This window comes from Carex rostrata, chromosome 14, assembly GCF_964058835.1.
Source record: "Carex rostrata chromosome 14, lpCarRost1.2, whole genome shotgun sequence".
Lineage (NCBI taxonomy): Eukaryota > Viridiplantae > Streptophyta > Magnoliopsida > Poales > Cyperaceae > Carex > Carex rostrata.
In genome coordinates this window covers 8,782,792-8,854,056 of record NC_135931.1, presented here as the reverse complement: position 1 = coordinate 8,854,056, position 71,265 = coordinate 8,782,792, and the positions used below count along the sequence as shown (strand labels likewise).

Below are 71,265 nucleotides of genomic sequence, written 5' to 3'. Positions count from 1 at the left end.
AAATAAATAGGTTAGATATACTTTTTGAATATGTTAAGTAATTTACATTTATTTTTTTGAATAGGTTTAAAAAATGGCAACTCCTAATCGCGACTCGGTGGAAGAATTTGCCACGAGAATGTCCCACAAAATTTTTGGCCCCGATATGCCACCACCTAATTATCCACATAATTATCTTGATAGTTCCTCCCAAATGCCACCAACTAATTATCCACAAAATTATCAAAGAAGGGTCCAAATGCTACAACCAAATTATCAACAACCCCCCAAATAAGTGCACCGTATTATACTTCAAATGATCCAAACATATTCATTCCACAAAGAAACATATCAACCGACACCACCATATGCATATGGAGCCACTTCTTCTATAGCATCAAGTCAATTCACTCCCCCTATAGAAAGTACACCTTCGACAAGTGTCCCTGAAATTCAAGAAGAAGGTGTCCCTCCTTCGACAAGTGTCCCCCCACAAGAACCAGTAGGAAACAAGACTAAAAGAGCTCCTGAATACAATCAACCATGGTTTAGTTGGTATAAGGTGACCAAAGATGAGGATGACTTTTTGCAAACCCTTGAATGTAAGGTAAAAAGTTGTAAGAGACCAAATTTTGTGTATAAACAAACTAGTGGTACGACCAGCTTTAAAAAACATGTCGAAATGCATCAAAAAAAGGGTGAGGTTCCAAGTGAAAATGCTGGACCGAGACAAATCCAAACCCTTGTGAACCCGGATGGTACTAGAACCAACCCAAAAATATGATGAACCTAGAATGCTTAGTGCATTGGCCCGGTGCATTACCCACAAAGAACAACCAATAAGTATGGGTGGTTGTATGAGTTTTGCCCGGTTGGTCATTCGGGAGTGTGGTCAACCAATGTACAAGAGGATCCATCATAGAAAGATGGTTAATGAAATAAAAAACCAGTTTATCATTACAAAAAACAAGCTACGAGCTACATTTGCATATCAAAACATTAAGGACTCAATTACCTCTGATATATGGACTGCCGGTAAACATGGACTTGGGTGCTCTTGTATTACCGAACATTGGATCAATGATCAATGGGTATTAAGTTTTCGGGTGTTGGATTCCCCACACACTACAAATGTAATTTTCAAATCCATTATTGAGGTTTTACAAGAGTATAACCTTAAGAGGGATATGGATAACAAGATTTTTTTTCTATCTTATTTGATAATGCTAGCAACAACATAGCTTTCATTGAGATTTTTAAACAGTCACTAAACCCAATTATGGATGGTGCAATGTTTCACCAAAAGTGTGCTTACCACATACTTAACATCGTCGTGAAGGCAGGCCTTAAAACAAAAGTCGTAAACCTATTGATAATTAAATTTAAGAATGCTCTCAACCACATTGTTTCAAACTAAGAAAGAAAATAATGGTTTGCGTTGATGTGTGTCAACTATGGATTGAGCAAGTTGAGAGTACCTTGGGATATAGATACCCGTTGGAACTACCTATATGATGTTAAACCGATGTCTTCCTTACTCAACTGTCATAGGGGAGTTTTTTAGAAGCTCCACCCCCGAGGGAATAGCATTGGAACCCACCGACGGGTAATGGGAGCAACTACAAAGGCTTAGAAATTTTCTAAGAATATTTTTTATAGCAATCGTCCAACTATCATGCCCATACTCACCGATGTCATTTGAGTTGCTCAAACATCTCTACAGCATCTCCAAGGTGTATCTTGAATTGGAACAAGCTGAAACCCACGATAAATTTCTCACGCCGATCGTAGATGCCGTGAAACAAAAATTTCTAAAATATTGAGAATACATCTTCGTCCCGGCATACAAGAAGTATTACACGATGAGAATACTTGAAACGTACAAAGAAAATCTACATTTAGACAAAATCGAGGTGAATACATACGTGAATTCGAAGTTCGATGAGATGTTTAACTTATACAACTCAAGAATGGGTGACAACAAAAATCCATCTTCGTCCCGTGCCGCCGCTAGGTAAGAATATAAATGTGTTTTGAATCTTTATTATTTATAATATCTACATTATTTTTCCACTAATTTTTTTATTTTTTAATAGTTTCACTTCCAAGAGCACTAGCAGTGGTGGATTATTAGCAGATTTTCAGTCGGAGAGTGAACCGCACACATCCACAAACGAGTTATTGAGCTATATGTCGATGCTCAACGAAAGTGAACACGTTGACATCATGGCGTGGTGGAGGAGGAATGCAAGGGCCTATCCAACGCTGGCGATGATGGCCCACGACGTATTTGTCGTGCCCGTGTCAACCGTCCCTTCCGAAAGTTGTTTTAGTTCGGCGAACAGGATCATCTCCGATAAACGCAGTAAGTTGGGTGCACATGTTTTTGAGAGACTCGTGTGCTTGAAAGATTATATTGATGCTGAAAATCACAAGCAACATCGAGATCAACAAGCATCATCCTCCAAAGTCAATGGTATATGAATGAGAACTGCGGCCCGAGGCTAATTAGGATTCAGATGGTGTGGAAGAGAGTGAACAATGGTATATGAATGAGAACTTCTAGATAGGTAGTGTCGGTATAAATTTCTAACCTCTTTTAATCTTTATGGTTATTTTTTAAATTATAATTTCTAAACATTTCAATTAGTTTTAAAATTATTCATTTTAATGAAGAATTACTAACAAAAAAAAAGTTATAACTCCGCCTATGTTATTTTACATAGCCGGTTCCAAGCCCGGAATAAAAGAGGAGGGTAACTTTTATTTTTTATTATATTGTTTTATTCATAATTATTTTTAAAGTAATTGATTTAAGAAATTTTTTATTTATATTTTATTGTTTTAAAGTAATTGATTTAAGATATTTTAAAGTAATTGATTTAAGTGATTTAAGCAATATTATTTTAAAATAATTAGTCATTTTGATTTATACTTAAAGTAATTAATTTAAGCAACATTGTTTTAAAATAATTAGTAATTTTGATATATATTTTATTATAACAAAAATTATTGAGTTCAAATATGCAAACATGTCAAATGAATTTTGATTTATAATTTATTGATTTACAAAGAAGAAGAAAAATATGCTCTTTCGGCTTCTATTCCTGGCCGGAATAGAGGCCGAACAGAAGAAAAAAACCACCTACCCGTGAACCCGGACCGCCCTACTCCCGAACCCGAGACGGGCACGAGTTTGAAACGGGCAGGTAAACTCATGATGTCCGGCCCGTTGTACCCATGCCCGTTCTACCCGTCGCCGGCCACAAATTTTGCCCGACCCGGCCCGCCCTGCCCATTTGCAAACCGCTAAGTCGTCAAGTACTCAAGTTGGACTCGTAATATTTAAAATTAGACGTATATTTTAATTTTTAAGTAATAATTATGGGTGTCAATTCTTTAATGGTATTACAGATATATTCTAAATTAAAATTTTGACGGATACAATATTACATGATTCATAAACACTGAAACGTAAAATTAATATAAACGTATGTTTTTTGTAGCATAGAGGACCTCCATGCAACGGCTCAATATTTGAGGACGATCTGAATCATTCAACTTAAATATGTACTTGCAAATCAAATTTTACATTTTTTTTTAAAAAAAATTACTATTTTTTTAGATATGTAGAAAATCACTTGATCTGAAAATTATGTACCATTCAGATCAAGTGATTTTCTACATATCTAAAAAGAATAAAAAATAGTTAAAAAAATTCTAAAAAATGTAAAATTTGGTTTACAAGTATATATTCATATGGAGATTATGTTGAACTGTTCAGATTGATTGTTGGGATTTTGAAAACTCAAATATTGAGCCGTTGTATGGAAGCCCTCTATACTACGTGTAGCATATTAGCATTTTTCAAATTATATATATCTGCTATTAATAATATTTGATACACAAACCAGCAAACTCTTACATGCAAAACAGCTATAGCTTTCAGTTTTTAAAATCTACAGCTAGACCTCTTGATCATATATAATTTCTCCCCAGCTGGTTCTTTCATGGAACTAGTGGCCACGTTCTTCGAAACAAATAGTAATAATGGACTTGCAGATAACAAAATTCTTACAAATCCGCTTCTCTGTTTCCAATTTTTGCTTTCTGGCTTGTTTCAGGCGTTCACTTAACAAATCAGCTGGTCCACTTAACAGTATTCGTTATTTTATTGTATTTGCAATCTACTTTGAGTTCTCTTTTTGAATGATACATTCAGATAGGAGTGATTAATGAGCGAGCATGACCGAGTTCGAGTATGCTTATGCTCGACTCATTAAGTAAATGAGCGAGTTTAAGCGAGTTGATAAATGAGCGAGTCACGAGTTACATAATATAACAAATTGTCATAATTCATTTAACTCTTTTTTTTGACAATAAAAACCCATAATAGCATCAACATATTTCAAAGTTTCTCACAAAAAAAAGGTTCTCAATTCTCATAAAAATTTTCCCCATAAACTAAAATAGCATCAACATATTACAAAGTTTTTTACAAAAAATAAAATAGAAATCCAAAAGCCGAGAGGGTTTTGGTAATATTGAGCGCTTTAGTTTTGCTAATTTGGTTTGGTCTGCCTACTTTGGCGTATGATACAGGAATTTAATGAGGCAGAAATTTAGTTTGTTGATTTATTTGGGATTGAATGTGACAGGAATTGGATATGGCAAATTCTTAATGAGCGAGTTGGGGTATGCTCATGTTCGACTCATTAAGTAAATGAGCGAGTTTAAGCGAGTTGATAATGAATGGGTTGTTAATGAGTTTTTAATGAGCGAGTCACGAATTATGAGCAATTTAGTCACCCCTACCTCCAGATCTCTTCGTCATTTCATAAAACGATATTTTTGACTAAAATTTAATATATTTAAAGAGGGGAAAAAAATTCTGCTATTCTTTTAATTTCTTAAATGTCTCTGGGTCTTGAAAGTCGCATTTTTTTTATTTTTATTAAAGAGCTCTGCTATACCTCCAGTTTTAAATATTATTCTTAAAAATTAAACTTGTCTTTTTTTTTTTAAGAGAAACAAGAACTTGTATCAATGCACTAAATCATTTAATCAATCCTAAAATAGAAAATCATATTTTGGTATTGAACCTTTGAAGATCACATTTTTTTGGAAGTTATTGTTTTCATATTACATAATTTTCTTGGAGAAAGAAAATACGTGGTGGAATCAATCCTAGAAGGCTATAACCGATTTCCTTCCCTTCTATTTGAATTTTATAATACCAGTGACGAATTATTTTGGTGACGATAATATTTTTTCTCTAATCATAAGTTGATTCATATTAAACGCTAAAATATCATTTGCCTGTTTATATATTTATATGACCATGTGTTCTATTGAATTGTAAAAAGGTTAATTGTTTGACCAAACTTGTTCAAAGAATTTGAAAATTAAAACATAGCAGAATTGGGGCCATATCAGATACCGCACTGCACAAATCAACTTTATTATTTAATTCCGTTTAATTTAGCGCATTTATTAAATTAATTTGGTTTTGACTACCTTTTTTTGTCCCAGGGGTTTTCAGTGATAATCGGTTCCTGCTCGTGTATTTGACTAGAATGATATTTCAAACGCCCCCGACTTAAAATAATGTTTCTCTTTCAAATAAAGTTGTTTTTTCCTAAATATGAAAAAATAAAAATATCGCCACAAGACACATAATTAAACAAAGAATGAGTTGCTTGATACAGCACAAAGATACCTCAGAACACCGAAATTTTTAAAAACACCATTTTCGGAAAATTAATAAACCAAAACACCATTCGTAGATTTTTTTTTATTAAAAACACCATGACCGCTACGGGGGCCAACCGCTACGGGGGCCAACGGCTACGTTGTAGGGGACCGCTACAGCGGCCCGGGCCGCTTTGTACGTCCATCTCCACATAATTAAATCATTATTTTTTAATTGTGTTCAAGGAGAAAGTTTGGAATTAATTTAACAATTTATTTCATTCCAAATGATCAATACCTACTTGTTTTTTGTTAAAAGGTAATAAATATTTACTATCAAAATGCCAACAACATCTTAGCAACCAAAAAATATTTTTAGGAGTGAAAATAAAAAATCGTTTTCTTCACGTCGTTCACCGCTTAATGGTCCCACAAAATCTCATTTCGGGTGCTCGTTTTGTTGACCCGCGAGGCAACAGATCACAATTCCCAATTCGCTGATTCGCTCCCCGACCGCGAATCTGCGATCGAGGGGGAATCTTACGCCGGGAAGATCCTCTCTCGTGATGCGAATCTAACGGCCCTCGTCTCCCCACCAACTATACCCTCCAGCAGCTCTTAACACCCGGCGTTGCAATTAATGCGAGCCGACCCTTAGAAAAAAAAAGTGAAATGCCTTTCTCGTGTTGGACAGTTTCGCATCAAATTCAAATATCAGAGTAAAATTTATATAAAAAATTATAAAGAAAAAAACGAGAACCAGTCTGGAAAAAAAAATGCTCTCAGTTAAGAGAAGTCTATTTTTTCACAATTAAAAAGAAACAAGGTCTGATTTGACCTATACTTGTAAGTTGTAACATTTGATTCGGTTGAATTCTTGAACTTTATTTGTTGAATTTCTGCAAGCTTCCTAGTAAATATGTTATCTTTAAACAAATTAAAAATTCATTGTAACTTTATACTCTTAATTCTTTTATCATAATCTCTATCTGTAACGCTTATTCTTCGTGTCCCTTTTATTTTTTTTTAAGGTTCTTCGTGTCTTATTTTAATCCTTCTTCTTTGATAACCCTCTCTTTGTATTTATTAACTTGAAAATTAAAATGTTTGGTGATGTTTAGTACACCTTCAAACTAAAACAGCAACAATTTTTGTTCAATTTTTTTATTTCGAGTTACCTGAAGCTTCAATAAATTTAGCGAAGCCTCGAGCTTAAATTTCATATTGAAATAATTTGATGCTTTCGAGTATGTGCGGCTAGACCCAAAATTGCAAATATTTGTAATTAAATCAGTAAGTAAACTCACAGTTATTTTGAAGTTTCAAATTTTTTTTATTGAAAATAATCAATGGTAGAGTCATATTGAATCAGGAGTAGACAGTTGAAAATCTGATATAGGTTTGTGTATAATCGGGTAAGTTGCCTATTCTTGAATTTTAAAAATTGAATATAGATCTATGTATAATTGGATATTATCTAATTATGGAGAAAATTCTGTCTATTTCTAGACAACTCACAGTTTGAATTTGTTAATTCACAGCAGTCTACGACTCACTAATCGTACAGTTTTTTTTTGTTGATTCAAAAATCAAAATCAACTGGATTATAAGCAGATTTATTGTTTTGACGATTACTTTATCATGGTTAGAGAATCGAGCAGTTATTGTTAAAGGAAGGGTGAGCAATAATAAGGAAGAGGCACCGTAAAAAATAACAGAAAATAAAAATCAATACTCAGCTCACTGCTTATTGATATGAGTAAGAGTAATGAGAGTGAGAAATAAAAATAAAGAGGTAATTTTAGCTATATAAAATAATGGAAGCAGCTAACTGTCTCCGGCCCTCAGTCCCCTGAAAATTCTCAGACTTTTTACACTAATCCTATAAACAAGTTCATTAGATCCTGTAATACTATGACAACAATCATATAAACAAGTTCAATGGATGTTCTGCAGATGAAACCGCGTGGTCCCAGATGAAAACGCATGACAGCTGTTGGGGACCACCTTCTGTGAACATACACATAGTATCATGTATACATACACATATTATCTTGTGAACATACACATATTATCCTATAAACATACATATTGTGCTTGAAATTATGGCAGTTGTGGCAGTTGAAAGCGCGTCAGAACTAAGCTAAAAAGGGAAGACTTTTATACACGGAGATTTTCGAGAAACTGTAGCCCGAGGGACGTTACCTTTTCTCTAAAATAATAGAGAACTTGGAGCCTAGAAGAGTATGAGAGACAGTAAGGGAAAAAAACGATGTTGTTTTTAATTTTTTTTTTTTTTATATCTTTGCTACTTTTCTTTTTCTTTTTAAATAATTTGTTAATGAAAAATTAGGTTGAGATGGCATCGCGACAGCCTAGCATATCGTGTGCCACATCTTATTAGCATCATAAATAGCAAAGTCAAATAGAATGACTAGATTGAATAAAACAATAATTCACAAGGTTAATTAAATTAATTGAACAATAGTTAAGGCGCCACAATACAATTTTTTTTCAGTAATAAACGCTTGCCCGTATTTTAAAAGGATTACACGATATTGATCGCGTTCTCTCAAGTCAAGTTAAAAGAATAGGGTAAGGCTAAGGTGCTATGGGTTGTATAGCGACCTACGGTGCTACAGTTCAATATTTAAGTTTTTAAAATTCAAACGGTCGATCCGAACTGTTTATCTTGTTCTCCATTTTAATATTTGTTTGGAGACCAAATTTTACATTTTTTGAAAAAATTTTACTATTTTTTTTAGATAGGTAGAAAATCAAATATTTGAATGGTGCATAACTTTTTAGATCAACTGATTTTCTACCTATCTAAAAAAATAGTAAATTTTTTTCAAAAAATATAAAATTTGGTCTCAAAACACATATTAATATGGAGAACAAGATGAACAGTTCGGATCGACCGTTTGGATTTTAAAAACTTAAATATTGAACCGTAACACCGTAGGTCGCTATGCAACCCATAGCACCTTAGCCTTACCCAAAATGGAAGGGTAAGGCTAAGGTGCTATGGGTTGCATAGCGACCTATGATTCTACGGCTCAATATTTAAGTTTTTAAAATCCAAACGGTCGACTTGAACCGTTTATCTTGTTGAAATTTTAATTTTATCTGTCGTTGTATCAAATACTATAAAATGTAGACCTCTAATTTTTTATTTTTTTTAACTTTCGAATTATAATCCGTGAAATTTATATGTCATTTTTTGACTTATTGAATTTTCAATGTTATAAATTACTTTTTATGGTTGTCAGATGAAAGTATATCGGATCTTAATGTAAGTCAAAGAGTGCTTAGTTATCTCATGACAAAAAATAATAATAATATATATGAAAATTTAATTGATATTTTTGTCTTTAAGTTTTTGTATAGTTTATTCCTTGCAGAATATGTGATTAGTAGTTAAAATTTCTCATTGTGATTGTAAAGACTTAAATTCAAATTTCATCACATTATGCATTTTCACATTTTAGAGCATCTACGTCTCTAAAACTCAACAGTGTTTCTAAATAACTGTTAACTACTGTTTAGAAATTATGGTCTCTAAAGTTTTTAACTCTCACATCCCTGAAACTCATTTTAGAGTTTCTATTAAGCCACGTCAGCAACAAATTAAAAAGGAGAAACAATTTGAGCCAATCATTTAGCCAACATAGAGTTTATAAACAGTTTCTTAATAAGAAACTTTCCTGCATAGTTTCTAAATAAGAAATTCTCCCACATCCCTGAAATTGGATTAGAAACTGCCACATCAGATTAGAAACTCTAATAGTTTCAGGAATGTAGATGCTCTTATGTTTAGTCTTTATATTTATATCAGATTTTTATAATTTCGCCCGTGTAATTATTTTCATAATTTATTAATGCAGATTCGTCCTACTTTATTGAACAAAAGTTGGTTAAAGTATATTATAATGACAACTTCATAAAGTGTCTAGGTATAGCACATCTGTTTTCATTCAAAAAATATATATACTTTAATAAAATACATTAGCCAATGATCACGTGGAAAGAGGTCAATATGTTCTCTAATTAAAAATCGGAAATAAAATATTTTTCGCAGAATTAAGCTATCAACATAGAATAACTAGTTAGATGAATACATAATTTTCGTAATATTTCAAAATAAAATACATTAGCCAATTATCATGTCGAAAGAGATCAATATGTTCACTAATTAATAATCGGAAATAAATTATTTTTCGTAGAAGTAAGCAATCAGCATAGAATAACTAGTTAGATGGATACATATTAACTTTCGTAATCTTTCCAAAAATCAAGAATGAAAAACCAAAATATTTTCAAAATCATGAATAATTTTTATAACGTGAAAAAAATGTAGGTATTACCGACAGAGTAACAGTCACCTCATTAAAAAAAATAATCATGTATATTGAATTGTTTTTATATAGTTCGACTACTGTTGTAACTTATTACAATTGTGCTTATAATACAGTGGTTATAGTTCCAACATATTATTGAGAAGATTTGTGTTTAAATTCTAACCATGCGTTATGCATTTTAAATTTTAACCTCTCTATCTAAATTTTAATAATTTACTAGTATTGTGCTCGTACGTTACAACAAAGGCATATTATAAATGAACAATAAAATTTCATTCAAAGTGATATATTTTCATAAAAATAATTGACTAAATGATAAATAACATTTCTTAAATGACATATGAATAACATCTACACGTAAAGAGCATTTCTTAATTCCTCAAATGACATGTATTTTTTTAAATATATTTGACATACTTTTTATAAATAATTATTAAACAAAATAATATATTAATTGACAAATAACATTCTTTATATGATACTAGTTAAGTGTCCGTGCGTTACAACGGGATTGGAATATTATTTTGATTATTTTCTTTAGATGTAATTAATATTTATTTGATTTTGTCATAATGTATTAATCAATAATGAGAGACACAAAAATCAATGAATTCAATCGAGGTGTTAATAGATGGAAACACAAACAACCACATCAAACAGGGCCACGGAAGATCCGGGAATGTATCCTCTGAGATATCCCAACTTTTGCGTATTCTTTGAGATATCCCAACTTTTGCGTGACGTGTGTCCGGTGCCTATTCGGGGTGCTGCAGGGGGTCAGTATTATGTGTGTTTTGAGATTCGTGTGGAGCGTATTTAAACGGTTGGGATTTTCCATTATGTCACACAAAGTTTGAGATATCTCAAAGGATACGAATTCGTGGATAGAAGGGAAAACGCGTGGAGTGCATGGAAAGAAGGAAAATGCGTGGAGACTTTGTTGAATTACTATGCGGCTTTTCATGTGATGGATACATCTTTAATTAAATTTAGAGTTTTACACGCTTGACAACATGAAACAGGTATATAAAATCAAAATTATTTATTAAAGGCTGAGATTAAGATTTGTTTTGATGAGTGACTGAGATTTATAGAATGAACGGTTCAGATTTCCTCTTGACAAATAGAAGGTTGGATCCCAAAAATATATACGTGCTATTATAGTAGTCAGGATAAAAATATAGAAGAAACGAAGACATGACCAATCAATTCAAAAGTTACTCAATGGCATTTAAAAGGATTGAGGCTATGGTACCTTGCAATGCGCGGATCATTTTGTGCATTGAATTTATATCTCCATTTTCAAAGTCCAAACAGTCGAGAGGTCATGAATTTGAAACTGAATAAATTTTTGTTGTTGTTGGAGTAACTAACAATAGAGATTTAAAAAGAATGTTGTATGACTTAATCCCAAGCTCCAACCCTCTAATTTAAAAGAAGAAAAAACAAAAAAACGTAAAAAATCATGCTGTTTCAGTCATTTATTTTTTTTGCTTATATTTATACTAGTTTCTCAGTATTCAATAATAGAAAATCTAAGAAATATTAAATTTACCTTCCAACAAAACTTCAGTACGCAAATCACATCGAGCGATAGTTAAAATTACATAAATCAAGATTTTAAGTCGAAGCACTATATACAGGTATTTTTAAGTATCATAACACGTATATAATATACTGTTTCATTCGAGGTCGGCTAAATTGTTTTCGGAAACACTTCACTTAAGTGCTTACAGATCAAATTTTAAAATTTCATGTTCGAAACGTCGACCTAAGTAGCTCAATAAATTAGTTATACAATAAACATGTAAAATACCGATTTTTATAATTTTTGAAAATTTTAACTATTTTTTATGATTTTTTAAAGATGGTCTCTTTTGGTCTAAAAAAAATGATTTTTCTTTTATTTTTAAGCAAAAGAAACCATCTTTCAAAAATTATAAAAAATAGTATTACAATTTTAAAAATAGTAAAATCAGTATTTTACATGTTTACTATATAACAAATTTATTAAGCTACTTAGGTCAATGTTTCGAACATAAAATTTTAAAATTTGATCCGTAAGCGACTGAAGTACTTCCGAAAGCAATTTAGCTGGACTCATTTCATTTCATATAAACTTATATGCATTGAGTAATAAAAATTAAAAGGTAAGATATCATTTTATAATTTTATTTTATATTTATGTGTATTTTTCTACAAGCAACTCTTTTTCAAAAAAAAAAAAAAAAATCAAAATTTTTATCTCTTACAATGTCACACCCCGGAACAGGGGGTCGCGCAGTTTTGTTTTAAAATGCGGTTTTGTTCATGCATGCAGATTTATATTTATATTATTATATTTTTATGTGGGTGGGCCTGATTCTATTAGTATGCGGGGGGTGGCAGGGGGGCGGCAGCCCCCTGCGAGCGTTGTCTGAGGTTACGAAGCACCGCTCAATAGAGCACGAAAAATTTTATTTTGGAGAAGTCAAATTGCCTGAAAATCCTTTAACCGACGGTCCAGATTAGTCAAATTATCATATGATTTGATTTAAAACAAGTTTGGTTCAAATCCGATTTAATTTGGCTAAGTTATACTCAAAATAGCATTTTTTCAGAATCCCCATTGCGGCCCGCAATAGGGCTGTTGCGGCCCGCAACAAGTTCCAAAATTTCCAGCCTCTGCAAATTGTCTCTGCCTCCATTCATTGCGGTCCGCAATGAATTTATTGCGGCCCGCAATGACCTGGTTGGCCTCTGCATCCATTCATTGCGGCCCGCAATGACCTGTTTGGGTTTTAATCTGCGAAATTTCCTCTGCCTACTCTCATTGCGGCCCGCAATAGGGTTATTGCGGCCCGCAATAAGGGTACTGTTTTTCATCCCTTTGCCCATTTTCGTGGAATTTCACCCCGTTTTCAAACCCGATCAAATCCCCGTATAACTAAACAATTATTCCCCATTCACTAGAAATTTTAATGACGTTTAACATGCAATTTCAACATTTATATCATAACAAACATTTATATCATAACAACCATTTAAAACATACCGTTAGGGTTTTATAACATAATACGGTTCGATAATAACTTATACATCAAAATAACCGATTACGGGTTCAACTACACATTCAAAATGGCATAAAAAGGGTTTGGCATAACCTATTAGCTCGGCCTATACTCACGAGTCGAGCCCGAGTCCCACTGAACCACAGTTCTACCTAAAATTACACTGCACTTCCCTTACCCAACCGGTACTGGGTTCACTAGGGCCATTCTCCAGATGCGCATAAGGGTCCTGGATGAAAGTCTAGTAGCTAGCTAGACTTTCCACTATGATACACTGTTCACTTCACACAATCAATCCAAGTCATACTGTGGTTCCACTCACTTATTCAAAACGACAGATCAACAATCGATAAACCGTACCAACATGAGAATCATAACAGTTATACAATTCAATTACACTAATATCACAATTAATGCAATGCGGCAACAAATGCTTTCAATCAGAGATTCAACATGCTATGCACAGTTTATTTAAATCAAGCAATCAACATAAATATAATAATATGCACCGTTATTTAGTTCTACGAATAAACCCCAAAACAGATCCCGTGAACCCCCGCACCTGGTTATGTAGGGCACGTAGAGGGTCCGTGATCTCGTGACTCGGTAAGCTCATCAATCCCGCTAGCCGTGCTCGTTAGGATCTATCCATAGGTCAATTTATTAAATTTCGGCACTTTTACAATTTAAACCCTAATCAATTTTTTTGGGAAAATCCGTAATTTGGAAATTTGGTTGCACTTTGGAACACGAAATCAATCAATTTACACTTTAGAAACAACAAAGGCACGGAATAATCAATTTGGTACGATTCTACGGGTTTTCACCGAAACCCTAAAAACACGGAATCGAGAAATTTGGGAAAATCCGTAAATTGGAAATTTAGTGGCACTTTGGAACACGGAATCAGTCAATTTACACTATAGAAACAACAAAGGCACGGAATAATAAGTTTGGTACGATTCTACGGGTTTTCACCGAAATCCTAAAAACAAGGAATCACGAAATGAGAGAGAAATAGAAAGGGGAATTACCGATGGAACGGATGGATGTACGAGATTTGAGCTCCTCTTCCTAAATCTCCGTTTTCGTGAAATACGGTCACCGGGGGGTTTAGATCTCTCTCTCACTCTCTCGTTCTCTGTCTCTCTTGGCGGAAGCAAAGGAAAAGGGAGGGGGCGCAGGAAAAGAAAGGAAGGAGGGGAAGAGAGAAGAATGACAAGGGCCCCTACTTGTAAGTGGTCTTTTTGCAAAATAAACCCTCCACTTGTTCGATATTGTTTAAATGATTTATATAACACATATTGTTCCTCTTTCTTAATACAATTAATCGTATAATTATTGTTCACCATCCACGTCACTAATTTCGTATATACGTATATATATATATAATTCGATTTAACCACTTATTATTTTAATTAAATCTGAATTTTAAAAGTTCACAGTGTTACATACAACCTTCAACAAAGAGCAAAATTTTCACTAAATACTCATTATCATATTTTCAAATAACACAAAATTTTCTACAAGCAACTTAAAATGGACGTTAAATTAACGAAAATATATGAATTATTATTGTTATGTATTCGGATGTTCGAAAACACAATTTTGTTCTTAAAAAGTTTCACTATAAGAAAAGGACGTTGGTGCTGTGGTATCTGAATTTAATTTTAATAATAATAAGGTAAACTCCAAAATATTTTCTGATTTAAAACGGTGCACAATTAAACAACACACCGGACCCACGGCAAGAAACTTCCCTCCATAAGAAGCTCTTTCCCCTTGCCCACTTCAAGCTTCCCTGTCCAAAAAAATTTAAAAAAGACACCATCTGATGAAAGCATCATTCCCGCATCTCTTCCAAAAATCCCCCCAAATTTTACCCCTACATAAACCTTCCATTCCATCTCCATTTTTTCCCCCAAAACCACACACCCTTTCAAACCCACTACTTACAGCCCGCCAGCTGTCTTCCTCTCCAGTCAATCTGACCTCTTAATGTTCGCCCATTCCTCCCTCTGATCAATCGCAAGCTTGCAAAAGAGGATGGTAATGCCAGTCACAACGCCTAGGAGGTCGATCAGAGAGGCGGTACTTCACGGCGTATTAGGCGGAGATGCAAAGAGCTGTTACTATTACCACGCTAGACGATGTGGGTTCTACGCCGGCGGGAGGTGTGGCGAGGGGCTCGCGGCGGCGCTTGGTGGCGCCGACGAGGAATTGGCGGAGGCGGCTGCCTCTCGAAGGGAGGGCAGGAAGAATGTTCTGGTGCTCTTCAGCGATACTGGTGGGGGCCACCGGGCTTCGGCTGAGGCGATCAGAGATGCTTTCAGGCTTGAGTTTGGGGATGAATATCGGGTATGTGTAGCTGCTCTAATTCTTATACTTGCATTCTGTGCTTCGAGTTCTGCACACACATGCTAATTACTGGATATGTTTATTGATTACTTTTGAGTAAAACATAACACTATGAATGCGATTTCTTTCTTTTTTTCCTTTTTTTTTTTTTTTTTTGAAAACTAGCAATTGTGAGGGTTCCATTGTTTCTTTTACTATTGGAGTTTCCTCATTTTCACAGAATTTCTAAATGAATTTTGTGAACATCTTGCTTTTGTTGGAAAGCTAACCTGACACATAACAGGTATACGAAATGGATACGATGATTAATGCGGGTTGCGTATATGAAAATAATACTAGGTAAATCCACTTGTCTATAGACCGCTTGACCTTCCGTTCTAGTCATGTGTGGTTTTGTGTTGGGAAAGTTTCATCGTTATGTTTGTGCGGGTCTTTGGAAATTGAAAATTTCTATTAGCGTTTATTTTTGTCTCATTTCTTTCCACGCATCCTATTAAATATTAATTGATATTATGAACTGCTACTTGACATAACAGAGTTGGTTTCAGCAAACAATCACACTTATTAATCAGCCAAGTACCAAGTAAAGATATTTCTGGGAAATAGAGATCAGAAAAGGAAACAAATAAGAAATTATGGTGACTAGTTGAATCTTTGAATGTGTCTAGCCCAGATGAGCAAAACAACAGAATATCCTTTGAATAATAATCCCATGGTGGCATGTAGCTAATTTCATATTTACCAAGAAGCCAGAGCTTTGTTTTTGTCACATCATTTGGATACAATATATAAATTGTTCTGAACTGTTGATAGCAACAAGCCAACAAGACTCGGGGGGCCTTCATGTGAGATCCCTGTAACATCCCATTAAAAGAAGAAAATAACAGTCTTGTTCTAAAACAATAGTATATTTATATAAAATGTTATCCAACTTACTAAAATGAATTTTTTTTCTACAAAGCCATTGCATAAATTGGAAGTTTTAGGTCAGTTCATAAGAAAATTTAGGCTTTTTTGTTCTGCTTATTCATCCTATGTATCTTCATTGTTCATATTCAGGTTTTTGTAAAGGACTTGGCAAAAGAATATGGGGGATGGCCACTAAATGATATGGAGAGATCATACAAGTTTATGATTAAGCATGTACAGCTATGGAAAGTGGCATTTCATGGCACATCACCTCGGTGGGTCCATTGCTTTTATCTAGCTGCTCTTGCTGCCATCTATGCCAAGTAATAATCCCTTCTATAGTTTATAATTCCGTGCTGTTGTAAGCAAAAATTGACATTCTATATGTTGCTAAACAAGAAATTCTATCTAATTGGTTAAAACACACTATTAGGAACAGTGGATGTTGGTCAAGCAGCTGTTTCTTGTTTTTAGTATGTTCTAATTTTCTCTTTGTTTTTTATTTTATTTGGATGACATGATATCAACAATTAGTTTCTCTAACTATTTTAAATTAATTTGGCTGTTAGATGTGGTCCTGTGTATTATGTTCATTTACCAATTAGGTGTTTTCGGTTGGAAACATAATTCTATAATACTATGATAAATGTACTATGATGTTTCACTGAAAGTTTCTCGCCCGTCTCATGGAATAGTGCATATTGGTCAAGCAGCAGAATCTTGTCTTTAGTTTGTTCTATTGTTTTTTTGTTTTTCGAGCGGTGATGGTGTCAATAAGGTGTTTTGGAAACTATTTAAAATTAATTTGGTTGTTGAATGGGGCCCCTATGCAATATGTTAAGAGACCAATGAGGTGTTTTTCTGTTTGAAGTATAATTCCAAAATACTTTGATAAATGTACTGTGATGCTTTATTGAAAGTTTCTCGCCGTAGAATTTGCAATTGCTTATTTAGTTATTTATGTTTTTTTTTTACTCTGTTGTTTAAAGGGATGTGGTGGCAGGAATAATGAAGTACAAGCCTGACATGATCATAAGTGTTCACCCTCTCATGCAACATATCCCTCTTTGGATCATGAAATGGGAGAGCCTTCAGCAACAAGTGCCTTTTGTTACTGTTATAACTGATTTAAACACATGTCATCCCACTTGGTAAACTTTCTTAAAGTAATCGACCTATCTATATACCAATTTCTATAATTTTCTTTTCCAACATGAAGTTTTTTAATTTTGTAGGTTTCATCAGAGTGTCACTAGGTGCTACTGCCCATCTCGAGAGGTGGCAAAGAAGGCTTTAATTGAAGGTCTTAAGCCATCCCAGATTAGAGTTTTTGGTTTGCCTATTAGGCCGTCATTTTGTCGTGCAGTTCTCAACAAGGTTTAAAGATTAACCTGTTTTGCAACTGATCTTCTTTTCATTTCTTTTCGAGTTTTGATTTTTTTTTGGTTTAGACTCGTACATGCACTGGTTGTGATCAGTACAATGCATTCAATGACTTGTTGGACATCACCTTTGATGGTGATTTACAACGCCGTTTATCCAAGGGACATGCTTGCTGAACTGATCTGATTTTGCTTAGACTTAATCACATCCCTTATTTTTTTGTGAGTTCTAGTGGGGTTTCTACACCACCAGATTTTCCTACATACTTTTGAAGAAATAAAATGACTCCTAGAAAGCAGCTTGGTTTTCCTTTCATCAGCTTTATACTGGATGTACTGAATTCAAATTGGTCTCCAATTTGATTGCCAGGATGAATTAAGAAATGAACTGGGTATGGACCCACTGCTCCCTGCGGTGCTGCTTATGGGTGGAGGCGAAGGGATGGGGCCTGTTGAAGACACGGCAATGGCTCTTGGCGAAGCACTCTATGACAAGAGGTGCAGGAAGGCGATTGGTCAGATTGTCGTCATCTGTGGCCGCAACCAAACACTCCGTTCCACGCTGCAATCGGCATCAGCTGAGTGGAAGGTCCCTGCCAAGGTAACTCTGAGGCACATTTTTTAGTTATTCTGTCTTATTTCACTTGCCAAAAAATAACAAGGGGTACTCTAAAAAAAAATAATAATAAAAAAATAACATGGGGTTACCTTGTTAGTGGCAGTTTATGACTTTTGGTTTTTCTTTTTGCAGATAAGAGGATTTGAGACCCAGATAGAAAGATGGATGGGGGCTTGTGACTGCATAGTAACAAAGGTATATTCACCTTTTCTTTGTCAACTTACAAGATGTGCATAATTTCAGATTTTTATTGTAGTCTCTTAAAGATCTTTGTATAAATATGTACTTTTTGGTTTTAGGCTGGCCCAGGTACCATTGCCGAGGCTTTGATCCGGGGCTTACCAATCATCCTCAATGATTTTCTCCCTGGACAGGTTAGTTTTATCATCTGTCTTTATCATCTCTTAATATTGTTACCATAATTTATTGACTAAATGTTGTTGTGGGAGGACAATATAAGCTGAAAAAATGCAATTGAGAAAGAGTAGAAATTGTCTAAATTGCCATCTATCCAACTGGTACACAGATATACAGTGTAGTAGAGCAGACAGGCACCCAAGATTGTAGGAACTTCAATAACTGTCCTTCCTATTTTTCCTTTAGGAAGTTGGAAATGTCCCTTATGTGGTGGAGAATGGGGCAGGGGTATTTTCAAAGGACCCAAACGAAGCTGCCAGAATTGTTGCAAGATGGTTTGGCCTGGAGAGGGGGCTCCTAAAGAAATACTCGCAAAATGCACTTAGACTTGCGCAACCCAATGCAGTTTTTGACATAGTCAAGGACATCAACAAAATAGTCCAGCAGCGGGTCCATGTCACCCGCTTCTCCCATACCCTCACCAAATCTCTCACCTTTGACCTATGATAGATAGTGTAGGTAAAAAAAGAACTAAAAAAATACGAAAATGGAATCGGATAATATTTTGGTGGTTTGAATTTTTTTGTAAATATAGGGATCATCATTCTTTGGATTGGAGGATCCACAGATTGTTGGGGGGGGGGGGGGGGAGGGTTGGTTATCTTCTGTGGGATCTATGTCTCAATGACCGAGTGCCCCTTATGTTTAGGGATTTTTTTTTTGTATTTCTATGGGTGGCATTCTAGCTGTGTTTTCTTTTTCTTTTTTCTCTGTTTTTTCTTTTCTTTGTATTTCTCCTTTGGCGTTAGGACTTCTGGGATAGAAATAGGAATGTGGCGTAAATAATTTCAGTGATCTTTGTACAAGTTGTAATACAACTGGGGTATTTTTTTGTGTCTATCACTGCCTCGATCTGATCTCTTGTCAAAATGTGCTAACATTTTTCTCCAATACTTGGTATACTAAATTAAGTTTGTTTTATTCATCATAGTACAGAAACCAGTACGCTTGAAGAGCTGTAGGTTAAATGTGGTAATTAAGTACTAATATAATGTTTAAATTTAAGTGTGTGCTTTACTTGTAGCATGATTATCAGAGCAAAAATGAACTATAGAAATATTGTAGCGTTGATATTAAAAAAGAAGAAGAAATATTTGTAGCGTTATTTAGATGGCTTTGTTCATCTGGCTCTCTTTGCGGAAAAGTTTAGTGATAAAGTCTACACTTTGCGTGGGTGGTTGCTGTTTTGAAACTCAGTTGAAACTTGAAAATATACTAATGAATATTCAGATTAAAAAAATGATTCTAATTTTCTTAAATAAACATTTATAAGAAACCACCGAGTGTATTTGGTGCGTCAATGTCGCGATCACCCCGAAAAGGTGTTTGGCCAAGCTCCTGCAGTGGTAGGAATCGAACTTAGTGCCTCCTAACTCTGCAGAGAAGACTTGATATCTTAACCTTCGAGAACTTGGCCAAGTAAAAATAAGAAATAAAACTTACGTTTATAGCCAAGTTAGGTCAACTTGACAAATTATAACTAGGCTATTCGGAGAGTATAGGATTAAATTTTAATTCACGTTAACGTTCGGTTATTTCAAGGAAGCTTAATTAATTAGTAACTACGAAAGTTGGACAAATGATTAAAATTCAGGATAAATATGGATAAAGGGCCACGAAGAATTGCCTGTTATCTGGGCTTTGCCGCGCGATATCTGGGACCTCTGATGGGTGATGCGCACGGCATCTTTTTCATTCTCTTTATAAACTTTTCCCTAAATTTACTAGTTTTAAGAATAATATACTATATTTATTTCATTTAATTTATTTTTTAAAAGTATGTGTCTTTTTATGTAGTTTATAGATTATAAAACGACCAGTAATTTTAGAATGATTCAAATTACTAATTTTAAAATTTTATTAAATTTATATTTATTTCATGCCCAGTAGCCGACCCCACATTTCAGAGGACGTAATGCCAGACGCCACGAACATCCTAGTAGCGACCTAGTAGCTTAAAACTCTCCAGTTTAAAATAAACGGAGAGGTCTATTGATAGGAAAATCTCGTAAAGGAACGTGTCCAGCTTAAGGAACTGGAGAGAGTTGACATTGATGGTAAGTGGGAATTGGGAAGACGACCAACGCCGTCTCTTACTAGCCTCTGCCTACGCGAGATAAGGGCTGTAGGAAGAGCAGAAAAAAACAAAATTTCTATTCGCTCTAACCGTTTCGGACCGCATTTTCATCTCTGAATATCCCCAAATTTCCACAACCGGAAGGAAATACAACCTTCTTGAAATCTACCTTTTTTCTTGCCAGGTAATTAATTCCCTCCCTCAGGATTGCGTATGTTAATGTGCTAGAACTAGACTTGTGTCAAAATCGTATGTAATTTGCTCGTAATTGAGAGATTTTTAAGCTTTAAATCGACAACTAAATGACACAAACTGGTGCTGGTTTGGTTAAGCTTTGGCACCATACTGGTACCAATTATCATTTCAGGTTTATACGGTTATAGAGAGGAAATCCTATGAAAATGAAATTAATTGAGTATGTCTCCCTGGTGATTTGATTACTTCCTTTGAAATTTATTTTCAGGATGATGAGTTTCAGGAATTGGTTCCCCAGCCATGTGGGGCCTACATCATTGCTATCTGCCAGACCTTTTAGTTTCTTTGATGACAGTAATTCAAATGAAGACGGCTCAGAAGAAGGTATAATCCTTTAAAAAGTTCATATAGGCCATAATAACCCCTGAGTCAAATTGTGTGTATAATCGATTTGGTACCAGCACGGTACTTGAGTGATTTGTCTGATGGTCTTGGCAGCAAATTTTTAGTTGCTGACATAACCTCCTGTTTGTTTGTATGCCTAATTAAACACCAACACAAAGAGAAAGAAGAATTATGTAATTCAGTTTGGTACCGACAACTACAGGGTTGATAAACAATTGCAGGCTTTTGTTAGACACAAATTTAGTAGTTTGGTTTTCTGTTATTTTTTGTGTTATATTTGTTTTAGTTACTGTCGTCTTTATGTCTTTTGATTTTCAATATTTACCATATTCTAATTATGTTTTAAGTGTTCATAACATTCTTAACAGAGTATTTGGTTGTTGCTACCCTTTTTTCTTTTTTTTCATTTTCATTTTTAGCAGAGCAATGCAATGAATAATGAGGTCATCTTCTTCTTCAGGTACAGAGGATGATCCTAATGCAGAACCAGAAGCACCTGTGAGTACCGGCCGTACTGGTGAAAGTCAAGTGACCGAAACTCCAACTGTTACGCAAGCTAGTTTAGTTACCTCCTCATACTCACCTCAAAGTGCTTCTGAAACAAATGAATCAGACCCATTTAAGAGACTCGAGACACTGCAAATAAACTTCTTGCGCATAATTAACCGAATTGGTGAATCGATCAATCATCCCACTGTCAATCAAGTCCTGTACCGATTACGCCTTGCAAGCTTGATCCGAGCTGGAGAATCTGGTACAAATCGACCGAACCTTGACATAAACAAAGCACGGGAAATTGCAGTTGCGCAAGAGTTAAGCATGAGACCTGGTTTGGATTTTTCCCTTCGAATTCTTCTGATAGGAAGAACTGGTACAGGAAAGAGTGCAACAATAAATTCAATTTTTGAGCAACTTAAGGCTGGTACAGATCCTTTTAGGCCCTGTACAAACCGAGTTCAAGAGATATTCGATACAGTTAAAGGGGTAAAAGTAACTTTTATTGATACCCCAGGTCTCTCTCCTTCATACCCTAACCAAAGAAAAAACAGAAAGATATTGCATTCAATTAAAAGGTTCATTAGAAAAGCTCCACCGGATATTGTTTTGTACTTTGAAAGACTTGATAACAGTGCCACTGGAGATTATACCGATTACCCGTTAATCAAGCTTATAACGGAAATATTTGGCCCCTCCATATGGTTTAACACGATACTAGTGATGACCCATGCCTCATCCATGCCGGAAGGACCTAATGGCATTCCCGTAAATTATGAATCATTTGTTCCTTACCGTACCAGCCTGGTACAGCAGCAAATCCACAGAGCGTTATCAAGCACACAAATAGAGAACCCAGTTATTACAATGGAAAACGATTCCATGTGCGGAGCAAACATAAAATGCCGCAACTTGACTCAGTTTCTTTTGCTAAGTGCTGGCACCAAGGTATTAGGAGATGCCAATCGAATTTTGAAACTCAAGAGTAACTTTAATTTGTTGACACCAGCTAATCCTCGGGTCCCATCTTTGCCCCATCTCCTCTCCACTCTCCTCAAACCACAGTCAGTGGCTAATTCCTATGAAATTGATGGTGAAATCAGTTCAATTTTAGAAGAAGAAGATGATTATGATGAATTACCCCCCATTCGTATTTTGACGAAAAAGCAATTTGAAAAATTATCAAAAGAACAGAAGGAGGCTTACCTGGATGAGTTGGACTATAGAGAGACCTTGTATCTAAAGAAACAACTGAAAGAAGATCTTAAGAGAAGAAAAGAGTCTAGGGTTCAAGATGCCAGTGAAGAGACAGAAATTCCTCCATCTGATGTAATGCAAGTGTCTGACATGCCCATACCACTGAGTTTTGATCCGGGGCACCCCGATTATCGGTATCGTTGTCTACTTGGTACAAGTGATTGGTTGTTTTTCAGGCCGGTATTGGACCCGCAAGGATGGGACCATGATTTAGGATTTGATGGGGTCAACTTGGAAGCCTCTCAGGAGATGGGGAATAATGTAAATGCATCTTTCCGAGCTCAATTTAGCAAGGATAAGAGTGATTTCACAACACAATCTGAGTGCACTGGTCAGTATACCAATCCAGAAGGTGCCCATACCATCTTGACAGGTATTGAAATTCAAACAACTGGTCAGCATGACTTAGTCTACAGAGTTCACGGGGATGCTGTTTTCAAGACTTTTTCTTGGAACAAAGCTGGTGGTGGCTTTTCTGTTACCAAGCTTGGAAATATGTATTTTACTGGGGCTAAACTGGAAGATTCTGTTAATCTAGGGAAGAGGTTTGAGTTAGTGTTGAACAGTGGTAGATTGTGGGGTAATGGACAGGTGGCGCATGGAGGAACCATTGAGGCAATTATTAAGGGCCGAGATTATCCTGTCAGAGATGAAAAAATTTCTTTTGGTGCTACAGTTCTTTCATTTGAGGATGAGTCGGTTCTGGGTGGTAGTTTACAGGCTGATTTCAGAGTTGGTCGGGGGACAAAAATGTCTTTTGGTGTCAATTTGAACAATAGAATGTTAGGGCAGGTTTCTGTTAGAACCAGTACTTCAGATCATACAGAGATTGCATTTATAGCGGCTGTGACCTTGATTCGTGCATTGTTCAGGACAAAACCATCTGACAACGTGGAATAATGGCAATTTTTTTTTTGTTGGTAGCATGCTCATTTGTTTAATTCGCTACCTCAATTTTGTAGATTCTGTTCAATTAAAGTAATTCTGTCGGCCGGCTCAATTTTGTAGATTTTGTTCAATTAAAGTATTTCTGTCCGCAAGCATTATTTATCTTGCATGTGGAGTCAATAGTGAAAGGCTAATTTGTAATCCACAATTAGACTGGTTCAATCAGCATCATTGATGAACCGGAGTTGATTGAACAGAAGTGGTGAGTTTTACAGGGGCGAATTGATAAAATTAGAGCTCTCGTTACGTTAAACACTTGAAACAAGTGGGAACAGGTGGGATTTGGTCTTAGGCAGGAGAGAATTACTTTTCTATCTCGCTCTTGCTGCATGCTTTCTTATTAGTTAATTTTGGAGTTTGTAGCCTTTCTGCATGATCACTTGTGTAATTAATCCTTCAGTTTTGTTGTCTTTAATTAATTAGTCTATAGAACTCTCGTGGAACAAGAAATCATGTTTGGTCAATTCTTTACTTATCTTTTGGGGGGATAAGATTCGTAAATGAAATGAGAAGGTTAAACTGGTAGACTTTGCGATGAAAATTTGCTGGCAACCAATACCTGTTTAGTGTGCAAAATTTCCGAGTGAAATGGCAAGTCCAAGCTACTGGCTATTAGAAATATTATATTATTTCTTCTAAAGAATTTTGGCATTTTTTACCTTCGTTGACTTGTAATGAAGATACTTATAAAACAGATCGAGTAAAATTCGAAAATAATTTAGGCATGCGAAGGAAGTAACCTAGATTACATTATGATGAAGTACGAATTTGTCATTTGGTACTCAAGTTTGAGTTCTTAGCAGCAACCAACCGGAACCATCTGGTGACAAAATGCCACAATTCATTTGAACGGTCTCATCTCTATTGGTTTTTTTTTGGAGGTTGGCAAAGCTTTGTTGTATTGATAAAAAGTTTATTTACAAATTTCTACTCTATTATTAATTACAAGTATAAAATATAAAATTTTTGCGATGCCTTTAGACCGAATTCATCCACTGATAAATATCTAAGGTCGTCCAGTTTATTAAACAATGTACTTCGCGATACTTGTTTGAAAAAATCCTTCCGTTTCTCTCTCGCTAGAGGCCCCAGACCCCTGCAGCTCAAATCATACTCCAACGTTCCCTCTCTGTTACAGTCATTCCATGCATTCCCCTTGTCCAAAACCGCCGTATACTCTGATTGGTACGGAAGGGGATATTGTAATGCGCTAGTAGCCCTCTCAAGAATCTTACCGCGTAAGGACAGTCCCACATGATATGATTCTTTGTTTCCAACAAATTTGCCATGCATAAGTGACAACCCGCTTGCACCGTACAACCCTGCTATCAGGACCTCTTGAGTCAAGATTTTGTTAACTAACATAAGCTAGATAAAATTTTTGACCTTCATAGGAATCCTTAGTTTCCAAAGTTTTCCTTGAGTTGATGAAATGATGCCCGTGTGGTGCATTGCCTTGTATGCCGAAGTGCAACTGTATACACCGGAGGCTTCCCATCGCCATGCTATTTCACCATTTATTATTTTAATTGAAGAGGAATAAAAAGGAAGAAGTTTTCTCAGGTCCTTGATGAAAAAGGATGAGGTTGTAGAGGTTCCCATTAAATCTATCTGACTCGCCGCAGATACTCCATGTAGTCTGCGCAAGGTAGTTGGCCATAGATCCTCCGGATTACTGTCTACAGCCCGAACCCATTTAGTCAGCAATGCATCATTATGCTGGGCAAGATCAATTACTCCCAAACCCCCATTAATTTTTAAACAACACACTTTTTCCCAATTAACCAAGCAGTTGATGCCTTTGCAGTTCTCGCTACCTTTCCACAGGAAGTTCCTTCTCATTTTGTCGATATGCTTGATTACTCCAACCGGTATTCTCAAGGCCTGCAGTGGCATTGTCGATAGCACTGCCTTGACCAAAGTTACCCGACCTCCATACGACAAAAAATTAGAGGTCCAATATTGTCATGTGAGAATTGGGTTGTCTTAAATGTATGTCCATGATCAACATACTGTCGATTATATTAGGCATGCGAGAATTGGGCTCTTTCTTACTTATCTTGTCCATGATCAGCATACTGCTGTCACCAGTCACCTTGATCTGCTTGACCATCAGCTGTTGCTCCTGGGCTTGACCGCATGTCTGGATCCCTCTGAAGTAGGGAATGAATTCTGCTGACCCTCCTGTTCTCCAATCCGAGCCGTTCAAAATCGAACAAATGGCTTCAATTAAATCTGATTCGTTTTAATAGATTATATTGATATAAAAGAAAAATGTAATTGAAGCCGTTTGATCGATTTTAAACGGTTCGGATTGGAGAATATGAGGGTCCTCCTTTTCTCAAGAAAAGGAGCATATTTGCTTCCCTGAAGTAGGGGTGTAAACGGTATCGAATAGTGATCAAACCGTATTCTTATCCATTATAATTTTTTAGACACGGTTACGAACACAGATAATTTCGAATATGGATATGAATCGGATATTGAATGGGTACGAATACGAATATGAATATAATTTTGGATAATTAAAAATAAATTATTAATGTACATTTTAATATTGAATAACATCTATTTTTTTTTTCATTCATAAATTCGAAATAATATTTTTCATAATAAATTTGTTAGTTACAAAACATATATTATTAACCAAATTAATAGTCACTAATCATGTCATAGTGTTATATTGTTCATCGGAATATACCAACCCATGTGAGTATGCTCAGGTATTCTGAACAGATTAACTCTGCTTTTGGGATACACCATCCTGTGCAGAGGGGACTCAATGCAGCAAACTATTATCAATCTTACAGGCGTTGTAGATATCAAATTCCAAGGAAGAAATGGGGAGTGATGTTTTTCTCAGCCTGCTGGCTGCTCTGGAAGGAGCGCAATAACAAGGTTTTTCAAGGCAAGTGTGCTGAACCAACACAGGTAGCAGAGAGGGCCGTGAAGGAAGCTTGGCTGTGGCTTAAATTTTGTTAGAGTAGTCATGCGTATTGCGTTGTAATTGTAGTTTATAGTTGTTTTTATTTTACTTGTACACAGCCCGATAGCTGCTATCTGTTTTCTCAAAAAAAAAGGAATATACCAACCCAAGCTTGATAATATTTTTTCTAAGCATTAGAATAATTTTTTTTTAAAGAGCCTTGTGGCAGCTATATCTTTTGTTTCTAAGATCATATATCAATATTATGTGACTAAAAGTACAAGTAATAAATTATTAGTATAAAAAAAATACAAGTACAATAAATCATTGATATAGTTTAATTCATTATTTTAAGAAAAAAGTACCTTTGTTGTAGTTTAAGGATGTAAACGGTCGAATACTGATAATTAGAGATCAAACCGTATCCTTATCTATTATAATTTCTCATATACAGATACGAATAGTCTCATATATGAATACGGATCGGATAATTTAAGTAATTTTTCTGATTCAAATGCGGACGGAATTGGATAATACTTTGAAGTATTGGGTTGAACAAAATTGGAATAAACGTTTAGAAATAGGTAAATTAGAGGAATTTAGAGTAGATCCGATGGGCTCTAGAGTGGGAAAAATGGCACGGCGGAGCCGGTTCCGTCACAGAACGGTACTGAATGTGTGTCGGTTACGTGTCGTGACTCGTGTGTTCCGTGCCGTGATCATTCGCGTGTCGTGACCATCTTCAGAAAATCTGACACGGCAGGCAAAATATATAGTCACGACAAGACACGTAGTCACATGAGTCATGTGTAATTCGGACCATTAGATCTTGATCAAATGATGAATCTTGAATAAATTAATCTAAATTATAATTAAATGGCTACGCGAGTCACGCGAATAACTTTTGATCACGACACGTTTAGGCACGTCGTGACTCACGTGGCGTGACCATTCGCGTGTCGTGACCATTATTTGACATTTTAGTCATGGCACAGCACGTCACATGAAAAATTAACTTAGTCACAGCATGACACAGCACAAGACTAAAATCATGACGTGTTAGTCACGACATGTTTTTTCCTCAATCATCATCTAATTTGCATTAAGATGCATGTGCTACGTTTTAAAATCCGTACATCTTTGCTTCAATTTATGTACGTACACACATATCTTAATACAGATCGGACGGTGTTAAAGCTCATTGAACTCAAAAATAGATCCGATGCCCATCAGAGCTACTTTGTTCTCGAAATAGAGTGACCGTCCCAAACTCACCATGAGCTCGCTCGAGTAGGCCTTTATTGGACTCTTGATCAAATTTGCAAACTGTGTAATATAATTTCTATTTCAATCACTAGAAAGATTTGACAGAACAAGAATATATTTTGCATAAGGGAGTACAGAGTACTTGATCAAATTTGAAATGCATAAAAGTATTTAAACCTAGTAGGTAAATTTGAAAGTCTTTGTCTGTATTTTTTTCTTCTTGAAAAATTAATTTAAAATATTTTTAGGTTATTGTTTTCAGCAAAGAATATTATAAGCGAGATGATGGTATTTTGCAATATGTATTTATGTCCGTGCTATAAATTTATATTATGAGTAAGACGATTTGAACTGCTCGACATGATATCTAATAAAGAATTATTTGAAACCAAATTTGATATAATTTAGTAACTTTTATTTATTTGTTTAGATAGATATAAAATCCCGAATTTTTTATAAATATCCAAAATTAATAATAAATTACGGATTCTAACCGGTTTTGTAATTTTTTTTCAAAATTATCCAACCCGGTTAGTGGCTAACCGGAAACTAGATTCCTTTCCGGTACCCTACCACCCGGATCCATTCAAAATACCCGGTTAGCAAATAACCGGAAAGAAAATACCGGTTAATGGTTAACCGAACATTCAATCCGGACCCGGTTATTTGTTAACCGGACTTTCTTTCCAGTTATTGGTTAACCGAACACCCAACCCGGACCCGGTTATTGGATAACCGGAAAGAAAGTGGGGGTCGGCCTGGGGCGTCGACACGTGTCGGCTTGGGGCTCCGCGTGGCTTTGTGTTTTGCTACTGTACACATGTGATTTCCGTTTTTATATACAGAATTTGGATTGTTTTTGGGTGAGTTCGGCTGCGAGGAAGAGAAGAGCAAGGCAGAGGAAGAAAAGAGAAGAGCAAGGCAGAGAGGAAATACCGTTGAGCATCAGGTTTTTTTTTTATTTATTTATTTATTTTGTATTAAAATAATTTGTAGTATTGATTAGATTGTGTGATGAAATTTTTGAAATATTATTTAGATTGTTTGGAAATATTTGAAATACCGTTGAAATAATTTTTTAGAACCGTGAATAAGACAAAATATACATGTTTGATATGGTAATGCATGCCTTTGTACCGCGAAGTAATATTTGAAATATTGTTCATATTATTAGAAATTTATAATATTATTTAGATTGAGATTATTAGTTCGATAATAATAATTTATATTATTTTTCGAAATATTAGAATGATGCATGTCTAGAAATATTTCGAAATATTTAGATTGAGATTATTAGAAAGTTCCAAAAAGGTCTAGAAAATTGTAAAATAGTATATAATAATTTAGAGTAATTTGTAAAATTGAAAAATGGTTCAGATTCCGATGCATGTCTATGTACCATGAAGTGAAATTGAAAAAAATATTTAGAGTAATTTGTAAAATTCCAAAATGGTTTAGAGTAATTTGTAAAATTCTAAAATTGTGAAAAATGATTTAGAAAGTTTCAAAATAGTGTAGAATATTTTAGAAATAATTAAAATGATGCCAGAATAATTTAGAAAGTTTCAAAATGGTTTAGAGTAATTTGTAAAATTCTAAAATGTTAAAAAATAATTTAGGAAGTTCTAAAATAGTGTAGAATAATTTAGAAAATTTTAAGATGGTGCCTGAATAATTTAGAAAGTTCCAAAATAGTCTAGAATGGCGTAGAAAGTTCCAAAATAGTTTAGAGTAATTCGTAAAATTCTAAAATAGTTAAGAATAATGTTGAAATAGACGAAATGAATGATGAAATAATGAATTAACTTTGAATTAATTTTGTAGCATGGCAGACGAAATGAATGATGAAATAGATATGGCGCGGGGTACTTTTAGTGATCTGTTGTGGATACCGCACAGCAGTCACAGAGTGTGTCAGGCTTCTGAGGAGGTCAGCAACTAGTTATTTCTTTTTTTTGACTTGTTCAAAAATATAGTCTTATTTTAATTTCTAATTTTTATTTTCGGTAATGTAGAAGAAAGATGTTATAAATGTGAAGCACTACCGTTGACAGACAGCGTACCACGTTGCATACGCCCCATTCTTGATTCGATTGGGTTTATATCAGATCGCAGTCATGCCTCAGAAAAAAATTGATGCGGCGCTGATACACGGACTCGTGGAGCGGTGGCGTCCTGAGACACACACCTTTCATCTTCCCTTCGGGGAGATGACAGGTACTAACTTCAGAACTACTTTAAATAAATCTTTTCTTTGTGATAATTTACTGATAATTAAAATGAAGAAATTTATAGTTCTTTATTTGATAAATTACAGTTACTTTGGAGGATGTGAGCTGTTTGTGGGGTTTGCCCATTACGGGAGTCCCAGTGACGGGGAGTACAGACGGTAGGAATGCAAAAGGCCGGCTCTTCGAATTGTTAGGAATTAAAGAGCACGAGCAAAGTGGACTTATGAAAAAACGGGGGTCTGAGGGAAATGAAAGAAGCATGGAATTGACTTTCCTGAAATCTAAGTTTCGTGAACGATTTGAGAAGCTACCGGTAGATCGTACCGAACAAACGCTGAAGTGGTAACTAACTATATATATATACATGTATAGATATCAATTTATTCGTGCTTTAGCCTATCAATAATGTACCATGATTGTCTTAAATTTTGCTAGGTATGTACGTGCATATATCTTGGACCTGATGTCGTCCAGTTTGTTCCCAGATAGTAGCGGGGACGGGATACCGTTGTGGTATCTTGATCTAATTATGAATTTGGACCAGCCGGTACCATACAATTGGGGTGGAGCCGTTCTTGCATATCTGTATCGACATCTATGTGTCGCTACCGAGCCTGATAGAGGATCTATGCATGGTCCGGTGATGCTTCTGCAGCACTGGTCGTGGACCCGCTTTCCAGTTCTTCGGCCTGAGCCTCAAACTACAAACTGGGAACCTGCCTGGGGCGCTCCAACGCTTGATACATGCTCATCTTTTGCGTATAAATGGTGTTGTCCACAAAAATACGTGTCGCTAACCTCTCTCTTACGCCCCACGTGCTTGAAGAGGTTTTCAGCAACATGTTGAGAACAATACCGATGCACACATTGGTCGGTCGACTCATCCCATCCGAGATGTGGATCCTGAAACACGGCTTTGATCCCCAAATGTCTATCCGATATGACACAAAAGAATTGATTATCTCCAATCACTTCCAATCTTAACCATCTCATAAAAAAACCCCAGTTGTCAGCGCTTTCTTTCTCCACAATTGCAAAAGCCAACAGAAGCAATTGGTTTTCGGCATCGTACATACATGCCATTAGCAGTCTACCTTGGTACCGTCCCGACATGAAACATGCATCGATGCTAATCACTGGTCTGAGGAACGGTATCGCTGCAACACATGCTCCAAATGCCCATGCCGCTCTGTGGAAGAGCCTATCAGTTTCTTTGTCAATCGGGGTCGACATCACACAATACTTAGTTCCTGGATTCGTTCTTTTGATGGCTTCCAATAGTGGAATAAGCAAGTTGTACGAGTTCTCCCAACTCCCAAACAGATTTGCAATAGCAAGCTCACGGCCTCTCCATAATTTGTTGTACTTGGGGGTTACCTTATTATATTTCTGCATGACGATATCTCGGATATGATTTATAGAAGAGCACACATCCCTTCTAATGGTCTTATCAATTGCAAGGGCAACCATCTCTGCTGTAAGATGACGATGATCAGTACGTGTTGCCGATACTGTGCACGTGTGAGGATATGCTTGTTTCGTAATAATCCAAGATTCTGAAAGACCATTCTGCTTCGCGTATACCTTAAATTTACAAAATTTATCTCTGCACACCACCTCGTAACGTCTAGGTTCACTTCTAAGGACCTCGCACTCACAATTCTTATCGAGATGGAACTCATTGATTGCTATCCTTAGAGCCGTTTTTGACTCATAAACTACACCCTTAGCCAATGGATTATCGAATGTTTTTTTTGAGCTGCCAAAAAATCGACATCCGCAGGCCGAAAACCGGATATGTCATTGAAACTATCAACCGGATGTGTCATACTTTCCCGTCCAGTTATCGGGTACTGTGCTTGACGGGTACTGGCTTGACGGTACTGTGAAGGTGACTGGCTGGGCGGTTCAATATCATCGTCCGAACCCGATGACTCACCTGAGAGCATCTCATCTCCACTCTCCAAACTGTCAGAATCAATTGCATCCACAGGGACATGCGAATAATCACGTACCTTTCTACGGACCCGACTGGTACTGGGTCGGGATGTGGTTGGTACATCCACAGAGTTTCGACTGGTACTGGGTCGGGGTCTCACTGGTATATCAACAGAGTGCCGACCGGTACTAGGTCGGGATCTAACTGGTATATCAACAGAGTGCCGACCGGTACTAGGTCGGGATCTAACTGGTATTGGGTCGGGATCCACAGGATACCGACTGGTACTGGGTCGGGATCGAGGTTCAGGAATCTGATTGGTGTAGTTCGGTTCCAATTCTACATATAACTCCAAAATCGGTAACGTTTGTGAAAACGACGACACAATTCCATTTATTGTTGATAACTAATATTAGTTTAAGTTAATACTTCTATATAATATAATAAAGTGCAATAATAATGTATTACTATGAACATGCAATGTAATTGTTATATCTCCCGATACGTTAATGTGTTTCTATCAATATTGCATAAACAAAATACCGAGTACTACATAGATTGCTATAGTTCTATGTTGTCAAATTAACTCTTTAAATATGTCAAATGATATAGTGGCATTAACAACTTTATAAAAAACAACTCTAAAGATATAGACGACCATATATAGAATAAACGAGCAGATAAATACCATTAACATATATTATCACCTTGTGTACTTAATATATGATAGAATACTTTAATTAATAAATGATTAGAATATCATTAGCAAGTGTGAAAAGTCATAGTTATCTGAAACACCTTATACAATCTATACATATTTATATAAAATAAATGTACAAACCATATCCCTCATTATATAGCTCCAGTAAATAAGATAAAACATCACAAGTTAGGGGATTTGAAACTTTTGGTACAATATATATATATATTTTTTTTTCTAAACACTTGACAATTGTTAAAATATTTTAATTAATTCTAGTTCTATCATAAAGCCATTTATGAATATTGGTAACTTAATATAGCTTACACTTGCATTAGCACTTGCTAGCTAGTTTAGATATATTATATAAGCATACAGAAGAAGTACCATTATTACCATAATCATCTTCTTTATATACATATTTATCATAACGTTACTATTTACATTTAGATCAACCATTATATTACGATCTAGTCTATAATATTTTTTTCATATAAATGTACCTATATCATTGATTCTTATAAGCAATCGTCAAAACTAAATTTTGTTTACATTCATTCTCAATATATGTAACAATTTACTTTAACAATTCATAAGCATACTTATATCTTTAGTACGTATTAACAACTCTATTTTCAATTAGCTGATAGCCACTACTGTCCAATACCAATGCAAATACGAACTCAATTCCACTCACTCAATCAATTAATTGCATAACCATAAACAAAAATTTTCCTTAACTAACACTTCAAGAATCACTATTATATTTTCATAAAAATCGATCATGCTCAAGTGAACAGAGAAGATATTGTTATCAATATGTTCTACATTTAATTTGTGCCCATGTATCTATCACCTTATTTCTGTTTGCTTTTAATAAAATGAACAATAAAAATAATATCATGCTTATGTTGTATTTATATCAATAAAATTCCTATAATAGGTCAATACTAAAACTAAATTTACAATTTGTTTTTAACTAGTTTGTTAACGGGTGTATCAATTCAAAATAACTTAAGATCATAACATTTAATCTATCATTAACCAGTCGTTTATTTATACATAATTTCAGTCTATAGTTTATTGTTCCACGCCAGTAATTAAGAACTATGTTAATAGACCAGCTAATCAATTCATAACCGATACTAATAGTACGATAGGATCTCACAGACGTTCTCTCGACAGCAAATGAGTTATTGGCACTGCATATTCATGCTCTGATACCATCTTAACTGTCACACCCCAAATCCACGGGGGTCTGACAGCCTGCCGCGTGTATAAATCAAGCGTCACATATACACGCAAGGCAGTGGATCTTTTATATGCATTGCCAATATCCTCATCTGCTGCGTCCGAGTAACAAACCTGAAAATAATCGGGAGGGTGGGGGTGAGAATAAATTCTCAGTGCGAATTTGCCACAGTTGAATTATTGGACTTGCAATCAAACTCTATATTCAAAAATGAAACCCAAACCAATAACAGTTCAAACAGATATATATTCGTAAACATAAATAACAGAATGCCAATGCACGACAACAGTTAAATCAACCTGCAACACAATTTACGGAATTTCCAAGATGAATTTCAAACACAACATATACTTTGGCTTAACTCGATTCATAACTCAGTTCATTAGGGCTTGTAGCAATTACAGATGTTCTTTCGAGCTGAACCTTTATCAAACCTACATCTGTAGGGTTACTGACACCTACAGATGGCCAACCGCTGGACCCTTTATCTGACACCCATCTGCAATCGCTTGGCTTAACAGTTTATTAAGGTCTGGTTCGAATCATATAAAGAAAATCCACTTTGGAATCATTCCAATAGTCGTAATATTCAATTGACCTTTCAAATGCATTAACACGTAGGAAAATGCCACCGAGCCATAGACGTTACACATGTCACCCACGATTTCCAATCACACATCTCATAACATAATCACCCTCCCTCGTCCCAACCGGTACTGGGAATATCGAGGGCCGTTCACCTAAGGCCATTTAGGATCCTGGGAATCCAAGTCAGCATACAGCCCGACTTGGCAAATTCATTGGATCCAAGTGCTTAACTTCGTAAATCCATTCACATACATTCACATATTCAATCCAATCGTGGTGACTTTCAATCAAAATCAGATCATGATAGATCGATACTACCTATAACCATACCAGCATGCAAATCATTCAATTCAGATCAATTCGAGTTTAATTTGATTGGGCGATGCAAATGCTCTACACAATTCAGCGATGCAATCAATGATATTCAACATGACAAACGAATAAACAGTTTAATTCCTGAAAATAAAGTATCAAACAAGTCCAAGAATCCCGCACCTTATTATGACGAGCGTACCGCTTAATTTAAAGATCAGGCGTCTCGAATTGCCTCGCGAAATCTGGCTCGACTGAGCCTACACCTATATTATACGATTACTTGGTTTAGTTCGGTTACATTCTCAAAACTTAAATTCCAAAAGCCGTCTTTCAATTCGTCAATTCTTTTATACCTTTCGGCTCATTTATAATTATTTTAATTCAAGTCCAATTTAATAAGGCCCTTATATAAACTTTCACCTTATTACACTTTGGTCCATTGGACGTATCAATTATTTTATTCCAATTCAATTTAATTAAAGACCCATAATTTAGTAAAGGTTTAAGCCTCCTATTTAAAATTTACAATTCATTTCAGATTCATTATAACTATTTTCACTTTCAAGGCCCATGTATAAAATTCTTATGCATGTCATACATTTTAATACAATGGCTTACCTATTTAATTTAGTCCAATGCATACATAAACAAAGGCCCCCAATTCATTTAATCAATTCATCCACAAGCCAACAGTAACGGTCACGGCCTAATTTATCACATATACCAATTTGGTCTTAAATTACACAATTTCATTTCATTTATGCCGTATTCCTTTTTTTTATCACTTAACCTCCACAAAAATTCACACACTTGCACCTTAGTCATATAAACCATACACCTTTCCGTATATAGACACAATTTGCAAAATTTACCAATTTAGTCCTTGTTCAACCCAAGGCCGAAAATATAAAAGAGATGAACAAGAGTTATCAAATATACACATCTAATCAATTTATTCTCATACTAATTTGGTGGTTGTACGTATAAAAGATTTAAGAGGCACCCAATAATTTTCCCCAATTACACAAACCATAAATCAATTAAAACCAAATAAATTTCAGATTTTACAATATAACCCCTTATACTTAATTTATTCGAACAAATCGATCCAGTCGGGAAAATCAACAACCCGTACTCGAAACTTAACCAATTCACATCCTACGACATTAATCAATTCATCAATACACACAATTCACGAATTTTAGAAATTAACCGCAAGAGAGGATGTCAAGAAAAGTGATCGGTTCCGAGGGTTTCGCCTCGCCTCGCGGTCGTCTAAAATCAGCGAGCACCACATGAAATGAGCACTTCCAAGTACCGGGACAGCACCAATCGAACCGAGGCACCACCAATCCTAAACCCTAGTTTCTAGGGTTTCAAGGAAGGGGAAGGGGGCAGAAACCGAGAGAGAGGATGGGGGCGGGCTGGGGTCTTCCGAACCGAGAAAGAGAGAGAGAGGAGAGCAGTGGGGCGGCAGCGGCGGAATGGGAGGGGGCCGCCCTGTTTTTGGCGGAGAAAGGAGGAGAGGGGGCGGGGGCTGCAGCCCTCACGGCCAGAGAAGAGAGGAGAGCAAGGCGGCGGGTTTGGTGGGGTTCGCCAGCGACGGGAGGGGGCGGAGGGAAGAGGGGGCGGAGCCCCTCTGTTTCTTTGGCGTAGCAAGAGGAAAGGGGGGCTGGGGTTGGGGTTGGGTTTCTGTCACGTAGAGGGAGAGGAGAGAAAGAGAGAATGGAGAGGGTGGGGTGTTAAATGGCCTGCTTTAAGATCCGTGCTGCAGCAAAATCAAATGGTCTAAACAATTCATAATATAAACATTGTTTCTTTTAATTGGTTTTAATTCCGTTTCTTTCATAAATTCAAATCGAAAGTTCATAATTTTTTTTGTAACTATATTTGTGCATATAATTTGTGTATTTATCTCTCAATTTAAGATTCGAATAATTCGTTCTCAATTTAAGATTCGAATAATTTGTTCTCAATTTGTATAATTTTTATATATTCCATTAACTCTCTAAAATTCCTAAATGAACTAGTTTTATAAATTCTAAAATCCAATTGTACGAATAATTTTGTATAATTATGCTCTTATTTGGAATTCAATTTATTTATTTATTTACACGAATCTAATTAAATAAATTTCTTCTTTCCTAAAACTTAAAAAGAATTGTAACGGATTTTCTAAGTTTCTAATTTACCGAATAATTATAATTTTATTCCTAGTGCTATATTTTATTTTATTTCTAAATCTCTAAATTTTATTATACATAATTTTATACATTATTTATATTATGAAATTTTTGTTTCGTTTTAGTCGGTCATTAAATTTCTGAACGATCGTTAATTAAATTAAACTTTTCATTTAAGCAATTTGATCGATTTATCAATTTAATCAAGTTTTAAAAATTTCAGAATGTAACATTTAGATCAAGTAATTTTCTACCTACATGAAAATAATAAAAATATTTTAAAAAAATATAAAATTTGACCTCCAAGTACATTTTCATATGAAAATCATATTAAACTGTTGAGATAGACCGTTTAAATTTTAAAAACAAAAACACAAATTATAAAACATACGATCTACACATTGCAAAATACTGTAACCTCACTCCAATATTATTAAAAACTTCCATTTATATATAATTGAATAATGCGGGGAAAACAAGCTCTGAAGGCGAAAAATGTACTTATAGCACGTTCGTTAATTTACCATAATTATTTGTGTGGGCATGCTAATAGCACGTTCATTAATTTATCATTTTTATTTGTGTGGGTATGCTAACAACAGTATTTGTGCCATCCAATGCGTAGGCAAACTTTGTTTTCATAATAGAGACCCTGGGTCCGTCTTACCTCTATTATTTCAATATGTGAATAGACTCGTCACTCGTGCGGTTGTGCATACTCATTAATTTTTGTATAGATAATTTTAGTAAGGATGCAACCTGTGTCCTTACAAAATATTTTATTTCTTTTGAAGTATATATACCTTAAAAAAGTATTGTTGTCTAATTTCTTACCAAACTTAATTTTACGCCCTTAAATTGCGTTTCAATTATACTATTTCTGTAAATATTTTGTCCTTAAATTACGTCCGATAGGATGCTAGAGGCAACCTGTCCTTAAATATTTTCTGAAGGGCATAATGTTAAATTTTATTTCAGTATTTATGTAATAGTTAAAGATACAAGAAATTGTATTCCAAAAGAAATGCATCATCATTTTGGTGCTCCAATATGCTCTCTGTCCTTTATTTTTATTTTCAAAGTCCGAACAGTCGATCCGAACCACTCAACATGATCTTCATAATAAAATACGCTTGAAGATCAAATTTTATATATTTTATATTTTTTTTACTATTTTTTTAGATAGATACAATATGACTTTATCTGGTTCAAAATCTCCTTTAAAAAGTGATTTTGTACCTATCTAAAAAAATATTTAAATTTTTTTAAAAAAATATAAAATTTGGTCTTCAAGCATATTTTATTATGAATATCATATTGAGTGGTTCGAATCAACGACTTTAAAAATGAAAATAAAAAATATAGAGTATATTGGAGCAACAAAATAACGGTGCATTTGAACCCTCTATTTTCCGAAGGCCACGAGTTTAACTTGCGTCTCAGAAAACCCACGAGTTTAACTTGCGTCTGAGCGTTTTCTGTGAAAATTACAGGCACGAGCCACCAGAGCTCTTACATTATATGTACATAATGTACAAAACAGCAGAGAGTCATTTGTACTTGTAGTAGTAGAGTTATTGTTCTTGTCGAGGTGCCTTCAATAGCAAGCATTCGCATTTTTAATTTTATCCGGATTTGGAGCTCTTATCTGGTTAACCTACGGAACTAAATAATCAGTTTATATAAATAACCCACGTGGCACGTGGCATCCAATTTATGGGAGTGGGGCAGAGTCAGGGCCCCTGAAATAACTCAAATTTTGAGTTTAAAATCGGACCGTCCGATCAGAATTCAGACCAATCCGGCCCGAGGTGGAATGCACAGTTTCGCTTTAATAATTGTGTCAAAACAGATCGGACGGTCCAAATCCAAACATAATATTTGAGGTACCTTAGGGGCATTTGTATTCGGGCGGAAGATCCTTCTCGTTCCTTCCTTCACCGAGTTGTCTCTCCCCCCCGCCGAAAGAAACGAACCCCGAATTCAGTGGGGCGCATTACAATTCCCATCTGGAAAAGCGAATAAAAACAAAAGACATCTTAATTTAAAGAATAAGAGACATAGCTCACCTCCCCCCAATGGTTTTCTCCATTCTACACTTAAGCATGCAAAGCGACATTCCCTGCTAGTCTTCTTCGTTTCCTTTTGGATTTTGTTTGTTTGAACAAATATGGCGTTCCTAACGGGGATGGTTTTGGGAATCGCCATTGGAATTTTTCTCGTGATGGCGTTTGCGCGGCTCGAGCATTCCCGCGCAGAGCAGCGGAGAGAATTGGTAAAAAAATCATTTTCTTATCGTAAAGAATTCATTTCTAGTTTCGTGGATTGATGTCTGTATGTTGTGATTTGACTTGTTCTGAATCTATTTAGTATATTTTAACTTTTATAATTATGATACCCGGCTTTGAATATATTTTTTCTACACGCGCGTGTACCTTAAAAAAATGTATATTAAGCAGCTCCGTCTTCAGTGTGGCGCCTTAATTGCATGCAAGTTGCAGCGGTAGTTACCCCATGCTCAAATTAACAAAATACATAGATATCTGACCAAAAAGATTCTCTACTAATGTGAAATTTTGCTAACTGACCTAAAGTGCATAAAAACTGTATGTATAATTGATGAATTTCCTAAATCATTTGCATAGTGGGTCAGGTGTTGCCTAAAAAGAAGTCAAGTTTATCCATGTTGAACTTGAACTTTTCTATTATGTCTCTCATCATAATGATTAAATACACTCGCTAAATTTTTATTATTTGTATGGGCTAAAATATTATACAGGCTATGGCAGTTACTCAGTATTCAAAACTGACAGTTGAAGGTCTAAGAAAACTTCTTCCGCCTGGATTTTACCCTTCATGGGTTGTTTTTACAAGGCGTCAAAAGGTAAATTCCTTTACATGGGCTCGGTTGATGCAATATCAAAATTTCTTGCTGATCTGGATGCATTTTCTTCCTACAGCTGAAGTGGCTAAATTATGAACTTGCGAAACTATGGCCTTTCATTGATCAGGTGCCCAATTATCCCAAATTTGCCATCTTTTACATGCTTCAATTTTTTTTTCTTTCTTAATATTTTATCTTTTATGATTTAGTGGGTTAAAATGGAGATTTTCAGGCTGCATCGGAGCTGATAAGAACATCTTTGGATCCTGTTTTCGAACAGTACAAGTCCTTGATCCTAGATTCAATAAGATTTTCAAAGCTGACACTTGGCACGGTGGCCCCACAATTTACAGGTATATCTTGTTACACAGTGTCGTCCCTCTGAGTTAATATTTCATTTTGATCTTCTTGTTTGAAATATGAACTTGCTGTTTTTCTCTTTCATGTTTCTGATTAAAATTGTTGTTCAGGTATAGAAGTATTAGAAGATGGTAGTTCTGGAGTTACCATGGAGTTGGAGGTGGAATGGGATGGTAATCCTAATATTGTTCTCGATATTAAAACGACATTTGGTGTGTCTCTTCCTATTCAGGTAATATAATCCTTGATTTTTTTTATTTCTGTATCCTTTTTCTTGGCTAATTTTCTTTTTTATTGCAAGCTTGAGCCTTTAACGGTACATCTCAAATGTTCAATATAAATCATTTCTCTTTGGTTGTAGAAAAATATCCTTATTTCTATTTTCACATGATTTGATCTTTGAAAGGGTAGCTTGCTAATGATGCCTTTTTTCACAGTGATAGCTTCTTTAAGCATCTATTTTATCTGTTTTATTTATTCCACACTATTAGGTGAAAAATATTGGCTTTACAGGGGTATTCCGCATCATCTTTAAACCTCTCGTGTCAGAGTTCCCTTGTTTTGGAGCAGTATGTTACTCCTTAAGAGAAAAGGTACATATCTCACACAGCCCCCCTCTGCCCTGCCCCTGTCATCGCTAAAGCCAACCCTATAGTATGAACAGTTTTATCCAATAGATTCTTACATTTTGTTTTAATGTAGAAAAATCTCAACTTCACTCTCAAGGTAGTTGGTGGTGAAATATCAGCTATTCCTGGTCTTTCTGATGCAATTGAGGTTAGTGCTAGTATTATTTACTGTGAGAAGTTGATTTGGTTTTTTGTTTTTTTTTTGTTTTTGTTACGTTGATTGAATCACCAAAGTGTCCCATTTTGTACCTTCTCTTCCTTAGGGCACAATACGTGACACAATAGAGGACACGTTGACATGGCCCAATCGCAAAGTGATCCCAATTCTTCCAGGAGACTACAGGTGGTTTTATCTTTTCTTATACTTGGTTTACGACATATACTCAACTAATGTTTTTCCCTTTTTATCTTTCTTATAAAGGAGGTCAGTTTGGGTGATTTGATGAAATAAGGGGATCAGATATTGGTGCTTTTTATTATTTGTGGGGCAAATGAAATTTAACTGTGTTTTTGGCAATATAGTGACTTGGAGATGAAGCCAGTTGGGGTGCTTGATGTGAAACTAGTTCAAGCACGAGATCTGAAGAACAAGGATTTGGTTGGAAAATCTGATCCATTTGCTCTTGTTTACATACGACCTTTGCAGAATACTACCAGAAAAAGCAAGACTATTGTAAGTATAGAGTAGTTAACCAACTTTCTGAAATTTTAACAAGTTAGGATTACCAACATAATACTCCCTCCAAGCGTTTCATCCTGGTCTTGTATATAAATAAGCACGCTCTAGTTAAATTGTAAGGTGCGGATAAGCAGGAACTTGAAAAATATGATGGATTTTTTAATCCACCATGGCTTCTGTAATCGGGTTTTTCATGTTAACTAGCCTGGAACAAACATGCTAGCTAGAAATCTGACCGTTATGGCATCATGTTTGTCATTGTATCAATATGACTTTTTCTTCTGTCTCCTAGGTCAAACCTGATGTTTTAAGTCCAATTAAGAGCCAAACAAATTAAGCACCAGAAAAACATATAAAAAAATTCACAGGCTAGAAAATAATCTTCTCAGTATCAGAATCTGGGTGAACAGTAATTGATTTAAATTCAGACAATTGTTTTTGGTTCTTGTTTGCTTTTGTAGAACAATGATTTGAATCCAATATGGAACGAAAGCTATGAATTCATTGTTGAGGATCCATCCACACAATTTGTGACAGTGAAGGTATTTGATGACGAGGGGCTCCAGTCATCAGAGTTGATTGGTTGTGCACGAGTAAGTTTGAGCCAACTCGAACCTGGGAAGGTGAAAATCGTATGGTTGGATCTTTTGAAAGATTTGGACGTACAGAGGGATGTCAAGCCACGTGGTCAGGTCAGATAAGGTTTCTTGTAGTTTTCTGCAAATTTATCTGGGATATCAACAGTTGGCTCAATTGTGGTTGTACATTTTAGACTGAGGGCCAACGAAATGGTACTGTTCCAGTGCTCTTAAGTTAGGTACTATATACTGAGCATTTATTTCTTACAGTGGAGTTATGTATAAGAGAAGTTGAGATCCGCCTGGTACAGAACCATGAATGACAATACCTGATTTCATTACCGTTGTACCAGTACAAGCTGAAACTTCTGTTGGTGCTATAGTTGTTGTTAGATTATTTTCCTTTTTCTTCTTTGTTTGATTGCTTCATCTGAGCTTAGTTGAGGTGCAAGTATGAACATACTGCACTAATCTTTTAAGTGGTTACTGTTATTGGTTTGTACCAGCTGGAATTTTACTTGCTGCCAAAAATTGTAATTCTTGGTGCAAAACCAGAATCTATGTTGTAGTTCCTGGGACAAAGGTAATGTGGTGGCAGAAGGGTAATTAGAGTTGTTTTATGTCAATAGGTGCACCTTGAGCTTCTGTACTTCCCATATAACGTGCCTGGCATTGTCAATCCCTTTGCTCACAAATTTGCATTGACTGCTTTGGAGAAAGCACTCAAGACTGATACAGATGACACTGGTGCTTCAGCAATTCAGAAAAGAAAAAATGTGATTATGAGAGGTGTGTTATCAGTTACAGTTATATCTGCTGAAGATTTGCCTCCCATGGATGTTATGGGAAGAGCCGACCCCTATGTTGTTATTTATTTGAAGAAACAAGGGACCAAGTTGAAAACAAGGGTAATTTTTGCACTCATTCGATGCAATGGATATGTCGTCCTTCCAAAGTCATGAGTCTTTGTCTATTCATGGTTTATAGTCAATTTACGGACATGTTAATCAGCAAAATTTTCCCTCTATTTTCTAAGATGTGCCCAAAATAATTGCATATCTTGCTTATTAATATATTGAAACAGAATGAAGTAGGGTTCTTTTAGGCACTTTTCAAACAAAATGAGGAATAGAGGGGCATATGCCATATTTAGGGCTATTCTGGTATTTTGCTTGACAAAAGTTCCAGCATGTGTGTTTTCTAAATGTTATGGCACTTCTGACATGTAGGTAGTAAATAACACACTGGAGCCTATATGGAATCAAACATTTGACCTGGTGGTTGAAGATGGTCTCCATGATTTGCTTATTTTTGAGGTCTATGATCACGACACATTTGGAAAGGTTGATCTCACATTTGCTACTGATATCCTCCTTCGAATTCTAAATGATAAAACTATAACGATGAATGCTCATCTTTTATTTTTTTAATCTTTTTCCATGGCAGGATTATATTGGGAGATGCATAATGACATTGACAAGGGTTATAATGGAAGGGGAGTTCCGGGACACCTTTCCATTGGAAGGTGCCAAATCAGGGAAGTTAAATTTACTGCTCAAGTGGACTGCACAGCCAGTTTACCGGGATACTTAAAGCTGGTCTAATCAATTTACTTCCAATTTTGGGGTTTTTTTGCCCCTCAAAACATACACTACTTTGTCATCACTTCAAGGAGGGATGCACGACAGTATATACGCTAGTCGTAAATAGTTGTGTATTTATCTCATGTAGAGTTAATATTTGCTACATCTGAGTTCCCTGTGTTTTTCTTCCCACCAAAGGGATTGTGGTGAGTGTAAATTTGGCAAACACAAACACAAACACAAACAAAAGAAAAGAAAATTATTTTATTTGGATTTGTAGGGAGTTAGGTTTTTGTTGGAATACTCGCTGTAATTTGAACTTTCCAATGGAAAAACGAGATTCCTGAAATCATTCTGTGATTTTAAAAAAAGTTGAATTTTCTGATAACCGCTTTCAGCTGGTGCAAGTTTGATGGTTCTTTCAATTTGCAAAAAGAAAATGAAATGAAGTTCATTATCTTGGAACAATTTCCCTGGCCATGGTAATGTGTCAGGCTGAATCAGTAATATTTTTGTTTGCTCGTACATATTAGGTCCGATATGATAGCCCTCCCAGCAGTCGGAATGCACCTAGTCGGACCCAATCTGTGTATGGAGTCTTACTATTACATGAGCTGACTTATGAATTGAAAATCTATGGTCTCAGCATACAAATCATGGCCTAGGTACAGCAAGTGTTCGTTCAGTCAGTACTCAGTACTGCGTGTTTACATTTTCCAAACCGTTACAAAATTGTTGTTTTTCATTTGTTTAAAATTATCTAAAAACAACAATTTTATAAAATACTTAGTAAAAAAATTCAGAAAAATGTAAAATTTGATCTCCAAGCACATTTTAATATAGATATCATTTTTAATGGTTTGGATCAACTGTTTAGACTTTAAAAATTACGAAATCAATTTTTTATAAGATTGTTCTAACTTACAATCGTTGCAAGTGGATTTCTCCTCTTTTATTAATTGTTTTCTTTTGATGATTGAATGGAGAGAAAAAGATACCGGATATACATTTCTCACTTCTAAGAATAAAACATAAATTATTTCATTTTCAGGTTCGAACATAGATAAATGCATCGTTACAATTAAAATTTAATCGGATTATCAAAACACCATTGGACATGCTCCGCTACCTTAGTAATATTTCTATAAATAAAACATCCCGATTTATACGTCCTCTGAATTTTGACTTTTGACAGAGAGGACCACAAATGTTTTCAAAAAAAAAAGGATACCTTTCCCTGATAAAGAAATGATTTTAGAAAGAAAAGAAAAGAGAATATCATACCAGAATGTACTGGCGATTTTGTCACTAATTCCCATGACGCAAAACTCATGTATCTTTTTCCTTCTACTTGCACTTTATGTCCATGCTACAAAAATTTTCTTCGAGATTGATCAATTTTGTTAATCACCGATTTGGGTAACAAGAAAACTTGCATCATGTATATGGGCACAGCTGTGAGTGCTACGTTTATGAGCGTAATCCTTCCTCCAATGGAGAGCATATCTGCTTTCCATGTTGTAAGTTTACCCGTGATCTTCTATATCAGAGGTAAGTAGTGCATTTTTTGTAACTTTTTATCTGTGAGTGGGGCTCCCATCTATTTCAAGAATGGTAAGTCGTTGCTTTCCATGTTGTAAGTTTACCCGTTATTTCTCTGAAACCCTTCCACAATGGATGGAGGTGGCATCAAAAGAAAATGTTAGACCATGGGATATCACAACCACAACACGATTTTGGAAGGGTTTCAGAGAAATAACGCAATTCATGGAATTTTCAATTCAGTTCAAAATAGGTAAGGGAGACCATGTCAGATTTTGGACTGATAAATGGATGCAACAACCGCTGTGTGAAAAATACCCTATCCTTTACTAGTATACAGAGAGAAAAGAAATGACAGTACAACAGGCATGGCAAGGCCATCAGTGGCAACTGTCGGTACCGCAAATCATGTCAGTATGGACACAGGAAGAGCAACAACAGTTGCTTGCAGAACTTCAAGATCAAATAATAGATCAAAGTCAGCAGCAGCAAGATGAAGTGCAATGGAAGTGGAATGGAAAGGGTGTTTTCACGGTGAAGTCGTTTTACAAAACAATGGAGCAGAAACCATACATAGGATCAATGGCACAATACATTTGGGATATTAAAGGCCCCGGAAGGGTAATGATATTTATATGGTTGATGCATAATAATCGATTATTAACCATAGATAATCTCATTAAAAAGGGATGGGAAATGCCAAATATGTGCCACATGTGTAGGATGCAATCAGAAACAAAGCAACATCTATTTCAAGAATGTACATACATCAAAAGAGTAAAAATACACCTTGCCAGACTATTACCAACAATTAGCCCCAATGACTGGTACCGAACAACTGGCCCTGGCAGCATAGTGAATAGGACTGAACAGAAAAGTATAAGACAAATACAAGTTACCATCTGTTTTGTCGCATGGAGAGAGAGGTGCAGACGCATATTCACAGATAAAATGAAGGAACACGAGATACTGGCAAGGGAAATTGCACAAGAAGCTCAGAGTTGGTTTGGAATAACATGAGATATAGTAGCTGTTGATTAGTGACAGAAGGAAGGCTTTTAGATGCTACATGTTACAAGTTCTTTATTTACAGTACTTTCATTAATTAGTGTAGTTATTTTATAGTTTCCTTTATTGTAATTTAAATTTCGAAAATGTACTTTTGACACCCCTGGTGTCTACATATCAATAGGAATTTGGGGGCTGGACCTCCATATTTCATCTCAAAAAAAAAGAATGTACTGGTGAGAAACAAAGAATCTCCTCAGCTTATGAAAGAAGCAGAAAAGATCGAAGCCTCTTCTTTGACCTTTTTGTGTTCTACTCTACAACAAAGTTCTCCTGCTCTAAACATTACAGAGATAATGAGAATAATTATAATAATTATAATAATAATAATAACAATAATAATAAGAATAAGGGTAGGCTTTAAATATCTTTATTTTTGTCTTTATCATGTTTTCACTCTTAAACCTTTTTAATATCAAATTTTTTACAACAAATAGGTCGAAGATCTGATTTATATTATTACATGCACATAAAAAAATGACTGTTATTTTTTTAGTGAAACAATAAGTAAAAAAATCAACATTCATAAATTATTTGTATCAATATATTTTTGTAAATTTTTTATACCGATCAAAACAATATCGAAGCGTCATAATTTTTATATGTGCAATGAGAAAATGATATAGATCAAATTTAATAATTTCATTTTAAAATTTAAATTTATTAACGTTTAAAAAGTGAAGATGTAGTATAATTAAAAAAGTAAAAGTATTTGATTTTAATCTCGAATAAGACGTGCACACACAGCTTTGTTGAAAAATGCTCGTGAGAATAACACCTTGTTTGGATGGAGAGTAGAGGAAGGGAGAGAATGAACAGAAAAGGAATTTTTTCATCGAATCGTGTTTGGTTGACAAAATTATGTTGGAGGTGAATGATACAGTAGATAAAAGGTTTAATCTTGTATCATTGTAATAAATAGAATCGGTTTTCTTCTCAATTTAGAGTGCAACAGATGGGAAAAAAAATATTACAAATACTTTTAGAAAAAAATAATACAAATTTTCAACTCTATATCTTACCTATATAATTTCTCATACAAGTTTTTTTATCACATTCCTACAACTGCTACTGAATTTCTCATTAACTCTAAATTTTAATTAATCAAATAAAAAATAGGGTAAATTTCGCTGGAGGTCACTAAACTTTGTTATTTGTCACGAATTGGTCACTCAACTTTGATTTGTCCCTTTTGAGTCACTCAACTTTGTTATTTGTTCCAATCAAGTCACTCAACGTTTTCCATCCAAATTTTTAACGGAATATTCCTATTCCATCCAAAAAATTAACGGAATATACCTATTCCATCCAAAATTTTAACGGAATTAGCATATTCCATCCAAAAAACTAACGGAATTAGCATATTCCGTTAAAAATTTGGATGGAAAACGTTGAGTGACTTGATTGGAACAAATAACAAAGTTGAGTGACTCAAAAGGGACAAATCAAAGTTGAGTGACCAATTCGTGACAAATAACAAAGTTTAGTGACCTCCAGCAAAATTTACCCTAAAAAATAAGATAAAAAAAATTAAATTTATGTTTTCTCATTAATTATTCAAACACAAAAAAAATTAAATATATTACTCTTTCTTTCTATTTCATTATATTTCCGTGTATTTTTCACCTCCCTTCATACATGTACTCTCCAATCTCCATGCAAGCATGATGTAATTGTGTAAAGGCCGTATTTGTTGCTCGGCCATCCGCACCTCGAAAGGCCAGATAATCGGTGCCGTCTTTATTGATTGGAAGGACAGGACAAACATAAGATCTCCCATTTTCATTCTCTCCAGTTAAGAATGACTGGAAAATGTTGCATTCTTTCAACAATAACAACTATGATATTCTGATGAATCAGCATACGCTCCATTTCTGTTTGAAGGGGAGACGTACCCGATCCAAACAAGGAGGAAAACGCTGGACCTGGAAAGGACATGCATGTCAGGTATAATTGCTGGACTCTTCCAGGAGATAGGAGTAGGTACGATGGGCATTGAACCTACTTTTAGGTTCAATTAGCTCTAACATCGTACGATTAGTATTAAGATAGGTACGCACAGAAATTGATACATACTCATACGGATTTTAATACGGTGCACACAAATCTTAATGCAATCTAATGGTCACTACACCCATCGAACCAAAGTAGGTCCGATGGGCATCGGACCTACTCTGAACTCCTCTTCCAGGCCTTTCAGACCATTAATTAACCCTTGCCAATATAATAAATTATCTTGGAATTGAAATAAAAATTCTCTTCTTTGATCCGTGGGCGCCACTGTAAGTTAACGAAGCGTCTTATAGAATACTTCCATGTGAATTTAAACATAAAAAAAAAACAAATTATTATCAGCTCAAGCTCACCGGATAATTCATGAATATAAAATATATTATTTTTTTAAAAAGAAATGTCGTTTTCATTTTGAAATTTGATCATATGGCACAAGAAAAAAAATATATAATCTTGTGTATGTTGTTCAAGCAATAATTTTTTTTGTCTATTTAATTAATTTACAAAAATATAGAATTATTGAATTTTACGATTTCTTCTACTTGAAAGATATACATGTTCAAGTCAATTAGAATTGCAATATAGAGCGCTTGGACTGAAGAAATCATGAAGACTATCAAGGATTTAAATTGTAAAATTATAAACTTAGTAAAGTTTGTTTGATGTTGTTTCAACAGGGAACAAACGTTGGTAACATTTGTAAAACGTTACAACAATTTCAGTCTATCAGAAACGCTGAAGTACAGCTTGATCAAACTCATAATTTAATCACAAATGATGGTAGCGTTTGTCAATCGTTGCAACGATTTAATTAAATCAACGTTGTAACGTTTGACAAAAGTTGTAACGTTTTAATTCAATTCAACCTTCAGAAATTTCTATTTTTGATCAAGTTTTACAGTGCAAATTGTTACGTAACGTTTTATAATCGTTGGTAACGTTTTACTGAGCTGTCAGAAAATTGAAACCCTAAATCGCATTTTAAACTAAAATGTTGTAACATTTTAAATAAAAACAACCCATTTTTGAGCTGTCCTATAAATAGGGCTTTGAACTTTCTTCCCAAAGCAATCTCAGCCGACCCTAATCTTCTAAAACACGATTTTCTAAGAGCTTTAGTTACTCCATTGTTGTGAGAGCTTAAAACTTCAAAATCTCTCAAACAACCTCAAACCCACTTCACTAATCTTGAGTTAGATTAGGTTAGAGTGATCTATTGAGTGTTTCTCTTGAGTTTCTAAACTTTGAGACCTTGTTCTCATCTCTAGTTGCCCGATTGACTTTCCGGATAGTAAGGAGTCAACGGTTCACAAGTTGTAATCCTTTCGTATTGGGTAATAGAAAGACGTACTTAGAAGAGGTTGTGAAGCTCCAGAGACGTAGGCCTTTGTTTTGTCGAACTCCGTTAACATCCCGCATGTTAAATTTCTCTAAAATCATCTACTTACTTTCAATCGCATTTATTTTTAGTTTTTGTAGTGATTAACAGTGCACTTAGTATAACGGTGTATTATTTGTTTTTTTATATTTCTTTATTTGTTGATAAGATGAGTTTTAAAATTCAAATATTCTTTTGTGTTATTTGACATTTGTTGAAAACTTTAATGTGTCTTCCTATTTTTATAAAGTTTAGGTACTTGAAACCAAAAAATTGGTAATATATTATTTATTTAATAAATGTGAGGGTCTAGGTAGGACGGTTAGTGAACCGAGTTCGAGTGAGTTGGAGTATACTTGTACTCAGTGCCTTAAGTTAATGAGAGAATCAACTCAAGTTGAAAAAGCAATACTAAGTTGAAAGTTTAACTCGTTACCAACTCTAATTAACTCGTAACTCGTTAGGACCAAATTAATGTTTGAATTCTAAGCAAATTTAACCAGGACCAAAAACAATACATTTTTAAATTTAACACAATTTAACAACCAAACAACACATGTTAAAGAACCAAGCCAAACAATACATAATTTTGGAATAAGTTGGGTGAGGGTAGGGGTGCAAACTGGTTGGATATTATCTGACTGTATCCGATTCCGTATCCGAAAATTTAATACAGATATCTGATATCCGAATATCTGTGCGGATACGGATACGGATATGGTTTTAAATTTTAATTATCCGTATCCGAATAGTAGATATATATTATATAATTTAATATGTATTATGAAAAAAATTATGTTATTCACTATTATAAGAAGCAGATATTCGTATCCGTATCCAGTTAATATCCGATCCGTATCCGTCTAATATCCGATCCATATCCGTATTTGGAAAATAAAAATAAATACAGGTATAATTTTACCACTATCCGATCTGTATCCGATCCATTTGCACTGAGGTAACTCGCTGAGGATTTGCATTTTTTTAAATTGCAGTTCATGATAGCCCATTTACTATTTTATCGGAGACCAGGTTGGATAGCTCAAGTCTGGTTGGGATTGAATATGGCCTATATTCATATAACTGGAGTTGGTGATAAGTTATTAATTATATTTTAGCGAGTGAATTACGAGTTATTATGAATTATTTTATCAGTCCTAGGTTCAAGAAAATTTAAATTTGTATATTCGAAAAAACAAAATAATATATTTTAGTTGGACAAGTGACGTTGATTTTGTGAGCATTTATGTCATTAAATTATGGTGTTTCATCAATAAGCATCGCTCTAGCCATCAATCTAGCTAGCTCTCATGAGGATTTTTTTTTATATTTTTCAGGTCTTGTAAAATTTGGAAAATTTTTGAATCTTATTGAAATAAAATTTTGTATATAAATTATTGATTTCTTTAGGTCTTTAAATTTTCCTCTATTAAAACTGTTAGAGAAAACTTGAAAATCGTGCTTATCGTATCAAATATCAAACACTTCAAAGCATACTGCACAATGAGCTTTGTGACCTATGTGTTACACTTAATGTGTATATTCGAAAATAATTGAGATTAAAAGGTAAATAGATGAGTTTAGAAAAATTTGACACTCGGGATGATAACGGAGTTTGGCAAAACGAAGATCTACGTTTCCCGGGCGTTGCAACCTCTTCTAGGTGCGGCTTTCTATATCTAACGAGAAATGTTTACAACTTGTGAACCGGTGAGCCCTTACAAACCAACGGAAAGTCACTCGGCCAACTATAGTAGAGAACGAAGTCTCAAAGTTTAGATCCTCAAGAGAAACACTCTAAATCTCACTTTAACCCGATCTAACTCAAAATTAGTGAAGTGGGTTTGAGGTTGTTTGAGAGATATTGAAATTTTAAGCTCAATCAACAATTGAGGAACCAAGCTCACAGAAAAACAGTGTTTTAGAAAGTTAGGGTCGGCTGAGATCACTTGAGAAAGAAGCCCCAAGCCTATTTATATAGACAGCTCCAAAAAGAACTTTTTGACTTAAAACGTTACAATGTTTTAGTTTAGAATTCAAATTAGATTTTCTTTTCTGCAAGATTGATCAAAACGTTACCAACGATTTGACTCTGTGAAAAACTTGATCAAAAACATGATTTTTGAAGCTCTAAATTTAATTAAAACATTACAACATTTTATGGTATTTTCTGAGTTTGATCAAGATGTCCCTTGGTGTTTCTTTACAGGCTAAATCGTTATAATGTACCAACGTTTGTATCATGTTGAAATGACATCAAACACACTTTACCAAATTTAAAATATTACAAATTAAATTCTTGATAAATGTCTTCATAATTTCTTCAGTTCAAGCAATCCATATTGCAATTCTAATTTGCTTGAACCTGCATAACTATAAAATAGAAGAAATCGTAAAATTCAATAATTGTATGTTTTGCAAATTAGTCAAATAGACAAAAAATATTATTGTTAGAACTTAGAACCAACCAGTGTAACAAAATGCGGTCTATGCGGCAGCATATGCGTATGCGGTTCCGAACCGCATAGAAAATTAATATGCGGTCTAATATGCGGTTCCGCATATGCGGCCGCATATTCGGCCGCATAATTTTTGACCGCATACCGCATATGATCCGTATATGAACCGCATATAATCCGCATACCGCATATGAACCGCATATGAACCGCATATACCGCATATGAACCGCATATACCGCATATGAACCACATATGAACCGCATATACCGCATATGAACCGCATATACCGCATATGAACCGCATATGATCCGCATATGAACCGCATATGAACCGCATATGATCCGCATATGAACCGCATATGAACCGCATATACTGCATATGATCTGCATATGATATTGTTATTGTGTATTCTTATATATGTATGTTGCTTTTATATTAGAGAATAATGGATATAAAATAGTTCTACAAATATGTGTATTCTTATTCTTGTTGTGAGATTATGCTTCCAAATATATATGAATTTTTATTTTAAAATCCGCATATATAAATCTGCATAAAAATCCGCATATGCGGCCGCATACCGTATATGCGGTATGCGGTGACTTTCCGCATACCGCATAGAAACCGCATTTTATAACACTGGAACCAACATTATATTTATAAATTATATTTGATCGTGAAGTGAGTAGTCGAGTAAATTCTTTATTTCACACTTAAGCAGCTAAAAAATGAGTAAAATAAAAGAAATAAGTGAAATAAAATTTAAGCTAATTTGAAGCAAATTCCTGCGTTTGGATGAATTAAGGAATAACTCGGAATAGCAGCTATTTCTGATTTCAGAATAGCTGCTGGGTTCGAAATAGCTGCTAACCCAACATTTCATAGGAATAGCGGAATAGCAGCTAACCCAAGCTATTCCTTTATTGAGAATAATGTTTCTTTTCATCCAAACGTGCTGTGTTGAGAATAGCTCGCCAGAAATAGCAGCTATTCCTGTGTCATCCAAACGTACCCAAAGGAATAGCTAGACAAAATAGTTCTCTCTTAATGTCATACTTCTTCGTAATAACTCATTTTCACGTAACTTAAGCTATAAAAAAATATAAAATATGAGAAGTAAGAGGGAGTAAATAATTTAATTTAAGTAATAATCAAACATTATGATATCGTTTAAACTTCAAAAGCATTATTTATTTCAGCGCTGAATGCGCGGCGTCGCATGATCTGAAACATGCTAGTTGGTACCGCCACATGATTAAGAAATAAGAAGTATTTTTTTCTGGGAATCAGATCTCCTGCCCCCTGGGGTGCAGGAAATTTCTGTCCCCAGAGTCACTGCGGGGTGAGCCCGGTTACTGTTAAAGGGTTTAGGGTTAAAATAGTTTTGGATTTAGGTTTTAATGGGGACCCACTCTGCAGTGACTCTGAGAGCAGGAATTTCCTGCTCCCAGGAAACAAACGATTCGGTTCCTTTTTTTCTGGATGACTCGTTGTGCCAGCAATGTACATTTGGATCTGGTGTCTCAGTCTCACACCCGTCTTGCACATACGTTCGGATCCTCTCTATCTTTCTCTACACGTCATATGCTACAGTTTTATTTGCGCGATGTCTCCAATTAATCCGAGCGAGCGGGTCAAAATAGCTGCGTTTTTTACAGTAACGATAACGAGTAGAAACGATACTGAATGAAAGCGCTGACGCGCACCATGGCACTGGCCTAACCTCACTAACCTCAAATCCTCAATAGCTGCGTTTCAACTTTGAAAATAAAAAGAGCGTTCATTTTACAAATAGGTCCTTATGTCCGTGGAAGCATCACTCATACAAGGTGTTTCTGCTTCTTATTGACACTCCGCGAACGGATCGGAACAGCTGAAGAGACCCCGCTGCCTTCATTCTTTTTACGAGAAACGACGAACAGATAATTCTGGACAACTCATTGCGACATTAACACCCCAGTCCCCGTTACCCGACGTCGTTTTCTTTCTTATCCAAAATGATCGATCTAATTATTTTATCTCCATTCCCAGCCCGGAAAATCAAGTCTGCGCTACCACTTCTCTCTAGTATTTTTGTTGTGGGCCAAATTTTCAAACACGTCCTTCTAATATACTAAAATTATATACTTGTTATTTGAGGTTCAAATATCATGTATATTCTTATTCTTCTAAACAACAAAAAAAAATCACATTTATCCAATGAACTTTTAAATAACACCGTACTATTCAATTAATGAACAATAATTTATACTTTGTCACATTCACTGTATTTAAACTATGTATGTAACTTTTAAGTTACGTGAATAATTTGGCAAGCATTATAATAATTAAATAACATAATAACGTACTATTCTCGTTGAAAAAAGTTACTATACAGGGATTAAATGTTGAATATATTATACATTCAAGATTCTTAACGAACCTTATATTAAAATGCTCCATGTCACCATTTATGCACGAGAGGATAAAAATAAGAGGTGAAGAGAAAAAATAAGAAAGAACATTGGAAAACAAAGAGATCGATTAACTTCTTAACAACAAAATATTTGTCTTTTATTATTTTAATCAAAGATTTAAATATGGTTAACTCATAATTATTATGTAATGGATATAACTAAAGAATTTAAAGAGTTAAGAGATAAAATTAGATATATTTAAGTGTTCAAAGGTGAATAAGAAATTGAAAAACTTTCTAAAGTTACATGAAAAATTAACCCATTTTACTATTATCATTATTTATATCATAGACAATTTTCGAATAGTTCAAAAATAACACTATTTTCACTCATATCTGATTATTCATTGATTTACCTACTATTTCGTTTTTACTATTTTAGCAGCACTATTAATTTGTTTACTTATAATCTTGCTACTATTTCTCACTACTCTTTATCTAACTAAAATTTGATTCAATATCAAACCTAATTAACTAATTTTCTTGTAAATTTCTCTTCACAACTCTTACCGCTCGGTAATTTTCTCCACCAACATTTCCTCTAAAATAAAATGGTTATTTTAAAAAATAACGCACACAAGTTTAATTGATGGTAATCGAAAGTGTATTTATGATGGCCATGCCAATTTTAATGAAAATATAAGAGTAAAGCTAGCGTGTGACATGCTCACCAAGAAAGTTTGGTGAGCATAACTCCAAAAGTATATCGGATCGACGTCAAATGTCAAATCCAAACCGTTGAAATCCATGTACTTCATGAGTGATGCATATACATGCAAAATTTTGAAAGTTTCGAGTTTATTTGCTACACGGTCAAGTGGTCAAAGAAATAATAAAAATTGAATATATAAAATAACTTATAATAAAATGTTTATTTCTTTGACCACTTGACCGTGTAGCAAATAAACTCGAAACTTTCAAAAGTTTGCATATATATGCATCACTCATGAAGTACATGGATTTCAACGGTTTGGATTTGGCATTTGACGTCGATCCGATATACTTTTGGAATTATGCTCACCAAACTTTCTTGGTGAGCATGTCACACGCTAGCTTTACTCAAAATATAATAAGATGGGTGTGACGGTCTGACGGAGGACCAAAAAGTTTAATATTTGAGTTTTTCAAGGAGGAATATGTTTACATAATTTTGGAATTTTGGTGGGTAATATACGAAATTGCTCTCCTTTTCTGATACAAAACCTCTGTAGCGCTCCGCCCTCTCTCATCCTCCCTCTTCTCAACAAATCAATGGATGCTTCTACTTCGCTTCACGATGATACTTCAGAGGTATTGCTACCGCAGAGAAGCTCTCTAACAGAGCAGCTACTGTCACATCGCTCCATCCACCTCAGCCGGAGCTCACCTAATAATACCTCACAGGTCGCCATTATCGGTTCCAACCTCTGCCCAATCGAGAGTCTTGATTTCGAGTAAGTTGCAGTTTACTTCTCCCCCCTAGTCTGATGTTTTAGTGAAAAGAGATAAGAAGTGGCTCGAGGCTCTCATAAATTGTGGAGTAACAGAGTGTTGTAAGAATTTGTTTTTCCATTTTTTGGAGTCACAAAAATCTAACTGTTCAAGGCCCAAATAGTTTAAAAGAGTCTCTCTCTCTCTCTCTCTATCTCTGCGTTAAGCTTATCGTATATCCAGATTGGAGAATGTTCATTTTTTTGTTTTATTTATTTATTTTTTGCGGAGGGGAATGAAGAAAGGGAAATAATTTGTTACAATTACTAGCTTACTCTTTTTGTTTAGCGAAAACAAAGCTTGGATCAAAATTTTCAGAAGCATTTTCATCTTAGTCGTTCATAGCAATAAAAACTGGGCACTAGTGATTCTAGCTATGCAGATCACATCACTTTAATTATCTTTTATATCTTGCCTCCAACAAATCCTCTCCAATCATTTGCTCAGGTTAATAGAGAACGATTTGTTCAACCAAAACTGGAGGAGCCGAGGGAAAGCGCACAAGTACCGATACGTCATTTTGAAATGGACATTTTGCCTCTTGATTGGGGTCCTTGTTTCAGCTGTTGGATTCTTCAACAATCTTGCGGTCGAGAACATTGCCGGATTCAAGTTTCTCTCACTGTCCAAGCTGATGGAGGCTGAGAGGTTCGCTTAGTTGCTAATAATTTAACTTTATTTAGTCGTGTTCACATGAACTGCAATTAGGAAAGTGCTTAGTTGAAATTATCCCATCAAAATTGGACTGTTCCTACTGGCTCAAATTAGATAATGTAGGTGAAGAAGACTATGATTTTCAGATCTGAACATCCTATTTTGATTGGATGGTTGGAACGCTTACCCAAAATGGTAATAATTGATATAGGAAGGAGAGTTTTATGGGCCTCTCTTTGACCACGTCTGATACGTGATAACTTTTCATGTTAAAAGCAATTCAACAGGGATTATGATTTGATACAATATTTTTATTAGAGCATGATCTGTAAATGACAACTAGATAATATTATTCTTCATGCGGTCATTTTTCTTTCTGAGTATGCCAACTTTAGTTGTAGATTGATTTATTCATATTTAATTTTTCTTTCAGTATTAGATTAGGACTTTCAGCATTTAATAATAATGCAAATACTTTTTCCAATTTGATATTACCATGTACTGAATGCAGACCATAACAATTCAATGATTGGTCACCCTAGTTTCGTGGAGCAGAACTAAGTTGTTCTTAAGCTCACCAAAGGATTGGTGAGCTTAACTCCAAACCTATAGGTGCCGTTCGGCAAGGGCCTCCTTAAGGCTAAAGCTTCCTTAGCCGCTTAATCTTGTCGAACACCGGTTCTTTAGCGCTGATTAAGATCACCTCCTTTAGCCTCTTTTTGCCCGGATCTTAATCCCCTGCCCCTTTCTTAAGGCACATCCCCCTTCCTTTAGCTTCCTTTAGCTATCTTAATCCTTTGCCCCTTCCTTTAGCTTACTGAACAACCCCTCCTTAGCACGGATTAATATTTAATTCACCATGTGTTGCCGAACAGCCACATAGGAATGACTTCAAATGACTAACCCAAACCGTTGAAACCGGTCTACTTCACGAGTGGTGCATTTACACATCAAATTAATAAATTTTTGAATTAATTTAGTATAAGGTCAAGTGGTAAAAAAAAGAAGTTTACAAGTTAATTTTAGTATGTTTATTTTTCATCGTTTTTTGACCACTTGACTTTATACTAAATTAATTAAAAAATATATAAATTTGACATGTAAACGCATTACTCGTGAAGTAGATCGCTTCCAATGGTTTGGATTCGTCGTTTAAAGTTAATCCAATATATTTTAGAGTTATGCTCACCAAAGGACTTGGTGAGATTAAGAACACCCTAGTTCTACTCAATTTCGTGAAGGATTTGGTTGTTAAGCTTGTTTTTGTTTCTCTTATTGGTCAATTAATTCCTATTTGATTTGCTTGGCTTAATTTCACCATTGAATTTTTCTTTTATGCAGGTACTGGACAGCATTTGGAGTTTTTGCTGGTTCAAACTTATTACTTCTGTTATTTGCATCTGCAATCACATCCTTCATTTCCCCAGCGGCTGGTGGATCAGGCATCCCAGAGGTCAAAGCATATTTGAATGGGGTCGATGCACCGAATATTTTCACTTTGAAGACACTTTTTGTCAAGGTAGATATAAAATGCAAATTTGATTTTTAAAATTTTATTGTTTATCATTTAAAAACAAAAGGTACTTGATTTTTTTATGTTTTCTTTCATACAACTGGTCCTCTTAGTCTTATTTTGGTATGACCTTATATAGTAGGAAAATAAACAAAAAAAATTGTTGAGAATTTGAAAGCAGTATGGAAGGTTCTTAGATGGTAATTTCAATAAATCAGTTGGGCTCCCACCAGTTCATTTGGCAATTGCTTGAGCATATATGAAAGCATCTTCAAAGGTGCAGTCTCCACAATAAACTAACCAACCAATTTTCTAGTAATCATCTTTTGACATTCACAGATGTAAGGAAAACATTTTCTAATATCTGAATAATTAATCTACAGATATTAGGCAATATTACTGCGGTGTCGTCATCTCTCCATGTAGGCAAAGCAGGGCCTATGGTGCACATAGGAGCATGCATTGCATCCATATTTGGGCAGGGTGGGTCCCAGAAGTATCACCTCACATGTGACTGGTTAAGGTACTTCAAAAATGATAGGGATCGCCGTGACCTTGTTACAATTGGAGCCAGTGCTGGTATTGCAGCGGGATTTCGTGCCCCTGTCGGTGGTGTTCTTTTTGCAGTTGAATCACTCTCATCATGGTATATCTCAAGTCTCTAATCAATTGTGTTGGTAAATCTTGACCTCAGTACTTAATTCTTTCAATTGAACTAAAATTATAGGTGGCGGAGTGCACTGCTTTGGAGATCCTTCTTTGCAACAGCTGTGGTGGCTGTGGTGCTTCGTGTATTAATTGGTGTGTGCGATAGTGGTCAGTGTGGCCTGTTTGGAAAAGGTGGCCTAATCATGTATGATGTCACAAATGATACCACGACTTATCAGCTTGCTGATCTACCCATAGTGATTCTTCTAGGAATTATTGGTGGCGTTCTAGGGAGTCTCTACAATTTCCTCATGTTAAAGGTCCTACGGATATATGGTTATATTAACGAGTACGTATTCACATTTACAGTGTCAAAACTCTTTCATTCAAGACAACAAGCAAGTGTTGTTATTTAACATTTCACCCTTCTTTGGTTTCAGAAAAAGCCACGCTCACAAGCTGCTTCTCACCTCAGCTGTTTCCATATTAATTTCCTGTTTTCTATATTGGTTGCCTTGGATTGCATCTTGCCGACCATGCCCATCAACGTCGAATGGAGATTGCCTCTCCACAAACCGTTTCAGGCAGTTCCAGTGCCCTAAAAATTACTACAATGACCTTGCTAGCCTCTTCTTAAACACACACGATGATGCCATAAGAAATCTCTATAGCACTGGCACAAATGATTTTTACCATCCCCTGTCACTGCTCTTGTTCTTTGTCTCCTCCTACATCTTCGGCATACTGAGCTATGGAGTAGTTGCACCATTCGGCCTGTTTGTGCCGATAATTCTCACTGGTGCAACCTATGGTCGGTTTGTCGCTATATTGTTAGGTTCATACACTGAACTTGACCATGGCCTAGTTGCAATTCTCGGGTCAGCTTCTTTTCTCGGTGGAACCATGAGGATGACCGTGTCTGTTTGTGTGATTATTATAGAATTGACAAACAACTTGCTCCTACTTCCATTAGTAATGCTAGTTCTACTTGTTTCCAAAACTGTGGCTGACTCGTTTAATGGTAACATCTATGACATGATACTTCAATTAAAGGGGCTACCTTATCTAGAGGGGCATGCTGAACCGTACATGAGGCAGTTAACAGTAAGTGATGTGTTATCCGGGCCATTACATTCTTTTAATGGAGTTGAGAAGGTTGGAAACATTGTACATACTTTAAGATCTACACATCATCATGCTTTTCCAGTGATAGATGAGCCACCTTTCTCACCTTCTCCCGTGTTATACGGCCTGATATTACGGTCCCACCTCTTGGTTGTATTGAAGAAAAAAGCTTTCTTACCAACTAATTCACTATCTGGTCACGAGAAGGCATCCAAAATATTTGTAGCTAGTGATTTTGACAAGCGGGGTTCTGGAAAGCAGGATACAATTGATGATGTTAATATTACTCCAGAAGAGATGGAGATGTTTGTGGATTTACATCCTTTCACAAATACTTCTCCTTATACTGTGGTCGAGACGATGTCTCTTGCCAAAGCCTTGACTCTTTTCAGAGAGGTCGGCTTGAGGCATATGCTAGTCATGCCGAAGTCTTCAGATGTAAGTAACTCTTATATACTCTTTTTTTTTATTGATCAATCTTTTTCTTTGAAGAAAGCATTTGATGTTCTAACACCATTATTTCTTGTGAAGTTCAATTTTGTTTATGTGTTCTTAAAGTATAGCCCAAATGGTGAAGGGCCTCCTCTTTACGGAGTGTTGCATGTTTTATTCATATGAGGCATCTAATAAGAAACGGATGTCGGGCTTAGATCCTTATTTTTATATAAAAAAAAGAATGTTCAAAAGTCGGATTTACAATTCATGGACCAATCTTGTGAAGACCATTTTTCTTATCCTTGTCATTCTATTAGTAGGACATTCGATGCACGTCCTGCTGTTATTAATTATATCATATTATCGTAACTCTAATACTTCTGTTTTTCAATCTTCAGAGGGCACTAGTGGTTGGCATACTTACAAGACACGACTTCCTGCCGGAGCATATTCTAGGTTTGCACCCATTCTTGGTGCGTAGCCGCTGGAAACGGTTGAGGTGGAACAGGTCTACTGTGACCAAGTTCTTCAGGTCATTTATTAGGTGGTTGGCGTGCAGCGGTTAATCCCATGCATGTAGATAAAAATATCGATTGCACATATTCAGTACCACTTTTGGTACACTTTTTACAAGCCTTTTCCCTTTTTCTTTTGCCTATTCTTGAACAAATTTTTTGTGTATTGTTATTGTTTTCCTCTAGCAATTGGGCAAAAGCTCCATTAGCCCAGGAATAAGTGCGGCTGTGATTTTGCACATCAATGCTTCAAATCCTCTGGATTTGTCTGAGATTCTTTTATGTTTGATTTGCAAATGTATTATTTTGATTGTTTCGGACTATATTGAAGAACTTTCAACTCGTATAGTAAATAAAACTTGATGTACAGGAATCTGTTTGAGTTCAATGACGATTGTGTGTGTGTGTGTTTTTTTTTTTTTGGTAACAGTGAATTAATCGGAGATGGCCCTCAAGTTGAAAGTTTTTAAGTTAAACTGTTCATTATCAGCTACCTTTTTTTCTTTTTAACGATTTCAACATAAATCGGCGATATTTGGATGTCACTTCTAGGCGTCTAGCGTAAGGCCATCAGGTTAATATCGCACAGCGGGCCGTCCGCGCTGTGGATATCTTTAATTTAAAGTTCAAATAGCCCATATGTCTATACGAAAATATATTTGCTGATCGAATTTTACTTTTATTAGATTTTTTTCTTACTATTTTAGTTAGATCACTTAATTTGAAAATTCTGAGCCAAAACAAAGAGTGATTTTCTACTATGTAAAAAAATCTTAAAAATGTAAAATTTGTTCTAAAATTTGTTTAACGGTTCATATTGACTATTTGAATTTTGAAAATAAACATATAAATTCATAGCACAGATTGATCCCTAATATGCATATTACAGTAACCTCACTAAAAAATGAAATGTATCCAGTATCCTGCTATTAGGCTTGTTAAGTTGGTGATATTTACATCATAAACAATTTTTAATCCCTTATTTATAAGAAGGTATGTACTGATGCAAAAACTTAGAGCGAGGAATATCTCATAACATGGGATAAATCTGCTGCGATCCGAATTAGATGAACAATATCCTGAAATCCCTGCCTTTTCAAATCTAACCGTTCAACTTTTTCTGTGCACGCATCTCGAAATAGCTAGTTTGTCTATGCACGCATCTCAAAACAAATCGACAGTTAAATTTGAAAAAGGATGGATTTCAAGGTACTGTTCATCTATTTCGGATCACAGCAGATTTATTCCCCTCATAACATACCCTCTTTTATTTGTAATGCGGGCCCGGTGTGGATGTTAATGGGCCTTGTCTCTCTTCGAGAGAGGTAGGTTTGAGTCCTGTAAGCTTGTTTTGAAACAGAAGTGGTTATCAATGAGACCATTTTGTTTTAGAAAAGAACATAAAATAGAGCAGCAGGGATGAACAGGAAAATGTGGCAAAATTGTAAGAAGATGAACTCGGGATCATAGCGTCAGCTATACCAATTATTATAAAAGATACAACAGATTACAAATGTAAAAGTAAGAAAAAAAAAGGAAAAACAAACACAAAAGAACCATTCAATGCACAAGGTACAACATATAAAACTATTAAAAACAAAAAACACCCGTGACAGTCCAACATTCCATTCCACCAATCAAACAAACATTCATTCACAAAAGAATATGATTACTTCATAGCCCACCTTATCTTTCCATTTCCTTCCCATGGGTTATTTCAATAAACAAACCACCACCCTGGTTTCTCTCCAAGTGCACACAGCTCAGCTGGGACAAAAAAAACTAGCCTGAAATTCTTCTGAGGCTTTTGCCATACTGTTTTCGAATCTCCCACAGTTTTTCGCTAACTTCTTTCATGGTGGGACGATCATCCCGGGTAGGAGCCGCGCATTGAAAGGACACATTAAGCAACCTACTGATTAATTCATTGTCTACCCTTTCTTCCAGTAATGGGTCCAATATTTCTGGTAGATTGCCCTCATTAAACTTCTTGAAAGCCTGGTAGACAAAATTATCTACAATTTAATAAAAACCTTGTCTATATATTTTTACATAACAATGTGGTGTTTGTATGTACACTACAGAGGAGACAGGGTAACAGAAATACTTGTACGTAATGAAGAGCTTTTGTACCAAATGAGGATTATAGGAGATTTTTTCTTTTAGATCTATTAATTATTTTTATTTTGGATGGTCTTCACCAAATTTACTGCATGAAACCACAGAAAAAAGTAAGTTTTAAAAATAAAAGCTGAGGGCAGGTATTAGGGTTTAGGACCTAGGCAACCAACCAATAGAACGAGACAAGAATACATACCCATCTGACAGTAATCCTCTCCTCAGGATTTCGCTTCAATTCAACAGGACGTCTCCCAGAGAGAATCTCTAAGAGCAAGATGCCAAAGGAGAAGACATCACTCTTAGGGGTCAATTGGTAGGTGCGCAGGTACTCCGGGTCGAGGTAACCAGCCGTCCCTTTCACCTTAGTTGATATGTGTGTCTTTTCTGTGTCGCTGGGGCCGCTCTTTGCGAAACCAAAGTCTGATACTTTTGCGCGGTAGCTTTCTGTCAGAAGGATGTTCGACGATTTAACATCCCGGTGGATGATTGTCTTTTCTGTATATTGCATGTTCAAATTTTATAAGTGTGTTATCACAAATATTGACAACATAACAATAGAAAATATTTAGGGGGAGAGAAGTTTTGACAATGCATTAGAAAGAAGGGAGACAAGGTAATATGCTTACCTGCATATAGATGGAGATAGGTCAGTGCATGAGCAATATCAATAGCTATTTCCAAACGCTGGTTGAAATCAAGAATCTTCCCGAGTTGACCTTGAAAAGACGGAATACTATATTTGTTACATTTCAACAGAAAACTTGAAAATAAAAGTATACAATCAAGACCTTTCATTTCTATGATATTACAAGGGAATGTTATATTTGTTAGGCAAGTAACTCACAAGTCTGTTTTATCAGTTAGGTTAACACGTTCTAGTTTCCCTTTATAGAAAAAAGTCTTAAACAAGAACACTTCTTTAAGGAAACTTACCATCAAGATGCTCTCTTAGAGTGCCATTTGGAACATATTCAGTGATCAGAATCCGCTCATTTCCTTTATCGATGTAGCCTAATAACCTCACCAGGCTCCTGTGGTCAATTTTTGCCAGCAGCTCAACCTCATTATTGAATTCATCACGGGGCCCTTGAAAATGTTCCTATACATCCAACAGGGCCCAGAGCTTGAGTTAATCAAAATAAGTTTATCAAATAACAAGTTGCACTAAAGAATAGAAATGGATCGAGTACACAAGAGTCAACACCACCCCCCTCTTCTGGGAATGAAAAAAATTGAACCAAACAAAGGGAAAGAACCACTAGAGAAAATATTGCAGGAACTCAGCAGCACATATTGGAAGAGCATAAAAATGCCAAATTTCTACATTCTTAAATTGGTTGTATTTCAAAAATTAAAACCTAAATATCACAAAATCACCTTCTTTGCACGCTTGACAGCAACAACTCGACCATCAGGCAACACAGCCCTGTAGACAGTGCCAAACCCACCTTCGCCTAACTTAAATGAATCTGAAAAGTTACGGGTGGCCTTGATTATCTGGTTTATGCTAAGCTGCACAGACCCGGCCCGGTTTAGTTGCGGTGACATTGCAAATCTGGATGGACTTGGTGGGACCCGATATGGTGTTGTTGGTGGGACCTTCTCAGAGGATGAACTTACATCAATAGATGAGAGTGAATCCACTGCATACATTTAGAGACCAAAGAAGATCTATTTGTTATAATTACTTTGTTGATATTATTACATAAGTAGAACCTTATCTGTTCCATGTCATTAGAGACAATAACATGGTATTACATATTTCTCAATTATGGAATTTACAACGATGAATCAACTCATCCCTATGTATTCACCTGAATTAAGTAGCTGATTTGGACGAACACTTGGTGGGCTATTTTCTTTCCTCCTGGGCCTAAAACAAGGAAAAAGGAAGCCGACAGACAGGAGAATAAACCCTGGCACTGCCAGAGGGAGATCATCTGTTTCTGAAGAAGCATCATCACTTTGCATATTTGCCAACGAATCACTGTTCTTGTTTGTACAATCATTGTTTGATGCACTCTCTTGTAACTCGCGCAATAGTTTTCTGGTCTTCTTTGCATGCACATCAACTGAATATTGGATAGAAATAGAATCAGCAGGAAATTCATTATGTACTTGGTAATATTTGGATCTTGCTGGGCATGCTCGGCAAAGTGGATACTTATTACCAATTATTTTGACAAATAAATAATATATATATATATAGTTAGAAAAATTGATGTGTAGACTTTTTATAACGTATTAAAAACTGATTGAACAAATAAAAAAGTAGTAAAAATACAAAATTGGTGAGAGACTTCACCTGAATTCACAATTTTCTCTTCATGAAGAAAGAAATCTGAGTATCTGGCGCAGTAACTCTTACCTACTTCTCTCCATACACCAAACTTTGGGTCACAAGAGAAACATCCTACCTCAAAATAGAACTTTAACTTCTCACAAACTAAAGTGGAGTTCTCTATCCTATTTTTGTTAATCAGGATTTGATGCCCATCCAAATTCTCCAAATATGCAACTTCCTCAGTACCACAAACCTTTGATATTATTAAAGCTGAATCAGAAACCGAAATCAAAGAAAATTCCAAAAGAATAAGCAGACCAAGAATTGGCACCGCCATCTAAAAGAAAAATTCAGCACAAAAGGAGCGAAAAAATCTCATGTTAAAATGAACCAAGGAAAATTGGGGAAGCCGAACGATTGGAAATACACAGAAGAAATTGAGATTTCCACCGACAAGGAAAAGAAGCCTCTTTTTGCTACTCCAAAATTTGGTTTCCGGGAGAGAACGATATGGAAAAGAAATTCAGAACATGTATTCAATTATTGGAGAGGTTAATAATATTTTCTCGAAATAACTTGTACAAACGAGTATAGAAGAAAAAGACTGAAGCCGCCAGGGGTTCAAAGTAATATTGGGGTGACTTTATCATGAAACTCCGAGATAAACAACAGATAGAAAACAAGATGGGAACAGTTGACTGCGAATTGACCAAAGGCAGCAAATGCAGATGTGATACCGTCACTCCCGATTTATCAAAAACATACTGCCTAGTCAGTAACCAACCGAAGAAAACTAAGAAAAGAAAAAAAAAAGTAGAGAAAAAAAATACCAGACGGATCAAAGCTGCCAGCTCAATTCTTCTCTTCCTTTTTTTTGGAACACAAGGTGCCAGCTGTTTGGTCTAATTAGGAGAATTTCATGTATATTCTTAAAAAACCTCGAAATTACGTATTCTCTCCTTTAAAATTCATAATATCATATCTATCCTTCTAAATTTTAAAACTCATAGATTTACTCTATTTATTATTTTATTAAAACTTAAAACTCATTTTAAATTTATAAAAAATCCATTTTATTTTTTTATTAAAAAAATAAAACTATCTAGTATGTATAAGAAAAATATTTTGTCTTCCAATTAATTAATTTTCGATGACAACTATTCATTTCACTAATTGTAACACATACACATTGGCATTTATACATACATGTGAGTGCATCACAAGAAAATGAATCATTTGCTCATAAAATCAATTATTTAGAAGAATATATATTTCTCTTAAAAACTACATCTTTTGTAATAAATGATAAAATAATTACTTTATAAATTTAAAATTACTTTATATGAATTTTAATAAAAAAAATGATCGATAAATTTGATATATTTGTGAGTTTTTAAAATTTCGAAGGATAAATAAGATATTTTAGAGAGGAGAATATTACATTTTGAGGTTCTTAGGGGGGCATACATGAAATTATCCCTTTAGTAAACTTACGTGGTCTGATCGGGAGAATTTTACAAAATATCCTTCCTTTTCAAACCAACAAACAAAATACCTCCTTCTTAAAATTATTAACAAAATGCTTTATAGGTCCTACTTTTTCCTTCTTTCCCCTCCCTCCCACTCCTCCCTGTTTACTTTCCACATAATTTTGAGGCTTCTTGCTCTCCCTTTATTAAAATTTCTGTTTTCAGATCTATCTCAAATCACGTCCATTTTCTCATTTTTTTCCCCTTTAGTATTTGATTAAGTCACCATGAGGGATGTATTAGCCAATCTCTTTCTTTGGTGATGAACAATTTCAATACATGGCTTTTCTTTATTGCATCTTTTTCATTAGAGCAAACACTTGTGTGGCCATTTAATTCTTGAAACAAGCACGAAATTGATGCAAATAAAAACGGTGCTTTGATGTTGAAGAGCTTTGATATGCTTCAACAAGCACCAACAATTGCAGAAATCATTCTTTTTGTTAATTTGAAACAAAAAGAAAACTAGATACAAATATTTAAGCCGTTTATTAAGTAGATAATTCTTCTGGTGAAAATAAAGTGCAAACCCTACACATGACTCCATTGAGAAAGTTCATAAATAGTACTTTCTAAAAACAATTAACAAACTGTATTATCTAATTATTTTTGTTAGTCTGGACTCGAAACAATGATCAAATTGAAAATTAATTTAATATGTTGTTCATTTCAGTAACCTTTGGAAAATTAAGCATATCCGAATATGTAATTTTCTCAATATTGGCCAACATCGGGGGGGGATTAAGTTGTTCATTAAATTTAATTTATCAAGAAATTAAAGAACAAAAAAATAAGAGCAACCATTATAATAGGGGTTAGTGATGCTATGTTATGGTCGTTCTCCAAAGTATAATTCTAAAATTAATATGTTTTGGATGATATTTCGTGTTGAGATTTTGAGTGTTGTTGTCTTTTGTAATTATGTATGTGCCTTCTTTTAATGGTAATTGCTATAAATGTATAAATGTATGAGAACAATGTTTTGACTTATATTATGAATTGTTAATTAGAATTAGAATATTTTTTTTTGTATTTTATATCATTTGTGATTGGAAGCGCACGAGTATTTTTAGAATCAAATACTAAGGTTCTTGTTTGCTTTTATTATTGACTAATACATTATTATGCAATCAATTCTTAAATTAATCACATTTAAAAAAAGTGATCAAAATAGATTTGCAATTCAATCTCCACGACAACGCATGGCCGATACTTGACTAGTATGTTTATATACATATTGTTGAGTTGAAGGCAATATAGGCCAAGACCCATTAAGCCAATTTTTGGCGGAATTCATTTTCGTATGTTATATACGGAGACAGAGAGAGAAAATGTTAGTTGAGCCATTTTGTGAGTAAAAAGAAAAGAGCCGATGCTCTCTGTCTGTTGCCTCTTCACCAAGCCATTTAGAGTTTTGCTCTCTTCTTCTTGATACTTGTAAGAGAGTGTGTGAGAGAGTGCTATTGAGAGTTCTAATCTATTGTACTTGTAAGACTCCTTTGATTTAGTGGATTTGTGCCGTGTTCTCCCGTGGTTTTTTCTCGAAAGGTTTTCCACGTAAAATCTCGTGTCTTATCTTATTTCTTGTGCTTGCTTGCTTATTGTCTCGGTTTCTTGTGTGATTATCTATTTCTCCATTTATTTGTGATTTGGTGTATGCATACAAGGTGTTTGAGAAAATTACTCTTAGAACTATTTGTGTGGTACAACCTTGTTATTTACCTCTCATCCCCAACAAGTGGTATCAGAGTCGATCTACACTACCATCGGATCTGATCGGTGGTTCAAGGACAAGGTCGCTCTATCATTTGCTCCGCTGCAATTTGAGGTAAAAATCTAAAATGGAGGAGGGTAGTAATAGTGGTACCATGATTAAATTAAACTCCACAAACTACTCTATTTGGAAGTCTAGAATGGAAGATATGTTATTTTGTAAAGATGCATATGAACCAGTTACCGGGTTTAAACCAGTAGATGTTACTGATGCCGTTTGGACTACCAAAAACTGAAAGACAATTGCCTTGATTAGGCAGTGGGTTGATGATTCAGTGTTTCACCATGTGTCAACCGAAACTAATTACAAGAAATTGTGGAAAAAAACTTGAAAGTTTGTATGAGCGCAAAACAGCCCAAAACAAAGCCTTTCTCATTCGGAAACTTGTGAACATGAAGTATCATGAGGGCTCATCTGTGAGTGAGCATTTGAGTCGGTTCCAGGATTGTGTGATTCGGCTGTCAACTATGAAATTGACTTTGGAAGAAGAATTGCAAGCCTTGATTCTTTTGAGTTCCTTACCATATAGTTGGGAGACTCTTGCGGTGTCATTGAGTAATCCGGCACCAAATGGTACTGTCACTCTTGCTATGGTGAAAGACAGTATGTAAAATGGGGAGTTAAGGCGCAAAGAGTTGGGCATTAAAAATAAGTCATCAGCTCTTGTTACAGAAAACCGTGGAAGGAGTTCACATAGAAACTCTCATGGTCATGACCACAATGACAAGTCTAAAGGAAGATCAAAGTCTCGCAAGGGCATTATTTGCTACTATTGTCACAAGCCGGGCCACATAAAATTCGAGTGCAGAAAATTGAAAGAAAAAGGTAAGAGAGATCAATCTAGACCTAAATTTGATGAAAATGAGAAGGAAAGCACTGCAGCCGTTGTGTGTGACAGTGAAGTGTTCATTGCTTATGATGACGGGTTTGTCAACTACACAAGTCAAGACTCCACTTGGATAATCGATTCAACAGCCTCTTTTCATTGCACTTTTAGACGTGATTTGTTTACTTCTTACAAGCAAGGTGATCTTGGTAAGGTAAGAATGGGGAATGATGGGGTATGCAATATCTCTGGTATCGTAGATGTGTGTGTGGAGACTAGTGCGAGGTACAAGTTACTTCTCAAGAATGTTCGGCATGTGCCGGATATAAGGCTTCATCAACCCTTATAAAACACTCCAATTGAAGGTGTTCAGAGTACTCCAGTAGTGTCTCCAAATGGTAAAATAATCAGGCATTTATAACCCTAATACAACACACTAATTGATGGTATTAGGAGCACTCTAGTAGTGTCTATATGGCAAGATAATTTAGCATTTACAACCCCAATACAACACTCCAATTGAAGGTGTTTGGAGAACTTTAGTAGTGTCTTCAGATGGCAAGATAACAGGGCATTTACAACCCTAATACAATAATCCAATTGAAGGTGTTCGGAGCACTCTAGTAGTGTCTCTATATGACAAGATAATAGGGCATTTACAACCCTAATACAACACTCCAATTGAAGGTGTTTTGAGAACTCTAGTAGTGTCTTTATATGGCAAGATAATAGGATATTTAGCACCCTAATACAACACTCCAATTGAAGGTGTTTGTAGCACTCTAGTAGTGTCTCTATATAGCAAGAGAAGAGGATAGTTGAAACCCTAATACAACAGTCCAATTGAAGGTGTTTGAAGTACTCTATTAGTGTCTGTATATGGCAAGATAATATGTCATTTATAACACTATTACATCACTCCAATAGAAGATGTTTGGAGCACTCTAGCAGCGTCTCCAGATTGCAAGATAACATGACAATTACAACCCCAATACAACACTTCAATTGAAGGTGTTTGGGGAACTCTAGTAGTGTCTCTATATGGCAGGATGACAGGGCATTTACAACCCTAAAACAATACCCCAATGGAAGGTATTTGGAGCACTCTATTAGCATCTCCAGATGGCAAGATAATAGGGAATTTACAACTCAAATACAACACTCCAATGGAAGGTGATTGGAGCACTCTAGTAGTGTCTC

The 71,265-nt window shown here is 35.3% G+C and overlaps 6 protein-coding genes across 10 annotated transcripts; 5 read left to right on the top strand and 1 right to left on the bottom strand.

Annotated features, from left to right (window-relative positions):
* The first annotated feature begins 14,980 nt into the window (after window positions 1-14,980).
* Window positions 14,981-19,620, top strand: LOC144565559 (putative monogalactosyldiacylglycerol synthase 2, chloroplastic). Of its 2 annotated transcripts, XM_078315346.1 has the most exons (8): window positions 14,981-15,439; window positions 16,499-16,671; window positions 17,338-17,499; window positions 17,584-17,725; window positions 18,101-18,331; window positions 18,482-18,544; window positions 18,649-18,723; window positions 18,953-19,620. In XM_078315346.1, the coding sequence occupies exons 1-8, from the start codon at window positions 15,128-15,130 to the stop codon at window positions 19,211-19,213; spliced, it is 1,419 nt and encodes a 472-aa protein (XP_078171472.1). In that variant the 5' UTR covers window positions 14,981-15,127; the 3' UTR covers window positions 19,214-19,620. The 2 variants fall into 2 exon arrangements, with proteins under 2 accessions (XP_078171472.1, XP_078171473.1); XM_078315347.1 differs by lacking the exon at window positions 16,499-16,671 and having other exon boundaries at window positions 15,058-15,439.
* Window positions 19,621-20,838: 1,218 nt separating this feature from the next.
* Window positions 20,839-24,237, top strand: TOC90 (Avirulence induced gene (AIG1) family protein). 3 transcript variants are annotated; one of them, XM_078314889.1, is made up of 3 exons: window positions 20,839-21,027; window positions 21,307-21,422; window positions 21,904-24,237. In XM_078314889.1, the coding sequence occupies exons 2-3, from the start codon at window positions 21,308-21,310 to the stop codon at window positions 24,093-24,095; spliced, it is 2,307 nt and encodes a 768-aa protein (XP_078171015.1). In that variant the 5' UTR covers window positions 20,839-21,027; window position 21,307; the 3' UTR covers window positions 24,096-24,237. The 3 variants fall into 3 exon arrangements, with proteins under 3 accessions (XP_078171015.1, XP_078171014.1, XP_078171016.1); XM_078314888.1 differs by having other exon boundaries at window positions 21,014-21,096; XM_078314890.1 differs by lacking the exon at window positions 20,839-21,027 and having other exon boundaries at window positions 21,290-21,422; window positions 21,866-24,237.
* A 6,215-nt stretch (window positions 24,238-30,452) lies between these two features.
* Window positions 30,453-31,413, top strand: LOC144565018 (serine/threonine-protein phosphatase 7 long form homolog). Its single transcript, XM_078314627.1, has 3 exons — window positions 30,453-30,552; window positions 30,653-30,908; window positions 31,002-31,413. Exons 1-3 carry the CDS (start codon window positions 30,453-30,455, stop codon window positions 31,411-31,413), a joined length of 768 nt encoding a protein of 255 aa, XP_078170753.1.
* An 8,080-nt stretch (window positions 31,414-39,493) lies between these two features.
* LOC144565576 (synaptotagmin-5-like) lies at window positions 39,494-44,493 on the top strand. The gene is made up of 13 exons (XM_078315366.1): window positions 39,494-39,818; window positions 40,323-40,427; window positions 40,504-40,554; window positions 40,660-40,780; window positions 40,898-41,019; window positions 41,279-41,380; window positions 41,490-41,564; window positions 41,680-41,759; window positions 41,939-42,089; window positions 42,557-42,787; window positions 43,303-43,581; window positions 43,903-44,016; window positions 44,120-44,493. The coding sequence occupies exons 1-13, from the start codon at window positions 39,714-39,716 to the stop codon at window positions 44,264-44,266; spliced, it is 1,683 nt and encodes a 560-aa protein (XP_078171492.1). The 5' UTR covers window positions 39,494-39,713; the 3' UTR covers window positions 44,267-44,493.
* An 11,852-nt stretch (window positions 44,494-56,345) lies between these two features.
* On the top strand, window positions 56,346-61,919 carry LOC144565132 (putative chloride channel-like protein CLC-g). Its single transcript, XM_078314793.1, has 7 exons — window positions 56,346-56,604; window positions 57,089-57,289; window positions 58,637-58,814; window positions 59,192-59,454; window positions 59,536-59,805; window positions 59,897-61,019; window positions 61,415-61,919. Exons 1-7 carry the CDS (start codon window positions 56,423-56,425, stop codon window positions 61,580-61,582), a joined length of 2,385 nt encoding a protein of 794 aa, XP_078170919.1. The 5' UTR covers window positions 56,346-56,422; the 3' UTR covers window positions 61,583-61,919.
* A 1,070-nt stretch (window positions 61,920-62,989) lies between these two features.
* On the bottom strand, window positions 62,990-66,551 carry LOC144565133 (calmodulin-binding receptor-like cytoplasmic kinase 3). 2 transcript variants are annotated; one of them, XM_078314795.1, is made up of 7 exons: window positions 65,958-66,551; window positions 65,467-65,724; window positions 65,030-65,295; window positions 64,586-64,751; window positions 64,279-64,368; window positions 63,849-64,147; window positions 62,990-63,529 (listed from the first exon to the last, which is right to left on the bottom strand). In XM_078314795.1, the coding sequence occupies exons 1-7, from the start codon at window positions 66,271-66,273 to the stop codon at window positions 63,314-63,316; spliced, it is 1,611 nt and encodes a 536-aa protein (XP_078170921.1). In that variant the 5' UTR covers window positions 66,274-66,551; the 3' UTR covers window positions 62,990-63,313. The 2 variants fall into 2 exon arrangements, with proteins under 2 accessions (XP_078170921.1, XP_078170920.1); XM_078314794.1 differs by having other exon boundaries at window positions 65,937-66,415.
* Between the last annotated feature and the right edge of the window lie 4,714 nt (window positions 66,552-71,265).

Coding starts and splice junctions, on each gene's coding strand:
- LOC144565559 (XM_078315346.1), top strand. CDS start 15,128: ATGGTAATGCCAGTCACAACGCCTAGGAGGTCGATCAGAGAGGCGGTA. Junction 16,672..17,337: donor CTTGCTGCCATCTATGCCAA/GTAATAATCCCT, acceptor TGTTGTTTAAAG/GGATGTGGTGGCAGGAATAA. Junction 18,724..18,952: donor ATGATTTTCTCCCTGGACAG/GTTAGTTTTATC, acceptor TTTTTCCTTTAG/GAAGTTGGAAATGTCCCTTA.
- TOC90 (XM_078314888.1), top strand. Junction 21,423..21,903: donor TGAAGACGGCTCAGAAGAAG/GTATAATCCTTT, acceptor CTTCTTCTTCAG/GTACAGAGGATGATCCTAAT.
- LOC144565018 (XM_078314627.1), top strand. CDS start 30,453: ATGCCTCAGAAAAAAATTGATGCGGCGCTGATACACGGACTCGTGGAG. Junction 30,553..30,652: donor TCCCTTCGGGGAGATGACAG/GTACTAACTTCA, acceptor GATAAATTACAG/TTACTTTGGAGGATGTGAGC. Junction 30,909..31,001: donor ACCGAACAAACGCTGAAGTG/GTAACTAACTAT, acceptor AAATTTTGCTAG/GTATGTACGTGCATATATCT.
- LOC144565576 (XM_078315366.1), top strand. CDS start 39,714: ATGGCGTTCCTAACGGGGATGGTTTTGGGAATCGCCATTGGAATTTTT. Junction 40,555..40,659: donor TATGGCCTTTCATTGATCAG/GTGCCCAATTAT, acceptor GGAGATTTTCAG/GCTGCATCGGAGCTGATAAG. Junction 42,788..43,302: donor ATGTCAAGCCACGTGGTCAG/GTCAGATAAGGT, acceptor TTATGTCAATAG/GTGCACCTTGAGCTTCTGTA.
- LOC144565132 (XM_078314793.1), top strand. CDS start 56,423: ATGGATGCTTCTACTTCGCTTCACGATGATACTTCAGAGGTATTGCTA. Junction 59,455..59,535: donor GTTGAATCACTCTCATCATG/GTATATCTCAAG, acceptor CTAAAATTATAG/GTGGCGGAGTGCACTGCTTT. Junction 61,020..61,414: donor TCATGCCGAAGTCTTCAGAT/GTAAGTAACTCT, acceptor TTCAATCTTCAG/AGGGCACTAGTGGTTGGCAT.
- LOC144565133 (XM_078314794.1), bottom strand. CDS start 66,273: ATGGCGGTGCCAATTCTTGGTCTGCTTATTCTTTTGGAATTTTCTTTG. Junction 65,725..65,936: donor TGAAGTCTCTCACCAATTTT/GTATTTTTACTA, acceptor TCCAATATTCAG/TTGATGTGCATGCAAAGAAG. Junction 64,148..64,278: donor CTATCTCCATCTATATGCAG/GTAAGCATATTA, acceptor TGCAATATACAG/AAAAGACAATCATCCACCGG.